The sequence below is a fragment of the Aythya marila genome (genome assembly GCF_965140915.1).
Source record: "Aythya marila genome assembly, chromosome: Z".
Classification (NCBI taxonomy): domain Eukaryota; kingdom Metazoa; phylum Chordata; class Aves; order Anseriformes; family Anatidae; genus Aythya; species Aythya marila.
In genome coordinates, this window is record NC_139080.1 from 88,221,512 (window position 1) to 88,292,322 (window position 70,811).

A 70,811-nucleotide genomic window follows, 5' to 3' on the forward strand; every position below is an offset into this window, starting at 1 on the left:
CAGCAGCAACAATGCATTTTCACTCTGAAGAACTTTGCAAATAGTAAGGAAACTGCATGTCTCATCCCTAGGGATCAAATATCAGCTCAGATACATCAAGGCAAGCATCCACTGAAGGAAAGGCTCCGATGGAAACTTGAGTGCAAGAACTTTCCCTCTGCAATCTGAACTCCAGCTCAGGTTGGAAAGATCCCAATAGTCTGGAGTGTGTGCAGTAACAGCAAGAATAGGTTTTACTCCAGCATATTACGCCAGTTCAGAGACCTCCCATAAGATTTGCTGGTGTCATACTCTATATAATGTAGATAGATAATGTAGATTCAACTGCATCCTAATCCCTGCCTGTTAAGTACACCTCACAAAATCATCAATTTCATCACCAATTTCAGTAAGAACTGGTCTGACCTCAGGCAATGTCCCTCGTAATTATATTCCTATTCTACTGCGAGCATCTTCCTCAAGCAAGAATCTGGATGTCCCTGATGAAACATGGGGATTCACCTGAGTAGAGCCAAGGACCTTTTAACTCATCAGCCCCAATCATGACCAGAAAGGCTCATTGTGGCCCCATGGCAATGGCAGAACTTCATAAAACAGGCTCTCTTGAGTCCCTATACACATTTCATCAGACTGCACCTGTTCTGGGGCAGGCACTGGGTACAACCAATGAGAATGGCATGCTCCTAACTGCTCTCACTAGTACTCCTCTTCAGGACCTGAACCATGGCAGAAAAGCAACTGTAAGCAGCCTGAACATAAGCCTGAGGACATTAGATCCATCCACAGACATGGCTCATTCTGCTCATTCTGCAGCAAACGAGGTGCAACAACTAGCAAGCAAGGAGGTCATTTTTTGAAAGGAATGAAAAAACCTGTCAGTGATGGGACAAAAGAACCGTTCTTGCAGCACAGATCACAACATCACACATAAGGGGAGCATGCAAGCATTTGGACATAGCATGAGAAGTCAGACATAAGCAACATGGCACAGCTCTTGGACAATTGTATAAGCCCCACAAAGAACTTCAGTTCTCCTGACCTCAGCATGTTTCTCCTGAAGTGCTGGAGCCTCTTGAGAACATTTTCATTTGTACTGCATCAACCTGGCTGGTAGTTCAAAGCAGCAGAAGGGTGGTCTGGCACCCCTCTGACCTTTCCCCATCCCCTCAAGACCTTATCTTCACCAGTGGCTGAGCAGATAAAGCTCCATTTTTTCTGTTATCTTCATCCCATGCTTCCTCTTGATCCTCAGGCTCTGCATTGTTATTGCGATTTCCCAGCTCCTCTTCCTCTTTTAGGAATCCATCAATGTTCAGCCCCTGCAGGAGTGCCACCACTACCTCTGGCTTGGGCAGTTTAGTTATCTTAAAGTGTTTCTTATAATGGGGTGTGTCCTTGTGGATAAGCCTCTGTTTCTCCACTGGGAATGGTCACTTTTCATCTTCATCCTCATCTTCACTTCTTATTAATGTGTCCTCAGTAAAGTGTACAGTGGGCTGCAATGGCAAAGCCCCAGAAAGACTGTGAGCCTCAGATAACAGCCATAGCTGCAGGCAGCACATAAATCTGCTGTCCCTCTACTACCAACACATGCAAAGCCAGCATTTCCGCTTTAATGTTAAAGAAGATGCAGGAATACATACCCCAATTTCCCTATACTTGTTTTCGCCCCATCTCCCATATCAACTCCTTCACCTAGACACATCTGTCAGCTTCATGGGCACTCAAACCTGTAACCCTGACTTTTGCACAGTCCCTGCCTCATTCCCATGTTATTTTTCCTAGTCTTTGATGGACCCTGTTCCACCACGCTCCCTGAATCTCTCCTTGCAGTTAGCTTCCAGGGCCTTTACTTGCCTCCAGCAATGCCCAAATCATACTCTGTAAATCCATTTATAATTTTCTCAGAAACTTTCAAATCCTTCCACTTTTTAACATAACCCTGATGCAGTTCCTAGATTCCTACCTCATTGTATTCTACTTCTACATCTTCCTCCTCTTGGACAGCTGCTTCTTTATGCTCTTCTTCAGCTTTTGGCTTTACAACCTTCTCCAGCTCCTGCATCTCAGACAGCTGCCCATCTGGCCAGCTCCTTTGTCCCTCTTCTCCCTGCTCCTCTCCCCTAAGGTCAGCAAGAGGTGGTGCTGTTAGAAAGGTGGGAGTCCTCACTGTGATTTGATGTGGCACTCAGTCTTTCTCCTGGGAAGATGATAGATTACAAAAATCAAGACGGAAACCAAAGTAGGAAATGTATCGGTATAATCTGATTGGTGCAGGGTGGGGTATGGTCCACTGCCAACAGAACCAGCTTTTTCAAGTTGCCCACTACCATCCTAGCTCTACCCGTTTCACCATCTATGTGGGCATTTATTGTCAATATCACACCTGGGCAGCAAGGCAACATCCCCCAGTACTCTATTCCCATCAATCTTTATTCAGTATATCAGAGCCTTCTTTTTCTCTCCCTCTTCTGTGACTGAAGTGGCATTGAGGCACACATTCCCCATTATGGCCTTTTCCGTATCCTTGCTGTATCTTGTGCTGTCTCAGTGGTCCTAGCAGACACCACAAGGTAGCTTATAACTCATGAAATGCAAGCAATCCATGCTCAGTCCAGTCTCACATTTCCCAAAAGTTAAGTTCTTTCTGCCCAGCTTACAAACACTGCCTCTCCATTTCCCCCATCTGCAACATGTTCTGTACAGTTATCCATTTCTTAGTGAACAGCGCTCGCTTCTGACTTAGGTGAATTCAGGTCTGTGCCAGGTTTTGCAGCATGTACCTCATTGCACGGAACTTCAACAACTTTCTTCATAACCTTCAGCTCACTGGGATGAGGGGTTTCTCTGCGCTGTAGGCCCTACCAAAGAAAAAGCACTCATGCAGAGCATGACATTTAACAATCAGAGGAATACGTGTCATACCTCAAGATTGAATCAGTTCAAATGACATGTTTTATCAGACCACTAGAGCCCAAGCTGGACATGAACAAAACGTCACAGAATCTGATGTGGACTTCTCTGCTATTACAGTGTGCAGCTGGGTACAGGACTTCATTCTGGTCTAACCAAAGCTCGCACAAGTTTGGTAGCACTCCCAGAGTTATCTGGCTGTAACAGAGCAGGGCAGTAGCAGTGTCACAGCAGTAGCAGTGTCAGTCCTTTCCAGGGGAGAAACTGCTCTAGGATATTCCAAATCACACTAAAACTCTGCAAAACTCGATGTTACTGCTTTCACACCTCCTACAACCATTCACCAAATGGTTTATGAAACTAACATTTTGGTGTGCCACAATACTGCTGCAAATATGTTTGGAAGTGTCTGGGTTAGCATACTGGCTGCGGAAGCTCCCAACAGGAAACATGGAAGACAACAGGAAGGACTGTCCAGTAGCAAGGTTTTGGAAATGCTGGACCCACAGTAGAAATGTTTCTTTCTCCCCCTCCTCCCGGACATGAATAAAAGCTTTTGGTTAACACTGACAATCCCAACATGATATAGCAGCGCTATCAGCAACGGTAGACGTGTTCATAGTATTGCTCCTTTTGTTACCTGTAAACACAACACACACTGATGAGTGTTTGGTTTAGGAGTTAAAGCACCACTCGAGTGCTGTTCAAGCATCAGCCAACTGTTCTCACAAGCAGGCTGCAGCTTTGTGCATAGGAAGCTGCAAAATCTCTTCTGTCTCCCATTTTAGTTGGCTTTCTGCCAAAAAGCATTTCAGAACATTAAGAACAGGGTTCAGTAACAACTTGATCCACAACTGCAAAGGTAAATATCACTGCATTTCCCCCAGTGTCAAGACGAGCTGTAATTCAAGATTACGCACTGGCTCTCAGCGTACTTAGGTTTAGGCTTGGGTTTAGAGCCCTCCATGGAGGCACCCTGATCCAGAGGGCACCCACCACATGCTAGGCTGACATCACTGTCAGGAACAACATGGAATGGTCCTGTACTTTCTAAAGGAGAAAATAAATTACGAAGGGAAATGCAGAAAGTCAGCCCAGCAGAAGTGAAAAACGACAGCTGGTGGCAGTGAAACACAGCAGAGAAATAAAGTACCAGACAAGAATTTCATTGGAAAGGAAAGATCTTTAGGCAGCTAGATAGCAACAAAGAATGCCTCAGAGCAAAGGGGCTTGGAAAAAGCAGAGCAAGGTGTGTATAAGTGTAGTAGAAAGTGAAACAGGGCCAACATGCAAAGAAAACATTACACTGGGAACAATGACTAGGCCATCCTGGGCAGATCAGAATCTTCCCAAACAACCTGAGGGTCTACTTCTTTGCATTTCAGACAAAACAAAACAAGAAACACTTCCAAAAAGGTACAGATGCTACCCCTACCAACCACCTATATTCCCTCCCCACCATCCCTCACCTACCAGTAATTCCAGGTCATAAGCACCAAGGTCCAACTGTTCTAACTTGACAAGGAATGAGAGTGAACTGCAAGATACAGGGAATAGAAAGGGGACAGGAGAGGAAAACTAATAATACTGTGTACAAACAAGTGATGTACAATGCACCCGCTGACTGATGCCCAGGCTATCCCTAAACAGCCAGACCCCCCACCCCGTCCAGCCCCCCATATAATTGTTCAGCATGATGCCATATGGTGTGGATTAGCCCTTTGGCCAATTTGGGTCAGCTGTCCTGGGTTTGTCCCCTCCCAGCTTCTTCTTCACCCCAGCCTGCCTGCTGGCAGGACGGAGCAAGAACCTGAGAAGTCCTTGGCTTAGTGTAAGAACTGCTCTGCAACAATTAAAACATCAGGGTGATACCAACGTTAGTCTCATACTAAATCCCAAACACAGCTCTGTAACCTGCCCTGATACTGACATCAGGCTGACGGGCCTGTAATTCCCTGCAAAGTCCTTCCAGCCCTTCCTGTTGCCTGGAGGCACGTCTGCCAGCCTGCAGTCCACTGGGGCCTCCCTCATCCCAGTGGGCAGCAGAAGAGACCTGCTGCGCTCCTCCCTTGCCACGGGAGCCCCACGGCTCCCACTGTCCCCCCAGGCCACAGTGAGCTCCACAGCCCTTCCAAGGAGGCAGGAGCAGCTGGTGCAGCAAGGCTGCCTCTGCCCTCTGCAAGCAACCTCAGGGCCCCATATACAACAGCCTGGCAGCATGGCTCTTACCCTCCAAACCGTCACACAGGTAGTCATTGTGGGCTTACATATGATGTTACAAGCACCCTGAAGTCCATAGCACTAATATCTACCTCTCTGTGAATATAACAGGCCATCAAATTATGGTCCCTTCATTTCGTATTTCATGTTAACAGTTAATATGTCACTCAGTAGTCATGTAACTTATTTCTCTTGAGACCTAAGACAATATTAAATTACATCTCATGCTTCTTCTATATTTGTCAAGGTGGGTGATTTATGGACTAATGAACACATTTCATGTGAACTTTTACAATATTCACCTCAGTTTCATTTCCATACTCAATATGATGTTCATGAAGGTGCATGACTACAGGATCGCTTTTCTCCAGTTAATTAGAATTCAGAGCATTTCTCTAGGTTAAAAGCAAAGAGTATGCAGCCACTTATGTTAAAATTGTTGCCCTGATTTTCACTGCTAGTGATTTCAAATTCTTTTCAGGCCAATTGGTCTGCTTTTCACATTACTTAGCTTTCATCATCCCTTTGCACTTCATTTATAACATATTCATTTTTTATATATCAGAATCCTACTCACTGCACTTTAGAAAACAGTCTTCCTGGCAGGGGAGAAGGAACAGAGGTCTATGAAATAGGATATAGCTAATGATGTAATTAGCAGTATACCAAGCTAGTACCAGACCCAAAGGATTATAAATTTTATAAATGTTTATAAATCTAGTTATCTGATTAATTTTATATTTTGGCTTTTGGTTTTGGTTGGATGGTTTATTGGTTGGTTTGGTTTGGTTTAGCTTGGTTTTGTTGTTGTTTTGTTTTGTTTTTGAGAAAGCCTGAGAAAGTCATAATTTTGATGAGGCTGAAACTCATGAGTGGTATATGGATAACTTTTCAGCCCAGGGAGGTTTGCATCTCTTTTTCCAGTGAGCTATTCATTCAAGAATAGCTCTAGAATAGTTGAGCTATTGATCAGCATCCAGGTGATTTTTTATATTGTTTTTGCAGATGTGGAGGGATGAGGCATGTGCTACAGGGTAATGGATGCAGTGGAGTTCTCTGTAAAGGTGATCTAGTGTATAGTGTTGGAGGGAAGGCACTACAGTTGGTGACTACATGAAAATAGTTTTTGCTTGTTTGGAAGCTCTCTACAGGTACCTCAAAGGAGGCTGTAGCAAGGTGGGGGTTGGTCTGTTCTCCCACGTGCCTGGTGACAGGATGAGGGGGAATGGGCTAAAGTTGCGCCAGGGGAGTTTTAGGTTGGATCTTAGGAAGAACTTCTTTACTGAAAGGGTTGCTAGACATTGGAACAGGCTGCCCAGGGAAGTGGTGGAGTCACCATCCCTGGAAGTCTTGAAAAGACGTTTAGATGTAGAGCTTAGGGATATGGTTTAGTGGGAACTGTTAGTGTTAGGTCAGAGGTTGGACTCGATGATGTTGAGGTCTCTTCCAACCTAGAAATTCTGTGATTCTGTGTGATTCTGTGAAGATGCAAAGCAGGGCATGAAGTGGAATGTCAGCACCAGAGCCTACCTGAGCAAGTTAAGTGATGACCATCATGTTGAAACAGAGGTTATTTATTTGAGGGACTGGTGTGGCAGTTTTAAGTATTTCCCGTTTGGGTATTACAGGTGATGCCCAGTCCTCAGTGTGGGAGAATTATCCTTGGGGCAGGTGAATGGTTTGGGTAAAGGAGTGGGAGAGAGGAATCGCGGGAGGTAGATGCAGAGAATAGTCAGACTTGCTAGTGTCTCTGATAAGCACTGGCCTTGGGCAAGGTGGGAGTTGAGCAGCCTGCTTCCACTTCTCTCTTGTACAGATGTTGTGGATGGAGGTCTGTAGGCTTGGTATGAGAGGCTACTGAGGGACGGTGTCTTGCCATATGAGGATGGTCCTTATCTGGCAGCAGAAGAGAATCTTGAAGGCCATGGTGCCTGGAGTGAAACCTTTCATTTGATTATTTGTAAAATGAATCTTAATGAAATACATGCTAAACATACATATCTTTACTATTTGACTCTCCACACAAATCATGCTAGACATCACTCCAGGGAAGGGAACAGATAATGTAAGGATATAAAGGAAATGGTTTTAGTGTTAGGAAAAAGCGCTGGTGTTAGCTTTAGTTGATAAAGTGAGAGGAATGTCATAAAAGAGCTGGGGGGGGAAAGAAGAGATTGGAAAGCTGGAAGAGGTAGGTGAAAGGCTGGGCTCCTTCGTCTCCACCAAGACAGGGATGCCTTGTTGGTAAGCTCTGCACCTTCATCTTTTGGAGAGGAATACCTGAGATAGCATTTTGCTAGCACTGTTATCAGATATGAGCGCTATTGCAGAAAGGGTGTTTATCAAAAACAATTCCAAATCTCATATAGAAAATAGAATCATAGAATCATCCAGGTTGGAAAACACCTCTAAGATCATCTAGTCCAGTCCCATCTGTCACCTTATTAGAAGTTTTCAACTTTGTGAAACTGTCTCAGTGAAAGTTGTTGGCAGGGCTCTTAAACAGGCAAGTGTTTGACTTTGATAGGCACCTTTTAATGTGACACAGATCCTACTCCCACTCCACCTAGGTCTCCCACAAAAAGTTATTTACAACAGAAGCCATTTTATATCTCATGGTATATCTCTACTTCCTTTGGCAGTGTGAGAAAAATCTCAATTAATTTTCTTCAGACAGGATCTTCTGCAAAGCTATTTTATTTGTGATTGGAATGGTGGAAGTCCTGTCAATTAAGAGTGCATTTTAGTAAACAAATCATAACCTTTTATTCCCTATTACCCGACGCCTGATCACCTCCCCTGTTTCCTCATTGACTGAGTACTACAGGTTCACAAGCTACCCAACACTCCTCTATAGCATATATGTACAATTTTCCTTTCTTTCTTTTTTTTTTTTTTTTTTTTTCCAACCCTTTAATTTCTCCTTTCTTATGTTTTGAGAATTTGTGATCTTTGTTTTACTATTCTCACACTGCTCATCCTATTTTTCTCAAGCTTCTACCTTGTTCTGGAACAGTGAGGGGCCTTCTACTGTCCACTTACCTACTTTGCATTTCTCCTTGTTATGACTCCACAACTACCTTTGAATACAGAAAACTAGTTCTCTACTGCAAAAACACAACTTAGTTTCTCACAGCAGCCTTTTCACACACTCACTCACAACGGAAGTCTGTACTCTCTCTATCTCCAAATCCTAACCCTAACTCTGAACTTTCTGTGAAACAAAACAATTTGTGGACTTTGACTGATTCCAAAGTGCTGCCCATACAGCAGGGCCCCACGTGCCCCAAGGCTCCAAGAGCCCTGCTGGCATATCATAGTGGGACTGGCTCTGGTCTGCACTCAGCTCACAACCACAAGATGTGTGCTGCTGTGTCCCCAACCCCAAAGGCACATCCTTTGAAAGTCCCTTCACAGTCACACTAACAATGGGAGTCTGTGTTTTCTCTCTCTCCAAACCCTAAGCCTAACTCTAGACAGTGCCCAGGTCCAACACACACCACACACAGCACTTCCATGAAATGCTGCTTGCAGTGGAAGCAATTTATTTAGTAGCCCTTGATTTCCTTTGGCAGCCTTTTAATGAAATTGCTCACAATGGGAGTCTGGACTTTCTCTGTCTCTCTCTAAACCCTAACCCTAGCCCTAGACATTGCCTAGATCCAAGAAACATTTCACCTAGTGCTCCCAAGAAAAATTGCTCACAACAGAATCTTTTGGTAGCCCTCCACTTGCTTTGGCAGCACTCTCACAACTTCAGTCACAAGGGGAGTCTGTGCTTCCTTTCTTTCCAAACGTAAGGACAGGGATAAGACAGCTCCCAGGTCAAACATTCATCCTAGCAAGAGCTCCCATGAAAAAGTGTTCCCATCTGAAGCATTTGGTAGCCCTCAACTTCCTTTGGCAGCCCTTTCACAACCTTAGTCCTAGAGAGAGTTTGACCTTTCTCTCTCAAAACCTTAATCCTAACCCTAGGCAGTGCCCTAGTCAACACCCTCTTCCAATACCCACCCCACCTAGGCTCCCATAAAATAGTGCTCACAACAGAAACCTCTTGATAGTCCTTGACCTTCTTTGGCAGAATTTTCACAAACCCACTCAAAAAGGGAATCTAGCTTAGAGCTTGGGGATATGATTTAGCGGAGGACTGTTAGTGTTAGCTCAGAGGTTGGACTCGATGATCTTGAGGTCTCTTCCAACCTAGAAATTCTGCGATTCTGTAAATATTAATTCGGAGAAGTTTTAGCATCTTCCCCATCTCAGTAGCACATATGAAGCAAGGAGTGTTGCCTACATATTCATTCTTAATCCATCGCTCTCTAATTTCTAATCCCATGTTTCACAACGAGGAGCAGCCCAACGATCAAGCGCAGCAAGGACCTGGGCCAGCACCCCGGAGCCCATGTGGGCACGCCTCGGGACGGAGCAGCCCACCTGACCCTGCGGGGACTCTGGAACGCCCCCCCACCGTGGCCCTCCCCTCCTCTGCTCGCTCTGCACTATGGCAGCTTCCACCGTCCCAAACTGCCCATGCTGTCTCTCTCCAGGTGCCCACACAGGTTCCGAGGGAGCCTTCAGACCGCCTCCCTGGTAAGGCAGCTTGTGCTGACGGGCCTGCTTCAGTGCCCCGCGTCTCTTGCTGGGGGAGCAAGCTCTCCTTTTCTGAGAAGAACTTGCTTCTTAGTTCCAACCTGAACCTTCCCTGGCAAGGCCTGACAACCACCACCATAAGAAAACAGATGTTTTACTAAGATACACTGAGAAAAGCAGGGATGGAAAGTCAGTTGTCGGGGTGGGAGTCTTCTTCCTGAGAGGAGTCCATTCTCCTGTCCACGTTGGCTTTCATGCGAGCTGCCAGGCGGGAGAACCTCCGTCCTGCTGATGTGCCCTCCAGGCTGTAGAGGTGCCCCAGTAAGGAGAGGCAGCGGGTCTGCTGAAGCATCCAGGCTAGCTTCTTCCTCCTGACACACAAGAGAAACTGCTGAGCCCAGAGGCGCGGCTGTAGAGCACCAAACCAGACTGGGCAGGGGAAAGTGGGGTGGCAGCTGAGACACGTACACCTCCTCAGAGGAAGGGAGCTGGTGCTGGAAGGGCTGCTGGCACGGAAGTGGGCAAATGAAGAAGTGCTGCCAGGGGCAGCCAACCGCTACAGAGGGTGTGCTGGCACTACAGCACGGGGGGGGGGGAAGTGATGCCAGGCACCAGCAGGAGAAGGACTATCGCAACTCTGAGCCTTCTCCTCATCACGCCCTTCCCCCCCCCCAACCTTAACCCAACCTCATCCCATCCCTTGAGGTCACTGCCTTCCTTCCCCTGTTAAGCCCGTCCTCCCTGTTCACATCTCTTCTCTGTTCCCAGCCACCCCAGCCTCATCCGAAACGTGCCAGCAGGTGCATCCCTCGGCACAAGCTGCTTTCTATGCAAAGGCCCAGGGACTGCACAGGGGGGCAGCGTGAGGCTGCACTGGCCCCTGTTTGACCCACATGTCGTGCCTTAATGCCTCGGTCCTGCTAATGAGCTATGGCACAGCTTAGGCGTGGCCTGAAGTCCAGGCAGGCCTGGGCCTGAATGCCTGGCACCAGAATACTCTTCCTTTCCCACGCTCTCCCTTCTGCTGCTTACCGAGCCTCTAGCAGAAGAGAGGGTGTTCTTCTGTTTGTGGCACAAAGAGCACCCTGAAACCTTTCCCACAGAGACTTGACAAAGGCTCCGGCGCATGTCTGAGGGAATCGCTTTTTCAGAAGGCTCAGCGCCTGCCTGGTCGTTTTCTTGGCCAGCCCCACGCGTCCTAGATTACAGCAGACCTGCACAGGAAGAGGAAGCCATGCAGACATGGACCGCTTTCCCAAGCCTCTCCTCCTGCAGAGGCTGCAGAAATGTATAAGGGGCTGGCCATAGCAGGGACACCCCCTGCAAGAAGGGCGTCACCCTGCCGCTTTACCTCCGCTTTGAGGCTGAAGAAGGTCACCTCCTCAAAGCAGTCTAACACAGTTGCTGTCTTCCCCATGGAGTTCCTCAGGACCTCCGCTTCGTTGAGCTTCATAAGGGCCTTTGAGCAAGCACACAGGCAGCAGGTGAGCATCGGTGCAGAGCCCCCAGCTAGCTCCACCCTTCCCTCTTGCCTCCTGTGGCACCTGCCTTAGGAGGGCCCGCATCTCCCCATGTGATCCCTGCCCTAGCACAGTGCCCTGTGGGCTCAGAGCTCAGGCACCAAGGGAGCCTTCAGACTGCCTCCCAGGTACTGCAGCTTGTGCTGACGGGCCTGCTTCAGTGCCCCGCGTCTCTTGCTGTGGGAGAGGCAAAGCGCAGGAAACAGTCCGGCTCTGCCCCCACTGTTTCTTTTGGGAGGCCCCTCAGCGGGCGTGTCCTGTTGCAGTGGACTCCAGGTGCAATGCGTGCTGGCAAGCAGGGTCACTCACCATGTAGCTGTTGGAGACGTGCAGGTAGGCAGCCGCACACTCCAGCAGGTAGTAGAAGGCTCGGGAAGCATTGCCTGTTGCCACATAGTGGCGAGCCAAAGGCATAAGCGCTGATTCAATGACGGCTTCGCATTTGCAGGAACACTCGCCACCGTCCTTCTCTTTGGTCCTGCTGGGCTGCACACTTGTCCATTTGCCCTCTGGTGGAAACCGCTCTGACGCTCTGGTCAGAGGCAGGTTGCCAGGAAAAGAAGAGAGCAAAGAGCAGATGAGCATCACCTGAGATGACCCTGCTCTCCCTACGGGTAGCAACAAACCCCTATTTCCTGCTGTCTCATCCCAGCTCCCACCCCACAGCCAGCCTCCTCCTCCCAAAGCTGGAGTCCCAGCCAGCAGCCAAATGGCAGAGCTCCATCTGTCTCCTCTGGAGCTCGCTCGTTTCCACAATCATCAGAACCTTGTCTCCTCACCTGAACTCCTCCTCCGAGAAAGCCTGCTGCGGCTGCAGGGCATTTGCACTACCTGGGAAGAAGAGAGCGTGTCAAGGGACTCCCCACATAGCCCGGGCTAAGAGCTGCAGGCTTGCAAGGGTCCTGTCGAGCAGACCCAGGGCACAAGAGCTGCGGTGATCGTCCTTGTCCCCTGGCTTATCCCTGGTGTTGGGGACCCGGTGGGCCCCAGCCTGCATGGGCCTGGACTTCCAGAGGGAGGGGGCTCCGCTGCACGGCACACAGCCTACCTTCAGGGGTGTGAGTCCTGTCCTTCTTCAGGTGTTCTCCAGCGAGCACCAAGGCCTCCCAGCTGTGCCAGTCATCCTCGTCAGCAGAGCCCCGGCAGTTTTCCCCATCCTGGGGACTGGGGACGGCGAAGCGGTGGAAGGCCACAAAGTCCCCTCCGTGGCAGCTCCGGCATTTGTGCGCGTGCTTCTCCAGGAAGGCAGCACACTTGCGCTGCGTGCTGGCCCTCTGTCTCTTGGGCCACAGCTCGTAGGCTGCCTCCTGCAGCAGCGGGGCACAGAAGGCCAGAACGCCAGCCTGCTGCTCCGTGGTCTCCTTGCTTGTAGACGGCCTCTCCACCCCTGCAAGGCAATGGATGGTGGCCTCAGCCAGAGTGGTAGAGACATTCCCAACAGCCGCTGGGAATTTCCCTTTGCACAAAGCTGGTGGGGGAAGGCCTCCTTCAGCTACAGCGCTCCTGGGTCTACGTTACTGCCACCACTTACCGCTCCCTGCCTGCTGAGAGGTGGCCGGCCCCTCTCGAGCATCTTGGATGTCTCTGGGCACCCCTGTGTCCTTCAGCCACTTAAGGATGTTGTCGCTCACCAGCATGTCCAACAAATAATTCATCTGCTGCCTGGTGCAACTGGGAAGGATGTGAGCCAGCAGCTGGGTGGTAAACACTGGCCCTATGATGGCTGCAAACTTCAAAACCATCTGCTTCTGCAGCGTGATCCGGTCCAGCTCAGCCAGTGCAATATCTGTCAAGAAGAAGCAAATCGTCTCTCTCTTTTGTGTCCCGGAGCCTGAGCTTGGAGAGGCTGGACGGTTCCACCACAGGAAACAGGGTAGACTTTGGCCTCTCTTCCTCAGGATGGCACCTGGTGGGCAATTGGAGCCCAGGGGAATGTCTTCAAGATGGCTCCACTCCTCTTGCAACCACAGGCCACAAGGCCCAGGGATAAGAGCTCCTCCACCACGGATGGGGAGGGCACGATCCTGCGGGTACATGCGACCCGTGATGCGACCTACCGGAGCTGAACTAGGCTGATGCCCAGCAGCGCACACAGAGAGCAGAGAGCGCTTTCACCACCTCAGAGCTGGACTTGGAGCTCCCCACAACTGCTGTGGGCCTCACAGCCGGCCCACAGCCCGGAGGGGGACATCTGTGTCCTTAAGCACAGAGCTCTGTCTGCTCAGACCAGAGTCGCCTTCCTGGCAGGGCCCCCCAGGCTGAGAGGGTGCTTCTGCAGCATGCTGATGCCCAGCCCCTCTCTCACATGCACCCCAGGAAAGGACCCCAGCACAGCCACGAACTCAGCCCCTCACCTTTCAAGGCAGCCGGCAGCACGGTGGTCTCCAGGCTGACATCTGCTCTGACGGTGCAGACCCTGCCACTGTTATTCCCAGCACTGGAGCTTGAGGTGGCTGAGACAATGGGTGAAGCCTCGACTGCAGAAGCTGGGAAGAGAGAGAGAGAGAGCATGAACGAGGTGGGGCAAGTCCAACCTGTCACGGTTGGGTGCGCTTCATGGCCCGCACCGAATGCGGTCAGTGAGCAGGGCAAACCGGTTTCCACTGCAATGGTTTTGTCTGCATTGCCCTTGCAACTCTTTTTCTGCCTTTGGACCAGCTGCCCAGCTGTACTGAACGAATATCCCGCAACAGAACGCAGCGGTTGCTACCTTTGACAGCGCTCCCTCCCACAGCCAGGGAAATTGCCAGTGATAATCCAAAAGGCAAAGCCCATGCAGGCTGTCCCCAGGGCAACAGCACTCTGCTTGGCATTGCTCTTGCAATTACTGCTCTTGCGTTACTGCCAAGCTCCTCAGTTCCCAGCGCCTTTGCGGGCATTTCTGGTTTTGGATTACACTTTCCCAGGTCTGACCCTCTCCTGCAGAAGGGCTTTCTTCTCGAGGGAGCTGGTGGCTTGCCAAGGTGACAGCAAGGTGTGCAGGAGCCCACACCTCAGCCAGATCAAGTTCTGTCCTGCTGCCAGATCGGACTCTGCCCAGACTCACTGGAAAGCCACAGGACACGGTCGTGTGTGTGTGTGTGTGGGGGGGGGGGGGGTGACGTGCAACAGCATCTAGCCAGTCCGCAACAAGAGTGCTTACCGATCAAGCCCTCCCAGTTGTCCTCTACTATTTTGTCCTGCCTCCCAGTGCTGAACAAGAGCATGTTGTTGCGACGCAGGCAGCGCAGCAGTTCCTCACAGTAATATGGGATGCCAGAGCTTCTTTGGATCAGGAACCTGGGCAGGAGCAGACCCAGCAGTGACCAACACCAGGGAAGTATGGTGCAACACAGTTCTGATGGGCGGGTGGCGAGTCACTCAGGCCTCACAGGGTAACCAGCCTCTTTGTCACAGCTACGGCTCACTTCAGAAGGGGGCGGTCCTCCCACTGGCTTGGGCGTTTGGGACCCCTGACCCTACACTGTTTGCTGGAGTCCATGGGGAAATGGTCGTGGGCAATGTCCAAAGCACAACACAGCAAGCCTGATCTTCCCTGTCCTCAGGAGCCCAGATCTGCTCTGGCAGCTGGCTGGACCCCTGCTCCTGGGAATCCCTACTGCAGCCTGGCTACATTGGTCAAAGCCTTTTTCACACCTCAGCCACGCTGAGACTTGGGTACCCATCTCCCTCTGCTCTCCTCTCTCCTCTTCTCTCCCTTTTCCTCCCTGCCTTGCCCTCCCTCCTCTGCAACAGCAAAGGGCTGTCACTGCCCACGTGCTGCGTCCTGGGAGCTGCCTATTTTTAGCTCACACCTGCTGTGGTGAGTCTTAAGGAGAAACCCAGGTCCTTGCTGGAGTCAAGGATGCTGCCAGAAGGCCCCGTGCTTCCTTTCCTGCGGGGCGACTTCCTTCCGTGGCAGCATAGGTCCAACCCCTCCGGAAGAGCTCCGTGGCCTGCAACATACCTTGCTAGATCCCTGGGGATGCTGACCACTCCAAGGTCCTGGCAGACTTTCTGCACCACAGCTGCAGGTTTCAGCTCTTCCAGATGAAGACAGCTGATTCTCTGGGACGTTGTGCTGTCTGCTGCAGCTTTGAAAAAGCTCTCCGTTCTCTCATGGCCAGGAGCTAAGCTCATCACCATAAAGAGCGTGACGCTTTGGAGCACGGGCCACATGACAGTCCAGGAGGCAGGGTCGATGAAGTGGGCGTTGTCGATGACAAATATGCCAAATTCTCCTCCAAGGGTCTGAAAAAAGCAGATGGATCTGTGTGGAGTCTGGCGGATTCTCAAGCATCCTCTAGGGGAGGAGATGCAGCCTCTCTCTCCGGAGACTGAGAATACTCAGAAGTCTCTCCCCAGCCGCTTCCCTCTTCAGAAGCTTACTGGCTTTTCATTTCTGCGAGACTTTAAGGCCTCCTGGAACATCACTTGCCCTTCTGAAGAAGGGAGCTTGGGCAAAGGAATGCAGAAGGCGTCAATCCTCCTCCAGGGCACATACCCTCCAACTTAACAGGAGGCGAGCTACGACGAGGCATATGGGGAGGGTGTGAGAGGGGCTTCTGGGAGGAGGGGCTCCTGGGCCCTGAAGGGCGGTGACCCTGGCACATCGTCCTGCTGCCCACTCAGGCTGTTCTGATGTGGAGCCTGCAGCGGGCAGGGTTGTTTTCTTTCTCTGACCCAGGTAGAAGGAGGAACGCTCACCTTCTGTAGCACTTTCCTACAAGTCTTCTGCAACTCCCTTTTCCTTTGAAGGTCATGCATCTTGCAAACCTCGTCTGAGATGGCAAACTGGACAGGAAAGCAGAGTCAGAAAGAAACATCATCCTGGGACCAGGCATGCCTATCCACCAAGCTAGACGGCAGAGCAAAGCGCCTCTGCTTTTGCATGAGGTCAGCGCAAGCCTCTCTTCACTGGCCTTTCCAGGGCGCTGACCAAGACACCTGGCACATGCACAGGACATGAAGTCACCACAGACAAGGAGCCTCCCTGGACCCACGAATCAGAACGGGGTGCTATGAGCACTGCAACTCCCAGCCCAGCAGAACACCCAAACAACCACCAGACTACCTCAGGAGGCCTCCCTCTCGCTCTCACCTCGACGAGGAAAATGTTGTTGAGGAGGCAGTAACTGCTCTCTTCTATCGCCCCTTGGAGCTTGGCCTGCAGGGTGCGCTGCCGGTCCTTGCACGTTTCACCCGCCTGCAGTCCCAGGGCCCTGGCCACCAGCATACAGACGGCAGAGAAGGGCTGCCTCATGTTGGCCTTGGTCAGTTCCATGGTGACAACCCTGCGGTGCAAAAGCAAAAGGCAGTTGAGCTGCAGAAAAGGCCCCCAGTAGCCCACGCCTGCCAAGACAGGAGAGTTAGAGACTCACGCTGCCTGGTTCTTACTGCAAAGGAACGCAGGGTGCACAGTCCCGGGGGTGTGGGCGGAGGGCCAGGCACAGGGCAGAGGCATCGCAGTCTTCCACGAACGTCAGGGGACGGGCATGGGAAGGGGCTCAAAAAACCCACTTACCTGTGCCCAGTGGCCTGGCCCAGAAAGGCCAGCTCAGTAAGTAAGTGGCTCTTTCCAGAGCCCAGAATGCCTGCGTACGCCAGGATGCGCGGCTGTCCCAAAGTCTCATAGGCCTTCAAGCTGCGTTCAAAGAGGTCAATCTCCACCTCCCGACCTGTGAAGACCAACCAGGAAACAAGCTGTTGCAGCATGCTGAAAAGCAGGGCAGCATTCCCTTTTGCTGGCACGGCGGCTTCCCTCCACCACGTCAGCAAGCCTGCCTACACCCAGGCCTCCTTCCAAGCCCCTCATCTCAGAGCCGCCTGCCTGCTGGCCACACGGCGCAGCTCCTAGGAGCTCTTTCCCCTCCGCTTCTCCTCCCACAGGCAATGAGATTCAGCCAGCTGGACGCAGCTCCCCACACTGATCCAGCCCAAGACTGGAGGGCACACTTTGAGGCACTGCAGGCAGCTGCGCCCAAAAGGCATGCCAAACATCTCACTGCACCCTGAGCCCCAGAGCTCTTGCCAGCACCCTGTAGCTAAGGTGGCGTCTTCGGGCCTGTTGTGGTTTTGGCTGCGATACAGCTCCTTGTCTTCACAGGAGCTTGGAGTGTGCTGTGATGTGCTGGACTTGCCACCAAAGGAACGCCGAGAACACACTGAACTCTTGCCGAGCAGTGCTGGCACAGTGTCAAGGCCTCTGCAGTTTCTCATGCTGCCCCACCAGCCAGCAGGCTAGAGGAGGGAGGAAGGGAGCGAGCGGCTGTGTGGGGCTCAGCTGCCTACCGGGGTTAACCTCCAGCAAGGTGCACTGCTTTGGGCAAAGGGAAGCAGCTGGGGTTCTGAAGAGCGAGGACTTCTCTACCTACCCAGCAAGGGGCCATAGTCCGACCTCTTCTTGGTAAGACCCATGTCAAAGATGCTAGAAGCGGGAGAAGACAAAACATGAGTTTCACTTAGTTGTTCAGAAGCCAGGGAATATAGAGCCTGCTGTGTTAGGGGAGGAGACCCGCCGCAGGTAACTGCTTTTCTTTCCAGCAGCATGCTGTCCGGAGCATGCTCCCCGGCCAACGTTCGAGTGGACATGCCAGGACAGCTTCAAGCACGAAGAAGGCCAGCAGCCATGGCGGGACAGCAGAAGGTGTTGGGAGTCCCTCGCCAGAGGCCAAAACCAAAGAAAGCCCAGATGCGGCAAAGAAGCCAGGGTGTGCTGTTGGCTAGTAGACTGCTCTGCCACCCTGGACAAGCAAAAGAAGCCTCTTGGAAAGGAGGACCTGTGTCACTTAGTGGCTCAGGACACCAAGCACCTGGCACCTTTGGCTCAAGTCTTTTGATAGTTTTCAAGAGACAGCAACGTTAACATCCAAAAGGTCCTCCAACCCTGGCCCGGAGGGACAGCTGAGAACTGAGCAGGCAGACAGGAGGAAGAGTGGCCCAGTGGCCCACCTTTCCCCAAGGCGACATGACTGACCCAAAGCTTCCTGCGCAGAAGGAGCTGGGAAAAAATTCCTCCTTGCATCAGAATGACCTCTGCCTTAGCCTTGCACATAGTGGAGCAAACACAGAGCAGGGAGGGAGCCCAGCGGAAAGCCGCTTGGACAAAGCCTGCATGGCTAGCGTGCGTCTCCAAAGCCAGGACAACCTTCTGCACCCCACTGGCGTCACTCGCAGCTCTCTTAGCAGCAGGAGACACAAGGGCAGAAAGGCACAAAGCAGACCCATGCCAGGCCTTTGGATCTTCTTGGCCACAGGGAAGGGATGTCTGTGGGAGGCCAGGCTGGTCTCTTGCTGCACAGCTCCTCTTTACCGGTCAAGGTTGCACCCTTGGCTTCCCCTTGTGGCCCCATCCAGATGGCTCGGAAGACACTCACCACTTGTCGGTGATCCCCACATATTGATAGATAGCGCCGGGATCTGTAACACCTTTCAACTTTGTCTTCGGCAACTCCTTGAAGAGGTAACTGGGCAGGCGAGAGGCCTTGTAGGTGTCTTCATCACAGGACACCAGCCTGGGGTAGTGCACCATCAAGCGGGCACCCAAATTCACCTTATGGCCAATCACTGCCATGGAGAGAGAACACATTGACATGGTTAGGAAAGCAGCCTTGCCCCACCCTTTAAGGCCAAGGGCTACTTCCCCTTGTTGTCCATAGGTGCATGCCTAGTGCACTGCACCAATGAGCACACACAGCAAAGATCTTTTAATTAATTCATTATATAAATATATATATATTATATAATTAAATATTTTATTATATAACTCTGCAGAGTCAGGTGCTTGGCGATCTTCCGCAAAGCCAGCACACCTCTGACTTGAATCACCGTTACTTGTACACAGCAAACTTGTGAAAGCTATCTCTTTGGGTACTTCTGATTGGCTATTACAGCTCACCTAACTTATGTCTCCTGAGTTTGCACATTACAGAGAAAGAGTGGGGGCTGGGGAAGTGGGGACACATCAAATCCCACATTAGCATACGTTAGCATTTTGATGGGTACGATTTTTAATACGTTTATGACCCTTAATGAGCAAAAGGTTACTACAGATTAGTCTGGAGCTGTTGTTCTCCTCCTTGTTTTCACCTTTTGTCCCTTATCTCCCTGGCTGCTGCTAGCTCAAGGCTACCTGTCTCTCTGTTCCCTTATTCTCTCACCTAAAAGACTATACAAGCTATAGAAATACTACACAAGCTACAGGACTCTCTATATTCTTCAAGGTTTCCTTGTTTTTCCCAGCTTTGGGACTACACCCTCAGGCACAGGTCAACCCCGCAGCAGGGCAAGCTGACCCAGCGGGAACCGCAAGTCTCTGAGCCCATTCTCCCACCTCAGGTCGAGACCTGTGACATCTGGGCCGCTCTCGGCAGGCTGTAGCATATGTGCTTGCCCCAGCCTTCCCATCTCTTCATGACTGATGTGTGTGTGACAGGTGTGCTTAAGCACACCCACGCCAGCCTCCCACTCTTCAGACTAAGGTGCGGTACCTGTATGTTCAGCCCTCTCCGGATGGCCACAGAGGCCGTAGAACATCGTCCCACTGGTGACCCCAATAGACATTGCCCTGGCACACAGGGAGAGAAGTGCAAATTCAGTGGTGCCCCAGGCGCAGTCCTGCTCGCCCCGCTCTGCCACTTCCCACGTCTCCCCTTGGCACCAACCAGGGACACCTGCTGTCCCACAGCCGGTGTGTGCCTCGGGGACTTGGAGAGCTTGGGGCACCACACACAAGGGACGTGGGGAGGGTGCACGCAAGACGGCTTGGACCCTTCCCCTGAGGCCCGATGGCTGTGACCTGCAGCAGGCCACAGCCCCTCTCACTAGTGGAGGAAAGCAGGTGCTACCCACAGAGCACCTACAATGCCAGCGACTTTGAGATTAGGCCAGAGCCCTGTTCCTGGCAGGCTGTGCTTGGAGGGACTGCGCCTGGCTGCCGTGAGCTAAGCCCAGGGGCCACCTGCTGCCTCTCAGGGTGCTGCCTCAATCCTGCCAGGGACAAAGGAGGCCAAGCCAGGAGGCCACGTCTCTTGCTGGTCAGCCCCCTTGCGCTGTCCCAGGCAGCACGCATGCCCTGCAACACCGCCACACACTCACTCAAGTTTCCTCAATGATCTGGAGCACGTGCTGAAGATCTGAAGAGCGCTGTCCAAGGCACGGGTGCTCTCGTCATGCAGCTTTGCTCCAGACATTCCGAACACACAGAGGAATGTACAGCCCTGCAGAGGACAGATGCAACACATCTGGTTACAGTGCCTATGGCCAGCAGCTAATGCCGTTCCATTGCAGTCGCCAGGGAGACCAGTAGAGCTGCAGGTCAACACAAAGCCACAGAGGACTGATCCCACCAGCAAGGCAGAGCTGCTCCTCAGTCCCTCTCCACTAAACAGACACAGGCCACCCTCTGGGGGTGGGATTGCTCCCCCACGCTCACCTTATCAAACAGAAGGCTTTTGTTGATTTCACCCTTGTGAGGACTGATGATTGTTGAAATCATCCTGTTGGCATCACGGAGGCCCCTCTGAAGATCCAGTAACCTGGCCTCTGCAGAAAACTGCAGCTGGATAAAGAGGCTGGTGACTGGCCGTAGCTCAGACCACAGGTGCAGCGGCATATCCACGTCCAGCTGGAAGTGAAGAGCACGACAACTTTGCCAGCCTGTTCTCCCGGCGGTTCCTCTGGGCCCGTGCCACGTACCGAGGGAGAGCAGGCATGTTGGCAATACCAGGTACTACTGGAGGAAGGGTAAGTCCCCTGCTCGGTGCCAATCGCAGGCCAGCCTGCGGCAGGCAGGTCATAGCAGAGTCATAGCACAAACGACAGAGGGGAATGTTCCAGCAACACTGCATCTTGTGGCAAGTACGGATGCGAGGGGCGACCCTCTGGCACATCCCAGGGACTTGAGCAGACTCGCCCCCTTGTCCTCGCCTCGTGCCCACAGCACGTCCAGAGCAAGAGTCATGGAAAAGACAGAGGCAAGTCCACCTCCTGCCACCCGTGCCTCTTTGAGGAGCAGCACAAAATGGGCAGTTGCCTGGCACGTGCAGCACCAGTAAGCCTGGCATCAGGTCCCCTGGGTTCCCGCCCCAGGGTGCTTTTTCTTCCATTTGTCTGTTTTCACGAGAGCTCCACCCATGCAATGCACACCTTCTTCTGCCCTCCCAAAATGCAGCCTCCAGCAGCAGCGGCCTTACCTTCCTGAGAGGAGCTGCTGGTATGTACTTCTGCATCTCTGCTGCCACTTTAGGACCATTGGACACGAGAAAAGCTGGCCTTAGGTGCCCTAAGGGAAGCAAACGCAAGCCTTCACTGGCAAGACGGGACTACAAGGGGGTTGAAAGACGGGGCTGGCACTGGGCAAAGCAGAGCAAAGATTCTTTGGCGTTTCCTCCTGCTCCCCTCTGCAGCTGCTTGGCCAGAGCCATCCCCTGGAAGGAGGGGATGGCAGCGACAGCCTCAGCTGAAGCACAGGAGGGACAAAGGCACGAATGCTGACTGAAAGGTGGAAGAGGGCAGGGGGAGTTCCTCCCTGGAACTCTGAAGCAGGCAGGCCCCATTTTTCCAGCCAGTCTCAGAACACGGTGAAGCAGGGACTCACCTATCCTTTCCAAACGCTGCATCTTCGCGTGTTGCTCAAACTGGCCTGCAGCATCTTGGCGTTCTGATCCAGACATGTGCTCCATCCTCTGAACCTGCAGACACGCAGAGCAAAAGTACTGCCGCTGGCCTCCCCAAGGAGCCCCGGGAGACACAGCCCGCCCCTCCACTCTCACTTTCCAGAGAAGGGCAGAACCTCTTGGTGCAGCAAGCCCACCTCTCTGGATTTTCAGCTGGGACAGAAGTGCCTCTTCAGAAGGACCAGAGCCACGCAGGCATCACCCAAGCATGCCCCAGCTCTCCAGGACAGCTGCGCGACCCACGGGGGACATTGCTGGTGGGGCCCACACCCTTCCTGTGCTTCCCTTGGCCAGTCACACCAAGCAAGCACTACCCAGAGCTACCCCTGAGGTGGAAGGGCAACTGCTTCAGCTCTCTACCAACCCTTACAGCTACAACTCTCTCCACGTCCAGAGCCTCAGCCTTCTGGCATCTGCCTCCTTCCCTCTCAGGTGCAGGTCTTCAGAGAGGCTCTAGAGGCCAACCTGTCCACCTACCTTCAGAACCCGTTTGCCACCAAGAAGCCTGGTCTGGATCTTTTCCTGCTCACACAGCTTCCAGCAGGTGGGCGAGACAATCACTTCACTTTTAACCGCAAGGTTTTGGGCGTTCATAACTTCCTCCAGGGCCTGGCTGCAGATGAAGTACTGCTGATGGTACCTGTCTCCAGCAGCCAGTACGGTCATTTGCCCTGCGGAGATCCCTGGGGAGAGAGCAAGAAGCAGCATTGACACCGGGGAGCAGAAGCAGTCAGCAGCACTGGAGAGTGCCAGGGCTGTGCACGTGGCACAGCTGACCCTGCAGCGCCCATACCTATCTTCAGGTGGAGCTTCTGACCCACGTGTGTGTCACGACTGCCATGCTTCTTCTGGATTTGTTGGCAACACTGCAGCACCAGGCTGATGGTCTGAGGCAGCTGAGCTTCTGATGCTCTCCACAGCACCAGCACAGCATCCCCTGGGGAAAGTGAGGGGAAGGGGAAGGCTCTCCTGAGGGACAGCAGCAAGTGGCCAGCCGGCGTGCAGAGGAGGACGGGCTTGTGGGAGGGCATCCTCCTGAAGGACAGCACCCTGGCCACAGGGACCCCTCCCCTCTGCCAGACCAGCCACAGCACCAGCCAGGGCAGCAGGGCAAGAGGGTGGGTGGCGGGGGGACCCTCTGCCCAGCACTCCTCCGCAGCTGCAGCAGCCCAGGGACACCACCGGAGGGATTGCTGCGTGGCCAGAGAGCTGCTCCATCAGGCCAGAGCACAGAGCAAGCGGCTCCCGCGGGAAACACTGCACAGCAGCAGGACATGGAAGCAGCCTCCTCCTAAGGACATACCTCCAAACTTCAGGATGTCTCCTCCGAAATCCAGCACAACTGTGGAGAAAGAAGGGAAGGCAGAGTTATGGGGCGCCTTCTTCCGGAATCCGTGGGGCAAGCCACCTGTAGCCACAGCCCTGGCCCCTGTACAGCGAGTTGGGAGGCCACACAAGCACAGTACGGTGCAAGCTGGAAGGCACCTCTGGAGAGTATCTGCTCCAGTCCCGCACCCCGTCTCCACTCAAGCCGAGCCACTCAGAGCCACCTGCCCGGGGCCACGTCCAGACGCCTGGTGAAGATCTCTGAGCGGGGACACTTGCAAATGCTGCCAAAGTGGTGGCCACCACATGCTCACGGTCAGAGACGTCCCCCAGGATAAGGGGCTCAGGAGGGCCACACACAGATGTCAGTGCGAGCCTCCCTAGGTCACTGGCACGCTGGCACTCACTGGATGCCCCCAGCCTGCCTGCGGTCCTAATGGCACCAAAGCGGTGTTCCATCGTGGAACTGCAACGGTCTCTCTGCAAGCACAGAGACAGATGCTGAGAAAGCAGGTGTCCCCTTGCTCATACGATCAGAGAATGATCTAGGCTGGAAAAGGCCTTCGAGATCATCAAGTCTGACCATCCACCTAGCCTACTGAGTCCCCATCACTAAACCATCTACCTTAGTGCCACGTCCACACATCTCTTAAATAGCTGCAGGGACTGGGACTCCATCGCTTAACTGGGCAGGCTGCTCCAGTGCTCAACCACAACCTCCTTGAAGAAATTCTTCCCAGTACCCAACCCAAGCACAGCCTGCCCCAAATCGAGAGCCTTTCCTCATGGCCTCTCTCTTGTCACCTGAGAAAAGAGACCGACTGCCTCTGCGCTGCAGCCTCCTTGCAGGGAGGTGGGAAGCGCAATGAGGTCTCCCCTCAGCCTCCTCTTCTCCAGACTAAACAACCACAATGCCCTCAGCTGCTCCTCGTAACTCTTGTTTTCTAAACCCTTCAGCAGCTTTGATGATCTTCTCTGTACACACGCAAGCAACTCAGACATCCTTCTCGTGGTCAGGGGCCCCGAACTGAATGCAATATTCGAGGTGTGGGCTCACCACTGCCGTGTCCAAGAGCTATCACTTCCCTAGCCCTGCTGGCCACACTAGTTCTCATGCAGGCCAGAATGCCATCGGCCTTTCTAGAGACCTGGGCACGCTGCTTGCACATGTTCAGCTGGCCGCCAAGCAGCAACCCCACATCCTTTTCTACTGGGCACATTTCCAGCCACTCTTCCCCCAGGCCTATGTGGCTGCATTAGGTTGCTGTGTGCCAAGCGCAGGACCCACCACTTAGCCTGGTTCAGTGGCATGTGACTGGACTTGGCCCAGCCTACCTCAGCAAAGCCTTCCCACCCTCAAGCCAGTCAACCGTCCCGCCTAACTTGGAATTGTCTGCAAACTTACTGATGGAGGGTGCATTCAATCCCCTCCTCCCTCCTGGTCACTGATGAAAATGTTAAACAGAAAAGGCCCTGGTAGAGTGCCCTGGAGAAGGCCACTGGTGTCCAGACACCAACTGGATTGAACCTGGATTGAACTCCGCTTGCTAGGACTCCTTAAGCCCAGCCGTCCAGCCACTTCTTTACCCAGCAAACAGTATGTCTGCCCAAGCCCTGAGCAGCCAGTCTCTCTGGGAGAATACTGTGGGCAGCAGTGTCAAACGCTTTATAAAAAGCCAGGCAGACAATGACCAGAGCCTCTCCCTCCTCTACCAAGTGGGTCACCTTGTCGTAGGAGATCAGGGTAGTCAGGAGGCACCTAGCCTTCAAAATCCCGCGCCAGCTGCTTCTGATCCCTCCATTGGAGGCATGTGCCATGTCACAGCACTCAGGATCACCTGCTCCGTAACCTGCCCTGATACTGACATCAGGCTGACGGGCCTGTAATTCCCTGCAAAGTCCTTCCAGCCCTTCCTGTTGCCTGGAGGCACGTCTGCCAGCCTGCAGTCCACTGGGGCCTCCCTCATCACAGTGGGCAGCAGAAGAGACCTGCTGCGCTCCTCCCTTGCCACGGAAGCCCCACGGCTCCCACTGTCCCCCCAGGCCACAGTGAGCTCCACAGCCCTTCCAAGGAGGCAGGAGCAGCTGGTGCAGCAAGGCTGCCTCTGCCCTCTGCAAGCAACCTCAGGGCCCCATATACAACAGCCTGGCAGCATGGCTCTTACCCTCCAAAACGTCGCTCATGTAGTCATTGAGTGTTTGTGCCAGCTCGTCAGCACCTCTGTCTGTGCCGCTCTGCTGGACACACTTCTCTGACAAAGAAGTGAAACCTGCAGGAAGAACAGGCAGAAATCAGGACATGTCTACGTGGGCCACAGGGCCTGGCAGCCAGTCCCATGCTGCCAAGCCTAAGCGCCTGTCAGTCGCTGCATCGCAAGAGAAGCCAATCCGTGCTCTCTTTAGCCATCACAGCAGGAGTCCTCAAGAGCGACAAGATAGCTGTGCCATCTACGGGCCAGGGCCCCTGAGGGCCTGGTGTGTCCCAATGGCTCGTTTCTGGGGAGGCTCTACCGTGCCCAACCCACCTGAAAAATCCGCTAAGAACAGCACTCCCACGATAAGCCTGGGGATCTGGCTGTCCCAGGTGAAGTCCTCAGAAAGAAGATCGGGGAGGAGCACGCTCCTGTTCTCCATCTCAGAGTACGGGTACTTCCCCTCCCAGGCAGATGCTATGGTCAGTGCCCTGTGGTACCGGGGTACCTCAGCAGAAGACAACCATGCCCAGCTGGGAGGGAGGAGATGAAGACCCCTCAGCACCAGACAGTGCAGTGAGCCTGGGGCCTTCTTGAAGGACAGTTTGGTCTCTGCCACCATGGGTCATCACAATCACCTGGTTGGTAGGTGATGACCTGGTTCATAGGTCATCGCTTAGTGGCTGCCCTCCAGCAACACGGTGGGCTAACAGTGCCATCCTCCATAGATCAATGCCTGCTGAGCAGCAGCCGCTGTGACCCCGTACAAATGTATAGAGCTACTTCTTCCAATGAGGTTATTAAAAAAAAAAGAAAAAAAGTACAAATAGGATTAAGACTGGAAGAGGGTAAAGAACATTCATATATTCATGACAACATTCACCACCAGAACCTTCCAGAATGGTTGCTCAGTTCTTCTGTTCTGGGGGGGTGGTTAGGGGCTGGTGGCAGGGAATGCAGGCTGCTGGTCAGTTAAGTCAGCGGACCACTGACACAACCAGAATGAAGAATGCTAACACATAAATAAAATTCAGAAATTATTCTATTCTGGCTAGAAAAGTTGTTTCATGTTGCTCCATCCATCCAAGAGGAAAGGTTGAAAACAACAGTGGCAACGTGAAGTTTAAGAGAAGAAGAGGTAAGGAGTGAAGGATGGAGGATGAGGATGGTAACATAAGCAGCAAACGGTGGTTAGTAATTAACTTCTTAGAAGATCACTAGAAAAGAGATATTTAAGTAGGAGATTTGTTTTGTTTTGAAAACACTGGCTTGTGCTTTTAAGGGTCACCGATTACCTGAACTGTTTGCAAGGTCACTGCTTGAAAACTGGAAAACTTGTTCAATAAAATTAACAATTCTGTATTTTGAAAATTGTTATAAATGGCTCAGGATTCAAATTAGGATTACATAAAAAAATAGGGTTTATTGAAAGAATATAAAGGAATAGAGGTAAGCAAACAGCGCTGGGTGCACCGGGAGTCTCCGCTCCACCAGGACGCACACCAGTTACATCAAGCAGCTGATTTTTATGCTCCTAGACTAATACATATTCATTACTACTTCTAAAAAAAATAGATTATTAAAATTAGCTTCCGGGGTGCAGTCCCTCCTACTGGAGCATGCGCAGTCTCCTCTGGGGTCTCTTCTGAGGGTCTCTGGGGGTCTTTCATGCTGAAGGCTCGTAGTCTTCCTCTCCCCCTTTGTACTTACTGGGCACCATGCCAAGTTTATAGAACATCCTCTTCAAGTCTTTTCTCCCAGCCGTCCTTCAGCTTCTTTCTCCTTCCTCTTTATCTCTTGGCCCCCCCAACCAGATACCAAAGATCCACATAGTATCCCATAACAGTCACTAGTTGTTATCAGTTGTTCTGAAACTCCCAGACACACGAGTAATTAAAACATTCTTCCCCAGCCATTCACAGACACATCTATAGCAGTGTTAGAAATAGAAGTCCGGAATAACGAAAGCAAACAGGTTCATAAATTTATGAAGTGATAAATTGACTAGAATGATGGTGAGACTGGGACACACTGCATCTGTGGTTCAAGAATTAAATTGCCAGTGCAGGGCCCAGAGGCAGACAGGATTCAAACAGAATTGTTCTTTATGGACACGAATTGTTAAAACATTCCTCACAAAAATGGTATGGTTTAAATATTAAACTTCATAAATGTTCTCATTTGTGTATTACATTTATGAATCCAGTAGTTCTTAACTGAAAACAACCAAATGTTTTAATTAAGGTTTAATAGCAAATAAATGCATTTCAACTTTCCAAACTCGTTTTTCAGCAATTTTAGCCTACTGTAATTCCAATTACTTGATTCAAATCATGCTTCAGTCTGGTGTAACAACAAAATCAAGTTTAACTTTCATTATTCCATTATTGCCTACCATTTTCCCAGAGTAAACGTAATTTAGATGGATATAAAAGACACCGCATGTAACCAGCACAAAAACAGTCACTTCATTTTAAATGTGCATTAAAAAAAAAAAAAACCAACAACAAACCACACAGAAACGCAAACACATGAATGGTTAACTTTTTGTTCCCTTTTTCTCAGACAAAACCTTTGTCTTACTTCAGAGAGCAATGTCTTGATATCTGAAGGAGCTCCCTCCTTGAAGTCATCCATTCCTAGAGTCAAAACGATCAGTAATTCATCTACTCACAAGCATCTTTTCTGCTCTGCTTCCACAAATTATGTCTCATCTCAGAGCAGAGCCATGCTACTCTACCATGTTATTATACCTTCAGCTGGGATTTACATGGCTGGGATTGGTGTGCTTTTAGACCAGCAAAGATCATTCAATACATTCGTTTGACCTCCTGCGTGCTACAAACCACAGAGTTTCACCTCAACATTCCCACATCAACCCTGCAGCTCCCAGTTCAGCTATTTTATGGTTTACGATTATATATATTGTAACTATATATAGTTACAATTCCAAGGACAGCTTGCAACGTAATTATTCAATTCAAATTACAAATAGGTTCTCGGGCCCCCATACTACCTCATTCAGGTTCCAGGTAGCTGGTCCATAATGCTGTATGATTCTTTCAGGAGGCCATTCATTCTCTCCCCATTCTTGGGCACTACGCCCAGCTAAGGAAGCATCAATAGATCGTTTTACTCTATTCAGATAAAAACAAACAAACAAAAAACTCTTTTCAGCTGGAATTAGCTCAAACCTTTCTTTACATAGAAAGAAAAATCTAGGAGCGTAACAGAATGACACCAGGCAGAATGACAACTCCCAGAGGGAAGCCCTACAGTGACAGCGAGTCAGAACAGATGATCTGTGGCTACCCCAGGGACAGACTCAAATGCCATGACCTGCGACTGAAAGTGACCGCCAGAACTGGGATGATGGACGCATAGAATGCTTGCCTTTAAGACAAGAGACCGGAAGGATGGGCAGTGCAAACCCCTTAAGAATAACGCTTCAGAAATGAATTCCCCAGCCTGAGCTCCTGGTGAAGCCCAGATAACTTCCACAACAGTGACGATGGAAACAGACACAATCTGAAACCAAATATGCACAAGACCCAAAACGCATCTGCTCTTTAAGCTGTGACTGCAAGACAAGAAGTGCTTGGATCAGCCCTATGATCACAGAATCACAGAATTGATGACGAAACAAGCATTTAGGACCTTTAGTGTGGCTACCAAGTTGCCCATCTAATCCGTCCAGTGGAAGAAGGCGATGAGGATATCAAAACCTGAGGAGCGCGTAACACATAATGATCATATCAGGAAACATTCGATACAAAATAAAAGTTACACGCACGGAAGAAGTGATCCCTTTAAGCTCCTACTGCAAGACAAGAGGTGCTCAGCTCCCAGTTGAACATCAGCGTTATTCCGATGAGGTCAAGTGTTCAATACCCTCAGGATGGCTTCCCCAGGGCCTGCCGAGCACCAAGAGCAACAGCACAGCACAGACAACAAGCTGGGACTGCCCTGCCTGGCACGTGTTCACGCTGTACGTGACAGAACTCCCCACACATCATCTCTGCCTGACCTGATCAATCCTGAAAGGCCCCATCCGCTGCAATGACTTACAAGCACAGACCCTTGCCCTATGGGTCCATTCACAACCCCAACTCAAACATAGCACTTGCCCCCCCAGCTTAGCTTGGGAATGCTGGGAGGCAGGTTCCATCCTCATCAAGGAACACAAAGGCTAGCCAGGACACTGCTTCAAGCCTAAGGCTCCTCTTCACCTGCAGAAATAAAGTGCCATCAGGCACCAGCACGCCAGCCAAACTTCTTCCAGGGAAGCACCCTCCTCAGAAACAAAACAGTAGTCAACTGACCTGCTCTGCTACTGAAATCAGATAGACACCCCCTAGACAACTCCCTGCCTCCCCCTGCCAACACCCGAGATTTGCCCCTGAACTTAATTCTCAGGGCTCAAAATCCACCCTCAATGTGGACCACAGAGACCAGCTAGGATGTTCCCAGTACCTTCTTCATCCCTGGAAAAGAGGAGTCACCCAGAGGTGGACCAATAGACTACCAAACCAAAAACAATGCCCGTTTTCCAACTTTTCTCCACTCACCTTCCCAACCCACACCCAGCGCTTCCATTCACTGTGCCAAGCCAAGCCCACGGGGCTTAGATCAAGGAGAAAGGACAGACAAACGTGACAATCCATAAAACGGTCTATACCCACTCCTCTTCTTTCATCCCCTACCGCAAGAGCCAAGAAGCCCCAGACCCGTGTTCCCCAGCCCAGCATCACCGCTTCGCCCACCTAACACCCCAAAGAGATGCATCTCCAGCATTTCAGGAACTAGAACTGCTGACGTCTGGCACGCCTCAGAAACGTGGCAGGAGACGTACTCTGCTGTCGCAAGGTAGTTTGCCCAACAGGCAAAGCAGACTAACACAGTCCACTGACCAACTCAGGGCCCACACTGCTGTCCACTCACCCTCGTGCTTCGTTCAAGTTTCCGTGCCCATGCCCTGGGCTACAAGAAACAAAGAGAGAAGGTCATGCCCACGATGGACACGCAAACAGTACAGCTTCTTGCAGAGGACTCAAACACAGAGACCAGAGCCAGAAAAAAAAAAACACACCCTCAAGTCCACAAATGCCAAAAAGCCATGAATGCACAGCAGTCCCAGCAGGGGTAATTACAGACTTATCCTTTACAGATGAAAAAGGTGACCCTGCTCAGTCTCTTCGTACTACTGCGCTTATGCAGTCGAGCCCCTTGCAATGCGTGCTGAAGCTCTTTGTGAATCCTCTGGACAGTGACACAAATGGCTTGATATATCTAAAGATTGAAATGTAACGCCCCATGATTTCCCAAAAACAAGTTAGCCAGCAACCCCTCCTAAGCATCCCTCTTCTAAGTGAATTCCAAGCTCTTAAAATCTAGAAGGATGCAAGGTCTAAAGACTCAACAGCCAGCAAAACCACAGGCAAAAGCTGCAGAAATATAACAAACTGTCCCTAACCCTGAACAAGATTACACCTTACATGCCTACTGCTGCTGGTTTCAGATACATGCTTACACAGGGAGCTTCGACAATACCTTTCTCCTAAACCCTGCTCCCTCACTTTGCCACCAAGGTTGTAACTTTGATAGTATTTGACATACAGGCAAAGACTCACAGTAAGCCCCGTAATCCTGCAAAAATCCTGAGGGACCCAGAACCACTAAGCAAACACACAAACTAACATTATTGTCCTATCCATGAACATGCCATAACAGTGACTCACCTGAGAAAGAACTGCATGCAATAAAGGCACCTAGTACTATATCAGTTGCTTTACTCTACCAGATCCTACTAGTTGCTACCTTAAAAAGATGTGCGTACCGCTCTCTACTTGGAAACGCATCAGTCCGTCCGTAGACTCTGACCCACCTAAAGAGCCCTGCAACTGACTGAAGGAAAAACAAAGCACTTACCCCAAAGAGCAGCCCAGGCAGAAGGAGCTCTCTGATGGCATACCTGGGGCTCATATACCGTTTGGCCGCGCCCAGCACCCAAGCCCAATCACCTGGGAAAGGGAAGGGGCAAAGCACAAGAAAGTAGAAAGAGAGCAGAAGGAGAAGCAGCAGCTGGCGTGTTTTTGTTCGTTTGTTTGTTTTTAATCTGATTTAGCTCAACAGCAAGCAGAGTGCAGACGAGAGAATCGGGCTGTTTCTAGAAGCTACGTTCCGCATGCTTAGGCTGCAGCTTTTAATCTTGAAAGGACAATATGACCAAGCAAGTAACTGGATTTTTTTCAACTGAAATTAGCTCAAACCTTTCTTTACATAGAAAGAAAAATCCAGGAGCATTAAAAAAAAAAAAAAAAAAAAAAAAAAAAAAAAAAAAAAAGCACAGCACAACATGCCAAAGAAAACCAATTCAATGTAATAATATCACTTTATCACTTGCAGGAAAAATCACATACTTGAGTAGGCTATCTGAGAACCAAAAGGCCATGCTGACGGGTCAAAACACGCTACAGGACGCTGGGTCCTGGCCCTCCGCTGCACTGACTTGAAACCCATCCCTAACACAGCATGAAAACTTGAAACCCAACCCAAACACAGACACAGCATTTCAGCCTCAACACAGTTTTGGGAACTGCTGGAAAGCAGGCTTCATCCTCAATGAGGTGTGCTCAGGCTACACAGCATGGGGCTTCAGGCACCTCTTCCCCTACGGAAGAAGACCGCCATCAGGAACCGCCACGCAAGACAACCTTTTTCCTCTACAACACCTTTCTCAGGAACAACGCAGCATTCCAGAGACCTGCTTTGCTCCTGTTCTAAGGGCTATCACAGCCCACCTTGCCTGTGGCACCTGATAAACAGAGGAGAAAGCAACCACAGCAGCAAAACCCACAGCAGCCTTTGGACAGTTACTCTCATCCCCTCCTTAACCTCAGCCTCTTACCTGCCCCACGTGGCAGATGCTTCCACCTGTTCTCTTAAGCCACTTAAAGCACCTCTAAAAGGCAAACTGGAATTTTACTCTATTGGATGTAGGAAAATAACTGCAGTGACAACCGCACCCCAAAAACAACTGCTACCTCTGTTCATCACTCACCAGAGTCACTCCAGAGGCAGCTCAGGTCATGACGTCCTGGACTGCACACTGAGTTTCAGCCTGAACAAAGGAAAACACAGCCAGAAGATAAACTTTCAGCTGCCAGCGTTAGCACCCATCCCTCATCAACACAAGCGACTCCATCTTTAATTGTATCCTTTCAAAACAGCGGTCCACTTGCCTCTGTACCTGGAAATTAAGTCCAAGCTCAGAAGGAGTAGACAGCATCACCCATGCCACCTGGGAACACAAAAGGACAAAATGACCACTGTGCTTGCAAACAACCACCTGCCACACTGCTCCTCTATCCCAAACAGCCTCACCTCAGACCCTGAGGGAAACACCTGAGTGTCTTCCGTTCGCTTTGGATAAGAGATGACCAGGCTGAAAACACTCTCACCTTCCCTCACTGCTCCGTGACATGGGGATTTCCCTTCCCTGTCCAAGACTGCACGAAGCACCTGCAGAGACAAGAGAGAAGCACACCCTGAGGCACCTCACAGCCAGAGTGTACCTGCTGCAATACTCTCTCTTCCCAGCTCCGTTACTCCAGCTGCTCACCAGCTTTAACTGAGATTCTTGGCTCACAGCGCCAAAGCAAACTCTGCCCAGGCCACACAACACACACTACACAAGCTACGTTATTTAAGACACACGAGCTGGAACGTTCCTGCCCAAGAATCAGTCGCATCACACAGGAAGGATGCCGCATGCTCCTAGAAACCAAACCTACCAGTCCTGAACAGCTTCCCTGCCAGACAGCTCCCCACCTCCTCCTGCCAACCACGCTCAGCACACGCACTATTTGCCTCTCAAAAACAACAACAACAAACAAACAAACAAACAAAAACCCACAAAAAGTAAGAACATACACACACAAAAGCGACTGAGCTCCACAGATGCCAAAAAGCCACGCACACACAGCAGCCCGGCAGGGGTAATCACAGACCCTTTACAGATGAAAAAAGGTAACTCTGATACGACCCTGCTCAGTCTCTTAGTAATACTGTGCCTACGTGGTCAAGCCTCTTGGAGCATGTAATCAAGCTGTTTTTAGTTCTCTGGAGAGTTACACAAGTGATTAAAATATAACTCAAAACCAGAAGTGTATCCCACCATCCCTAAAACCAGTGATCCAGCAACCTCTGCTAAATATCCCTCTATTAAGTGAATTCCAAGCACTTAAAATCTAGAAATCCATAGACTCCAAGCTGCCTAAAGAAGCACCCGTAGAAACAAGAGAAAAAGCACACCCTGAGGCACCTCACAGCCACAGCATACCTGCTGCAACACCTCTCTCTTCCCAGCTCCTTTACCTCAGCTGCTCATTAGCTCTATCTGAAATGTGTGCCCAGGCAGCGCTGCACAAAATTGTGCCATCAGACTTAAAAAAAAAAAAAAGGCCCACAGAACAACAGCTGCTGCTCCTTCTGTGCTCTCTTTCTACTTTCTTGTGCTTTGCCCCTTCCCTTTCCCAGGTGATTGGGCTTGGGTGCTGGGCGCGGCCAAACGGTATATGAGCCCCAGGTATGCCATCAGAGAGCTCCTTCTGCCTGGGCTGCTCTTTGGGGTAAGTGCTTTGTTTTTCCTTCAGTCAGTTGCAGGGCTCTTTAGGTGGGTCAGACTCTACGGACGGACTGATGCGTTTCCAAGTAGAGAGCGGTACGCACGTCTTTTTGAGGTGACAGCTAGTAGGATCTGTTAGAATAAACTAATGTAGTACTAGGTGCCTTTATTGCATGCAGTTCTTTCTCAGGTGAGTCACTGTTACGGCATGTTTACGGGTAGGATGTCAATGTTAGTTTGTGTGTTTGCTCTGCTGTGTCTGTGGGGACACGCTGTGCTTGGCTGGGAACCTGGGGCGGAAGTGATGTCAGGGCCTGTCTTCAATCAGGGCGGAAGCACTGTGTGATTGGCTTGGAGGAAGCCAGGGCAGAAGCAGCATGCAGGGCTTGCCGGCGCCATGGGCAGAAGCTGTCGGGGCAGGCCGGGACGCCGAGGAGGGGTGGCGCAACGAGGTTGGTGGTCGGTGGCGCGCCACGGTGGGCTGGATAGGGAGGGGGCGAGGCGGCGGGTGGTTGGTGGCTTCTGTGGAAATGGCCCTTGTGCGGGGTGGGGGCGGTGCATTCAGAGGAACCTTGACAGGCTGCAGATAGGGGCAGGCAGGAACCTTTTGAAGTTCAGGAGAGGGAAATGCCAAGCCCTACCCCTAGGGAGGAACAACTCTATTGAGCAGCACTAGATATCTGGGTACTAAATAAGCATTTCTTCATGGAAGGGGTGGTTAGGCATTAGAACAGGCTGCCCGGGGAAGTGGTAGAGTCCCCATCCTTAGAAGTATTCAAGAGACGTGTGGACATAGCACTTAGGGATATGATTTAGTGGTAGCATTAGGTTGATGCTTGGACTTGATGGTCTTAAGGGCTTCTTCCAACATAAGAATTCTTGTGGAGGATGGGGATTCAACTAACAAGTGCATTTTTGGGAACTGGCTCTCTCCTTCACTGTAGGTGACAGCAGCTTTGTGGGCCCTGCGAGGAGGCACCTCTGTAGTGATTGCAAATGGAGTCCACCCGAAAATCTCGGGTCATGTCATCACAGATATTGTAGAAGGGAAGAAAGTTGGAACTTTGTTTTCACAGGTAAGACCTGCAGGTGAGTACGGAAGTAATATGTACGCTGGGAGCAGTAGAGATTCCCTGGAAGTTTAGGGTTGAAATTTGGCTAGGCCTGCCTGTTCAACAAATGGGAAACTATGCTCTGCTTGACAAGCGGCTTTGGAAAGGTAAGTTTCAATGTTGGAATGGAACATCTTGAATCCTCTGCTTGGGTTCCTTCCAGCTGATGACTTGCTGCATCAGCCTTGCATTCAGAGAACTAAGTAGAATTTGTCTTGTTTTCAGTCTTAGAGGTTATCGTCTCTTATTGATGATTTCAGGCTGAAAGCATGCATATAGAATGTAGTGCTGAACTAAGATAGTGTGCGGTTTCATTTTTTATCCTAGGTTCTTCTTATGACTCAGTCTTTTGTTACTGTATGTAGCAATGTTTTCCTGCCTGTGTGTTGCTGTGACAATGTAACAAGGGCCGCAGAAAGTCAGACCAAAGATCTGTGATCTTAGCAGAATAGAACAAGTATAGAGTGATACTCGTGACTTGCACTGTAAGACAAGCAAACGCCTTGGAGTATAAAAATGCTAAATGGATTTCTTGTAAAAATTGGCCATATCCTTTGGACCGAGGTAAACACTTAGCATCCATGGGTCACAGGAGTCACGAGCCTTAACCAGGTATTGTGTGTAAACTCTGGAGCTAGCACTATGTGAAGAACTGCTTGCTTTACTTTGTGTGTGCTTGTGGGCAGGAGGAGTGAAAGTTGCTTCCTGCTAGCTTTTGATGCCCCCACCTTCTGTATGGAAAGAGAACGTGGGTGATCGATCTCTGTTCAACTTCTATGATGAGACATTGTCTTTTCCCTCATTGCTTTTTCACATGAAAAAGGTGTTTTCTTAGTCCTTTTCTACAGAAACTGTTCCAAAGATCTGTCGATCCCTGTTTCTCTTGGCTGAAACGGTTTTTATTCTACTGTGACCTTTTCAAGGTGAGCGAAAATAAAAGTTTGTGTAGCGTCCGAGATGCAAGTGAACCTTCAGTTTATGAGATAGCAAGGCTAACTTTGAGTTTTGATTAGATTGTGGATGGTTTTTGTTGCCTTTCCTAGGCCTTCTCCAAAAGCTTAAACAGGGAAGTTGCTGTTCAACGCTGATGAGCATTGAAGTGATGTTTTCGTAGGATTATGTGCACTACCAAGGCCTGATTTCCCCTTTTGTCTCTGCGTTGCTTCATGTTTATCTGCTGTGAATTGTACTTGCTATTTTGTTGCATAGTGGCTGCAAAGGAATCACAGGCTGGTTGAGGTTGAAAGGACCTCCAGAGGTCACGTGGTCCAACACCCCTTTTGTGTTCAAAGAACACAAAAATACACGCCACATTATAAAGTATGACCTTGCTTTAAAAAGCTGTTTTAACAGTCCTTCATTAAGTCTTATTAATCAAGTGTCCCCTAGTTCTTTTCTTACGCTTCCCACTATACCTCCTGTTATTTTCCTTACCGTGGGAATTCCTGCTCTGGCAATTTCTGTAGGACACTTCTTGAATAGAAGTCCGGGCATATTAGTCACATGCCAAGTCATCTGTTCTACAGACAATTTCAAGAGTTAAAAGTGAAAACGTAGCTTATCCAGGAGCTCCTTGAGAACTCCTTAGTGAAATGCTGCCTGAGCCTTTTGACTTGTTACTTCAGTTTCTGTTTCAAAACTTGTTCTGTATCATTTCAGTTTGCGATGGATTCTTTGACATCCGTGCCAAGAAAAAAACCTCTCCTCTGTAGGAGCCCTTCAACGTACACAGAGCAGAGAGAGAGCAGCTATTGTGCAAGCTGTTGCTGAGGCTGGTTTTGGCTTCCTGTATTGTTTGCACATTCCCAGGTTGTTTTGCAATCTTTTCTCTTTTCAGTAGTTATGTAATTAAACTTTTTCAAAGGATGCCTTCCTTTTTTTGCAGTAGCCTCCCACTCCCTGAGATGTAGCTGTCCTTGTATTCTTTTGCTCTTTGTCAAGTCTTCTTGTTACAGGTTGTATACTTGTTTGTCCCCTACGACATGGATGATCTTACTGAATCTCTGTGATGCCTTGAAAAGGGCTATGCTCGGGGACCGTGGCAGCATTTTGGTATCTGATACAAATTTTCCTGTTGTGGCATACAGTAAACTTCTTTGATATGTCTCTTAAGACCGTACCTGTTTTTCTGCTTTGAGTAAGGAGTTGAAAGTTGAAAGGTTAGTGTTCATTTCCTTCCACCTTTGTCTGCATGTCTTGTGGTTGCGTGTGTGTGTTTGTTTTGGCAGGCCCTACAGTAGAGCAGCAGGGTGGAATGTCTCGAGCCGGTAGCAGGACGCTGGCAGCTCTGCAGCCTGAGCAGGTGAGAGAACAGTATGTTCTCGCTCTTTAAGGCTGTGAACATGTGGCAAGTTTTAAAATACAGGTTTATAACACAAACGGGTCCTGGAAAAAATCAGCTGGCTCCAAGTATTCAGGGCATCAAGCCAGTGAGAAGATGTGTCAGTAGGAATGAGCTGAAGTGAGCCAGATGTCAAACACCATGGAGTTCGTGTAAGAATGCAGTTCAGACACTTTTCTCTTTCAGAGAGCAGAGATTTATTTATTTTTTTTATCATCTCGGTGACTTATTAACTGATCAGAGAGAAGAAATTCTCTTGGCAAACAAAAAGGACTTAGAAGAAGCTGAAAATAAAGGTAATATTACGGGTCCTTTCATGGAACACCTGTTGTCATGAGCTTTTCTGGGCCTCAAAGGAAAGGAGCAGAACAAGAGTAGTCTGTCACCTGCAATTGGATATTATGGCCGTCACAGATTAGGGAACCCAGGACTTTGAGAGCTTGTCAGTGTAAGCAGCTGCAGCTTCCGTAAGAGCTGTCTCTATCAGAGAAGATGGAGAAAGAGGCCTTTGAAAGCAGCAACCCACAGCATTGTTTAAAAAACTAAAAATAGAACAGTGTTTTCTTTTGCCAAAGGAGGCTCACTTTAGAAATTAAATCTAGCAAGGATCTTCCCTGTTATCATCATGCATGAAATAGCATGAATATTCTCCTGGGCTGGTTAACGTAATGTTTGGCCCCTGTGGGGAAGGTTGTTACTTAAAAATGATGCTTTCCAGAAAGAACCACCTTACCTTCTGACTGAGGAAAGTACAGTTCAGGCAGCACAGACTAAATCCATTCTTTTGTGTAAGAGTGGTGCGTGAGGAAGCTGGTCTTGGGTTAGAAAATGTGTGGAACTGGCGCATCACAAATTGTGAAGTTCAGTAAAAGGCATACAGCAACCATTTTGTACTGAGGAGAATGCCTGGAGGGACATTTCTGAGTAAACTTCCTACCTGAACGTGTTCAGACTAGAAAACTCCGGCAGCTCTTGCCCAATCTGAAATGCTATGCGTTCCTTTGCTCTTTGGGATTTCTATCTGTGAAATAGAAAGAGGCAATTACTGCGCAAACCTTCCAGGAATATTGCAAGGGTAGAAATTGGTAAGAAATTCAGGTACACGGTTGTGTAACGGTACTAGAAATAGGACAAACTTTGTCTTTGCGGATGTTACTTCATATACAAATCATTCATATCGTATTAGGTGTATATGTGATGGTAGGTGAAAGCGTTGTCAAATTGGAGCAGTTTGATTGTAGCTACTAAACTTAATGCTTTACATTGTTCATCTTAGGTAGGTTTCTTGCTGCGGCGTGGGAAACAGCGGCTTTTTTTCCTGGTTTGACCATTAGGTCACTTTTTCTTGAAACTAGCCAGATAAATCTATCTTGAGCGCAATTTTTTCTTTCTTCTAGGAAGATTGGCACTTCCTTTGTTGAAACGTCTCAGTCTGTCTACATCAAAGCTGAACAGCTTGGCTGTTGGGCTCTGTCAGATTGCAGCATCTTCACAGGACAGCGTCGGCAGCATAGTTCAGAGAGCACGCATAGCAAAAGATCTAGAGTTGGAGCAGGTGACAGTGCCTGTTGGGGTCTTTCTTGCGATTTTTTTGAGTCCCGTCCAGACTGACTGTCTTCCACAGGTATGTGAGGAGGGCAGAGAGATCTTTGATAACAAAAGTGTATTTCTACTGGTGAGTTATTGGAAGGCTGCAAGAAGTCTTGCCTCAAAAGACTTCTGCTTGTATTCTTCTGAAATGAATTCTGCTGTCATCCCATTTTTTTTTTTCTACAGAAAACTACAGTCTTCCTGGGACTTGCTTCTGCAATGCTGAGAGTTATTCAGCGTTGGTTTTTGATACCCAACGTAGAGAAGGAGTTAGCTTACATTCAGGTGGTGCAATTTCTGCCTGTGTCTTATCACATAGCTTCCCTGCTTAACTTGCAACTTACAAGGCTCCTACCAATGAGCACTTTTCTGTCCATGCTGACTACAGCTGAATTGCAGGCTACGATTAAACATCAAATGTTTAATATAGGTCGTTAATAACAAACTGCAACTGTTAAGAATATATGCTGAAAAAGATCAGCACGAAGTAGAAGTTCTAGGCTCTGAGTGGTCTGTCCCATACTGATACTGCATGTTTGCACTGAGGCAGAATGATATCTTTCCACAAGCGTGTAAAAGCTAAGTCTAGGCTCTTACTGCCGGTATCTTTAGCAAGACTGATTGAGCGTTTCTCTAACATATGAGCAAGTATTTGAGGAGCAAGGGATGGGTATGGGCACTTAAAAAGAGACTGCCGAAGGGCAGCTTCACAACTGAATTTTGTGAGTGTTTGTCCTCGTTCCATACTGAAGGGGAGTCTGCTCTAGGCAAAGTTCATGTGAAAGGAAAAGGCAGTAGTCTCTCTTTCTGCCATTATTGCTTCCTTGCTGCTCGCTCTGTTCTTCATAGAAAACCAGTATGTTTCCTTGCCAAATTCTAGTCTGCCTTCCTAGACTCCAGCCTTTGCCTCCTGGGTGTCTTGCCTTGCCTAGCCAAACTCTCCCATTCTCCTCTTCTTTATCTCATTTGTTTTATCAGGCTGATTCTTACTGGCTTCCCACCCTCAACCCCCCCCTCCCCCCCCCACCTTTCTTTTTTTTTTTTTTCTTTTTTTACAGACTTAGGATGACTTGTCTTGTTACTTTTCTTCCTGCCAGCCCCCATCCTCAAGTTCTCCGATGTAACTTCAGAGGATCATCCTTGATACCTCTGCATCTGAATAATATGGTTTCTCTCCCATGCTGTAGCTGATAGTAGGATGGACTCTGAGTGCAGAGGAGAGGTTGCTTCCTCCATAGTTTACTATTGCATCTCATACTGGTTTGGGTAAGCAATTACCGAGGAAATTTGACTTCTCCATGGAGTAGTGTGTGCCTGATAGCTAGCTGGAGATAGCATACACGGAATTGAGTCAGTGCTCAGAGTTCAGTCTTGAGTTGCAGTAAAGGTGAAACAATTGCAGACTAACAGTTTACCTTCTAGTGAGCTGCGAAGCGAGTGCGGAGTTCCGATCCGCGGTTCCGTATTCTCCGTGAGGGGAGCGGCCGGAGACGAACGAAGTGTGTGACAGACCAAAAAGAAGTGCTGTTTTCACCAAGTTTTGATTGGTGGTGCCCAATATGTGGGCCTGGCAGTGTATCTTGTGATCCTATTTTTGCTCTTACATGCTTTGAGTGTGACAAGAAAAAAAGGCGGGAGCGTTATCTAAGTAACTAACAGTTTAGAAGTGTTGGTGTATTTGCTGTGGCGTTTGGTCAGTTTGCCAAGTACTGGAGAGGTGGAGGGGGCTGACTGATTATCAAAGCGGTAGAACGGAGAGAGTCCTTTCTGTGGTGGTTTGGGCTTGAGCCCTGGCAATTTGGTAAGAAGGGGGAGAGTGAATTTATTTAGGTGTCAATGCCTTTTTAAATGGTATTTATTGACGGATACACAGGAGTGATTCCTTGTTTTGTATGGGCTTATTAACAAAGTGCATGAGAAAACTTGGCATTTGGCTCGAAATTCGGTCCTGTTGAAATGTAAATTTTGTGGAAAAGGTGGTAATGTTTGTCTAGAAGATGAAAGGCTGAGTGCTTCAGCTCTTTTCCTGAAGTTCCATGGATTTATGATTGGAACATGGAACGGGGCTCCTTAATAACCTGAAATAGTAAAGTTTGTATGCGGGAAGAGGCATTTAATCCCGGAGAACTGGGACATTTGGGAAGAAGATTAGGAAAAGATAGTAAAAACCCACAGTAAAAAGGTTTGCGTGGAAATTGAAACAAAGGACAGTAACTAATAAGGAATAGTAATAAATAAATAAAAGGGAATGGAAAATCAAAGGAATGAGTAATATCCAAAACAAAGATGTTTTAAAGAAAGCCTCCTTGGGTGCACGCTGGCACATTCAAAGGATATTGTTAGAACTGGGAGCGCAGAAAGGAAGAGGACTTTCACTAAGTATTGCAATCAGTGGTGGCCACTATATAAGCTAAATGGCCACTTTATGGATCAGTCGACTATAACACTATCTGGCAATTCATGTTTTTGAGGAGAGAAGGAAAATAGGATGAAGTGTAGTATACTGATACGTTGTTTCAGCATCTTGGAGAGAAAAGGAGTGGAATTAATTGGCTCTTGACTGAGCCTTTGGTGTTGGTGTGAGAAAAGTACAGGCTGGAGAAAGATAAAGGAAGCGTTAGAAGAGTTGTCCCCGGTGTTAAAGGTGTGGCATGTAGTATTTAACAGAGCCCTTTGAAGTTGAATGAGCAGGGAAGGAGGATGTAGGAATGTTAATAGTTCTGCCTCAGCAGGAAGCTGTGTGTTTTTTTTTTTTTTTTTTTTTTAATAGCAAAACAAATTACGCAACGTTGCTTAACTTGTCAGAAGATAAATAAGAAAGTGTTTTGACAAGCAGCCACGGGAGGGAGAAAAACAGCTTACAGGCCTTTTGAGAAAGTACAAGTTGATTTCACTGAATTGCCCAAGGTAGGGAGGATAAAATATCTATGGGAAATAGCAGATCATTTAACACAATGGGTAGAAGCTTATCCCGTAGCTCGAGCTATGGCACAAATGGTGGTAAAAGCTCTATTAGAACACCTGATACCTAAATATGGGATAATCCAGTACATTGATTTTGATCAGGGCACACACTTTGCTTCTAAAATAATAAAATTATTATGTCAATCATTAGGTATTCAGTGGGAATACCATACTCCGTGGCACCCACAAAGCTCAGGGAAAGTAGAAAGATTGAATCAAACACTAAAACAACACTTGGCTAAATTAATGATCGAGACACAAATGCCCTGGATGAAATGCTTACCATTGGCACTTTTAAACATAAGAACTAAACCACACAGTGAGAGCGGATTATCGCCATATGAAATGTTATATGGTATGCCTTATTCTCAAGGGATGCCTCTAGGAAAAATGTAGTTGAGGAGCGTAGCATCCAGAAATACGTAATTACCATTGGAAGGAGGTTACAAGAGCTAAGAGAAATTGGAATGATGGCTCAAACACCACCTTTAGGATTTGCTGTTCATAAGATACAACCAGGAGACAAGGTCTTAATAAAAACCTGGAGGGAAGAATCATTGAGCCCCCGATGGGAGGGACTGTAAGTAGTAAGTTTTACTTACTACTGAAACAGCTGTGAGAACAGCGGAAAGGGGTTGGATCCACAGATCCAGAATAAAAGGACCAGTAACTACCGAAACCTGGAGGGTTGAGTCCACTCCTGGGGAACTGAAACTAAAGCTAAAGAAGAACTCATATTCTGGCAATGAGGCTCTGCATGAATTAAGGACGCCAAATAAAGGGGACAAGCCTAAAGGGAGGAAAGGGAGAAGGCAAGACCGGGGCAGGACCCTCCACTGCAGTGTGTATGGTCTACCGAGGGAGGCGATGGGTATTGACTGCCGAGTGAGAGGGCCTCGACCGGACTTCTCCCACACTAAGGTGAGGTTGTCCCGAGAAAATAACGTAAGAACTTTTCTTTTTAAACCCATATAAAATTGTGATTCGTTTTCCAGGAGCTGGATCACCCCGGCAGGCTGAATGGTATCACAAGCCCAAATTGACCCTGAAAGTGGGCCCAACCCCTTGATTGAAGGCGTCTTGCCTATTATGATCCAGCTACATGGGCAGAAGACGGATCCTGGGGCTATAGGACCCCAATATATATGCTTAATAGAATAACTAGGTTACAAGCTGTAATGGAAATAGTTGTAAATAAAACCGGAGGTGCACTTGGCTTAATTGCAAAGCAAAATACCAAGATGAGGACTACTTATCTACTTATGTATCAAAATCGCTTAGCTTTGGATTATTTACTAGCACAAGAAGAAGTCTGTGGAAAATCTAACCTTAGTAATTGCTGTTTAGAGATTAATGATGAAGGTGTTTCTTCCTAGTAGCTGGTAGAATGCTACGTTTTGGTTTAGGATGAGAAGAGCGCTGATAACATGCTGATGTTTTAATTGTTGCAGAGCCGTGCTTACACCAAGCCAAGGACGTTTCAGCTTCTCACTGTCCTGCCAGCGAGCAGGCTGGGGGTGCAGCAAGAGCTGGGAGGAGGGCTGGACTGCTCAGGGTTAGGCTGGGCATCAGACAGCTGGGCATCAGCGGTGGTGAGCAATTGCATTGTGCATCACTTGTTTCATACACATGAGTAGTAGTAGAACTATCATCATTATTGTCATTGTCATTATTATTATTTATGATTATTTATTATTGTTATTTTCTTGTCTTTATCTCACCTCACAGGCTTCACTTTCCCATTTCTCTCTCCCATCCCAGAGAGGGAGGGGGTGAGGTGAGTGAATGGCCGTGTGGTGTTTAGCTGCCAGCTGGGTTAAACCACAACAGAAAGAAAAGCTGTAAATGAACTTGTAAAAGAAATGAAGAAGATTGCACACGTCCCAGTTCAAACTTGGAATGGAATCGATCTAAGAAGATTATGGGAGGGGGCTTTATGGGCAGTGATTGTTTTGCTAAAATGAGGATGGTTGTATTGGGGATATGTGGAGAATTGTTAATAATTCCATGTTTAATACCTTCTATTACCAGGCTGATACACTCCAGTTATACAAGGAATGCAAATATCTGCAGTACCTGTTGTGGGAATAGGAATGTTGTTTTTGCAGAGTTACGTTGTTTAGAGGGCAGGAATGTGGTACTGAGATATGCTTACAGTGATAAGAAAGCTTAGCAGGCGACCTTGTAAAATGCAGACAACCAGACTTCTTAGGACAATTAGGTGAAAATCACGGTGTCAAGTCAGACAAGTGAAGAAACATTACCTCTCCAAGCAGTAAAAATGTCAAAAGAAATCTGAAATTTAACAGGCCGGCAAGTGAAGGCCATGCATTGTTTGTGAAGCATCGGATAGATGGCGAACCTGGATTACCCAGTCAGTGGGGAAACAGGGGAGGGTCCTGTCATCAAAAAGTATATAAACTGTGTTTTGGAACTAGTAGGTGCGCTCTCCTGCTTGTGGGGCGCCCGCCATTGCAATCGCGAACAAATTACTTCTTCGCTGAGATCCTCGCCTGAGCCTAATTACTGGCTACGGAGTTTCTCACACTGTTGACCCAGAACCAGGGAGAAGAGAAAACCCATTGCCTGACGATAATAAAAAGAAAAGAATATCCAAAATTGATACCAATTTGGCAAGTATTGACTCGATTGGAAAGGAAAACACGGATCAATACCATGAAAAAAGAGATGGGGGACTGTGAAATATGTTCATCTGATTCGTGTCAATATGGAACAATGCTAGGGCCTCATAATGAAATGTGACCTTCTGTCTTACATCCCCTTGTATAAATAACCACAAGTCCAAGAGAAACAGAGTGGTTAGTGTATATAGTTCTTGTATCTTGCAAAAGAATGGTCTAGCAGTTCGTGTTGATAGAGGGTTTGAAGGGTAAACCTTGAGACTCGGGTCTGGGAGATAAGAGAATAGGGGGGAGTTTTTTGAGATAACTGCTGACTATTGCATGAGACACGACTTTCTGGCATCTGGCCCAGAGACTACTAAATAAGGGGAGGGGGGGGGAAGCTGAAGAACGACCGAAGGACAAAACTTGTGAGGAAGACTACGAGCCTTCAGTATGAGCGACCCTCAGAGGGACCACTGGAGACTGATACGCATGCATCCGTGGGATGGTTCGGGTTCCGGGAAACTAATTATAATACCCCTGCCTTTTCCAAAAGTGGTGATGAATATGTATTAGCCTAGGAGCATAAAAACCAGCCGCCTGATTTAACTGGTGTGCGTCTTCGTGGAGCAGAGACTCCCAGCGCACCCAGTGCTGTTTGCTTACCTCTGTTCCTTTAATAAATTGTAAACTTTGATTGTAACCCTATTCGGGACTCAGTCATTTATAACAATATACAATAGCATGTTTGTCTCTAATACTTACAAGGCGAAGTTCTGAGATCATATTTCACAGACTGCTTCTTACAGATTTCAAGAAATCCAATTGTTCTGAAGTATAGCCATGCTCTATTACTATCTAAAGGGAACAAACTGTTTTCAAACCCATTACAGATTGGATTTTTTAAATTTATTTAAATAAGCTTGTCTCTGCAGCTTTCCTTTGTGATGCTGATCTTTGGAGAGTCAGATTCTTAACCAGATACAATCAAATTGCATTTTAATGTCTAGTTTTGTATGTTAAAGACACACAGTATCTGGGTACAGCAAGGTTCCACTAATTGACAAGGATCTTTCTGAAGTATTCCTTATTTTTTCAGTATTCTTTTCAAATTGTGGACAGCAGGATGAGGTAGAATATCAAACGTGGTGACTGTTTTTTACCCAGAGGACACTAGTAGGGAAAAGGAGTTGGTCTGAGTTGACCTTGACATGCTTAAGGGGTTGGTACATGAGAACCTCGTGAAGTTCAAGAAGGCTAAGTGCAAGGTTCACCACCGTCATCAAGGCACTCCCAAGAATGAATGCAGGCTGGTTGATGAGTGGATTGGGAGCAGCCCTGCAGAGAAGGACTTGGGAGTGTTGATGGATGAAAAGCTCTACATGAGCCAGCGATGTGCAGTTGCAAACCAGAAAGCCAGCCGTATTGTGAGCCACATCAAAAGTATGACCAGAAGGTCCAGGGAGGTGATTCTCGTTCTCTACTCCACTCCTGTGAGGCCCCACCTGCAGTGCTGCATTCAGCTCTGGGGACTCCAACATAAGAAATAAATGTGTTAGAGCAGGTCCAGAGCAGGGCCAAGAAGTTGATGAGGGCTGGAGGACCTCTCCTATGAAGACAGGCTGAGAGAACTGGGGTTGCTTAGCCTAGAGAAGAGAGGGCTCTGAGGAGACCTTATAGTGGCCCTCTAGTACCTGAAGCAGGCTTCGGGTAAGCTGGGGAGGGACTTTTTGTCAGGGAGTGTAATGACAGGACAAGGAGTAATGGCTTTAAACTAAAAGGGTAGATGTAGATTAGAATAAAGGAAGAAATTCTTTACTATGGGTGGTGAGGCACTGGAACAGGCTGCTTGGGGAAGTTGTGAATGCCCCATCCCTGGAAGTATTTAAGGCCAAGTTGGATGGGGCTTTGAGCAATCTGGTCTAGTGGGAGGTGTCATAGAATCATAGAATGATTTGTGCTGGAAGGGAACTTGAAGGTCATCTACTCCCCCCTGCCATAGGCAAGGACACCTTCTGGTTATAAACGTAAAATCAGCGTGATTAAACAAAAGGCTTCTGTATAAGAGAGCACAAGTAAAATGTTCGTCGTAGGAAGAGCTCATTAGCTACTTCCAGCCAGAATGATTAGGGATAAGAGTTCTTGCATCTGAAATAGTTTTATACAGCTAGCGAATTTGTGCCAGAGCCTATGTTCAGGGTTTCCTTTGACTTACTGCAGTCTCCCTTTGCCAGTAGTACCCTGAAGCTCAAGTTTGTTTCTGAAACGTTAAGATACTTCATTTCTGGAGTTACACGTTCTGACTCGGAAAAAATTCTTGGTGCTGTATGTTAATATTGAGTAAGTCAGCAGAATGCAAAATCCTGTTCTTACTCTATTTTGCAGATGTTATTCTCCCAGAGGAGTCAGATCACTTTGTTGTTGTTGTTGTTGTTGTTGTTGTTTTAATTCCCTTCTGACAGGTGTCTTCTTTGGCCATAGCTAGCGGAAATGGCTTGCTAATAAAAGGAGGGAAAGAGGCAGCATACAGCAATCAAATCCTTCATCATCTGACTCAAGAAGCACTCTCCATTCATGGAGTCAAAGATGCAGTGCAAGTAGTAAGTGTCTAGAATTAAAGCAACAACTTTTGTGCTGTAGCATGTAGAAGAAGCACAGGCAGAGCTTGAGAATTCAGGCCATTGACTGTTTGTGTCACAACTTTCACGTGTGAATACAAGCAAGGAAGTGGAAGATGTCTGCCATTTGGAGAAGCTGGTAGATCTAATCATTCCACATGGTTCATCCCAGCTAGTCAGGACTATCCAGAAAGCTGCTAAGGGAATTCCAGTGATGGGACACGGTGAATGGATCTGTCATGTGTATGTGGACACAGATGCCAGCGTGGAGAAGGCCACATGAATAAGTAAGCTGTGAGAGGGTGACTTGGATACCATGAGTGTAACTGAACTACACATTTGGAATATGTGGTATGGTTATAATATTATTATTATTATTATATTAATATATTATTATTATATTATAATAATATATATATTAATATATTATTATAACCATACGTAATAATAATTCACGTGCTCTTCAAATTCTTTGTCATAAATGTTACGTAACCAATTGTTTACTCTTAAACCTCAGTCAGAGACTCAAAGTGTGAATATACTGCTGCCTGTGATGCTCGGGAGACACTCCTAATTCACTGAGACCTGCTGAGAACCCCGTTGTTTGATCAGATCATAGACACGTTGAGAGTAGAACAGGTTAGTCATTTATACTTGTGTTGGCTTTTGTTTTGTTTTATTTACTTGTTGTTCATTTTAGGAGCCCTTGGTCTTGCTGACATAGCCCTATGTAGTTTTATGATAACATAACACTTACGTTACCCACATGTCTCTTTGTACACCTTTGTACTCTTTTTGGAGAGCTTTCTTGGCTTCTCCATGCAACCCCAAGCTTTTCCATAGAAACGATCTGCAAGCAGCTTCTTTGGGGTGGCTGCATGCCATTGCTGAAATACGACTACTTCCTTTTACATAGAAAAAAATCATTCTCTGCCTTGGAAGAGCATTTCCCCAACCCTTTCTCTACTACTCTTAATTCTGACTTCCTGGCTGGCAACCTCCCGGACCCAAATACTATTCTGATTAAATCTATTAACTTACCTTCTTATGTCAGTCGTTTCCCATTTTATGTTTCTCCTCCTCTAATCTGCTTCATCCACATATTTTGAACATTTTGTCTCACTTGCCTTTATTCCCACCCATTTTCCCGCCCATTATTTCCCCCTCCCACTGTTCCACAGGAACAAAGGCCACTGTCCTACATAGTTGCTTTGACATGCGTAATGTTTTGTAGCAGAGATGCATCACGAGAGAAATATTTGTGAAGTACTTAAATTACACTTAAAACATGGATTTTTCACATAGCATTTCCATTTGGCAAATAGTGTATACAAGCAGTGATTGATGCAGGAAAACATGGAAAATAGGTCATGTTCCGATAATGTTAAAGTCATATTAAGAGAAGCTTGCCAGATAGCTAGTCAGGAGCAAGTCCTCACTCGCTTGTGTTTTCTTTTTGTCTTTGTTTTTTTTTTTAATGTCTGGTTTGGTTGTGTTTTGTTTTGTGTTTTTTTTTTTTTTCATAGAATACCCTGAGTTGCAAAGGACCCATGAGGACTACCAAGTTCAACCCCTAGCTCCACACAGGACCACCCAGAAATCAGACCATGCATCTTGGAGCGTTGCCCAAACACTTCTTGAATTCCAGCAGGCTCAGTGCTGTGACCACTGTCCTGGGAGCCTGTTCCAGTGCCCTGCCACCTCTTGGTGCAGAACCTTTCCCTAACATCCAGCCTGACCCTCCCCTGTCACAGCTCTATGCCATTCCCTTGGGTCCTGTCGCTGTCACCTGAGAGAAGAGATCAGCACCTGCTCCTCCACTCCTCCCTCTCATTGTTAAGGTGTCTTAGCTGCTACGATTAAATTCAGAGATTGACGATGCATTAGATCTTCTTCATCAGGATCGTAAAATAACTGAAAGTCCTTGCCTTGTTTTGGGCCCAGTAACTCTTTTGTGTCTGAAACATACACTTTGGAGAGGGCTGGTGTCAGTTTACAAAAGAAAAGGATAAAAACAGGTAAGGTCTTTTGTAGGGGAGACTTGCAAACCTGGAAATATCTGCCTTCCTTGAAACTCCCCTCCCCTCATTTTATATTGCTGACTTTGACATTATATGGCATAGGCTATCCCTTTGGTTAAGTTTGAATCGGTTGTGGTTATGTGCTCTCCTAACTTTTAGCAGACCCTCGACCTTCTCACTGTGGGGGGAGAAGAGAAAGCCTTGGAACTGTGTGAGCACTGTTTAGCAACAGCCAAAACAGTGGTTTGTTTAAGGCAAAAATCCAAAATGTAGCAGTATAGGGACTGCTATGAAAAAAATTAACTCTATCCTAGCTATACCCAGAACAACAAGCTGCACTTTTTGCCTGTTACGCATTGGTACAATCTACAGCACAAAATACTTCTGGTATTGCAGGTGAAGATTCATGCTGGCCCAAAGTTTGCCTCTTACTTGATGTTCAACCCCTCAGAAGTGAAATCTCTCCACGACGAATATGGGGATCTGGAGAGCTGCATTGAGGTTGTGGACAGTGTACAAGAGGGTGTCGAACATATCCACAAGTATGGAAGTTCTCACCTGGATGTTACCGTCACGGAGAATGGTTTGTGACCAATCTGTTCCCTTAAGCTTCTGCTTTGGTTTCACTGTGGGATCTTGTTATTAGCATAACTACTTACATTGCAGTAGTTTCTCTTATCTTGGTTCTGTAGTGAGCATAATCAGCTGGAACCCTATGAGCTAAATCTATCTGTAGTTGTGTTTAATTCAAGGAAAACATGTTGTGTGCCCTTATTCCAGGAGGTGAAGGCATGTGTTTGAGCAACTGGCCAACGACAAGTCAACGCATGCTCTTGTCAGGCAGATTGCTTTGTGTTCCTGTATTGTACAGACTTACCACATCAGACAGTTTTGCAGAAACATCTCCTGAATCCTGGAGACGTCTTTAGGCCTCCGAAGGAGGAAGAGGTGAGCTTCTATAGAGGGAATATGGGCTGTAAGAAAGATCAGACTATATACGTTTTGTCTTCCCAGGTTGCTTTTAAGCCTTGCAAACAAGGACCACAAGTGTTTTTCTCCATCTCTCCCAGTCCTTTATTTCCCAGTTCCGCATCTGTAGCGTAAAAGCTGCATGTATCTCAGTTCCCAGTTTCTTGCTCCTTTGATGCCGCGAACTTCTGTTCCTATGCGCCACTCTGTGCTTCTTCCACTCCTCTGCATGAGGTTTGAACACTCTGCCACTTCAAAACGTAGCTAGAACTGCTCCCAGCCAAAGGATGACTCTCCATACAAGGCTAAAACTTCTGAGAGTCAGCTACAGTAAGGTCATTTTGATTTGTGGCTCATCAGTGTGAGATTCAAGCAGGCATCTGTTTCTGTACCTTCTGCAGAAATTAAACGAGTAGCACCGAAAGGCATGCATTTGATACTGTAAGCCACTACCTGGTGCACTAGTGATTTACTTGGGTGTGTACTGGAGATAGAGTTCATCTTTAGCATTCGTCCCATTGCTCTGGGCAACTGACTTGCAGCTTACAGCCTTACAGAGAAAGGCATCCTCCAGAGTACTAAGGCTCGTACAACTCTGCTTGAGGTTGCTCCAGTCTCGCATGTTCTGTGTTGAACTGGGTTAGTTAGCTGACTTCATGTGGTGTTTCGGCATTCTCTTTCCCAAATACTATTTTCAGTATAAACTTAATATAGGACTTTCTATTAATTTCCATTAATTCCATTATGATAGGACTTTCCATGTTCTTTATAGAACAGTTCCATGTATCCGTTGAGCTAATGTAGAGCTGAACATGTAGTTTAACTGTCTGACTGCAAAATGTAGCTCGGGGCTGCTGTCACGTCTTCCCAGTCATACAACTATCCCTGTTTGCGAGGTCTAGGCTGTAGTAAGAATTAGACGTCTTTTCACTTCTTGTCTTTGCAAGCTTCTTGTAATATTTATAGTTGTGTCTATGTGATAAACATATTACGAAGAAGGTGTGTATGAACATGCTTTAATCCAGGCTGTTAAATACTGTCTGATAATGTTGCAGGTGAAAGTTCTGTTCTTGTATCTCTTCATGGTATGAGGCTGTGCCTATTGGACTGCATGATCACTCTGTACTGTATCCTATTTTCTTCTCTGCCTCTTTTTCAGAGAAAACAGTGGAGTTCTTCCTCCAGCATGTGGACAGTGCTTGGAATGCCAGTAACCGATTCTCTGATGGATAGAGATTTGTACTCTGTATGTGCCTGTGGTGTGCAGGCAGCTAAGCACCACAAAGCCGTTTGCTCCCTCAGCAGTGTGGGAGGAAGGAAAGACTGGAACAAAACTGAGTATCAGTTACCTAAGTAAACAGGTGCACATACTAGGAAGTGCAGAAGACAAGGGAAACATTAATTCCTGAGGTAGAAACTACTAGAAATCGCTGTAGCAGGCTTGAACATGCAGTGCTCTGTGTGTTAAAAAATTGTGTTTAGGGTTTTATAAGATCACGCAATAGTCTGTTTAAGAAGAGGAAAAAGAAAAACAAAAAAGGATATAAGAATGGAATCCTGACTAACTTAGTTCTTATTGTTCAAAGGGTAAACCCTCAAACAAATGTACGATGTATGTAAGACACACGTAGCTTTCTGGCTTCTTTCTCTCTAAAAGTGAAGCTGAAACTGACAGAAGTATAAACATTCCAATTTAGAATAAAGCTCCTCTGATCAGAACAGGTAAAAATAACTTCTGACACTTGGGGAGGAGTGAAGGAAGGGAGGTGAATGACTGCTTCTACATAAAGATGCAGGGCTATATAGTACAAAGTTGAATATCTTCTGAGGATCAACTACCTTTACCTTGTGTGTTTTCTACAGGTGATGAAGTTGGAATTAGTATTTCTCGTATCCATGCACGCGAACCAGTGGGAATTGAAGGACTCTGAACTACAAAGTGGTTACTGACAGGGGACAATCATGTTGTTTCTGACTTCTCAGAGCACGGGAGCATGAAGTAGCCCCATGAGAGCCTACCTCTCCCTCAGAGAAATACCGAGTACATTGAGAAAACTCATCAATAAAATGTTTATTGAAGACGTTCAGGCTTCAGGGTACTCTTTGGGGAAAGAGATTTGCTTTTCAGCTCTGAGATCATTGTTCTTGGTCATTGTGCAGTACAATGAATATGAAGTGATCCCATCCGTGACACGCATTATTTGTTGCTGTCTCTTACTGTTTCCTTAGATAGTATCTGCAAACTGACCTTGCTTTTGCCAGAGAGGTTTCTTTAAAACATACAGATACCGTAAGGAAAAGTTGAAATATCTGCTGCGTTCTGTTCATGCCCTTGGTCCCCTCCAGCAAAGATGCCTGGTGGTAGAGTGTAAATTTTTTTCCCTGTCTTTAATCTGAACACCTGTCTTGGTGAACAAACTCGGTAGCTTTCCTTTAGTCACGTGACCACAGCAGCTCTTGAAAGCTCTAAAGCTTTAAGACACTTACTGTCTTTGTCTGATCACTCTGTGATTCCTATGCGTTTGGAACGTATATTTCATTAATGTTTTGACCAAGCAACCTTTTTTATCTAATTTCTTTGTATTTTTGACAACTGTAGATAAATAGCGCAACTGTATACGGTGTGAATTTTGTTACCTCTGTCCACCAGACATTTATTTCTCATGGGTTTTCTGTGAAATGTAATCCCTCCAAACCCGTCATCCAGATGCAATACTACCTTGAAGTTTAAAAGAAGCTCTGAATAAATGCTGCCTTTTGCGTACTGGAACAAAGGAACTCACGTGTGCATGCTGCAGCCAGGGCTCAGGGAAGCCCTCCATAGGTCAGGGTGGTTGGAGTGTCAAGGTGCATGGGGAGGGAGTGGAATGGTGCCACACTGCAAATGCTGGCAGGGCAGGGAGTGGGATGGGTGCAGCCTGCACAGGGACATTCTCTCCTGTGCATCCGTTTCTTGCTGCTAACTTGCCTCTGCATGCTTTGTTGACTGCTGGCGTGTGCGTGGTACTCAGGAGCCAACATAGTGGCACACAGGACCTATCCGGGCATCTGGGTGTCTGCTGGGTAGCCATGTTACCGCACTCACCCATTTAGGACCATGGCACTCTACTCTGCAACCCTGAGAAAGCCATTATGCCCCACGCTCCTCTTGTGCTTCTATGCTCTCCTGAGACTTTGTGACAACTGCTTGCACTGCAACCACAACTGGTACTGCCCATCAATGATAAAAGCACTGATACTGCAGCACCCAGTACTGCACGCCTGCAGTAGCGTTCCCTGCAATTCCTCTGTCCAGCTACCGCTGTTACTCCTTCCTCTGTCCCACTCGTCTCTTGATCTTTTTTGATTCCTCTGCCCTTCTCAGTGTCTGTCTTCCTCTATCCTTTCCCCTGGTCTCATAACATCTAATCTAACTCCCCTCTTTCTCTTTTAGTTTGGAAACTTCCTTGCCCTGTCATTATCTGTCTGAGCAAAAAGTTGCTCTCCAACTTTTTTTATAAGCCACCTTTAGGCACTGAAAGGCGGCAATTAGCTCTCCCTGGAGCTTTTTCTTCTCCGTGATGAACAACTCCAGCTCTCTTGGCCTGTGTTCAGAGGGGAGAATCCCCATCATTTGTTCTAACTTTCGTTGGGTTAACCATTTCCATTAATGAGGGAACGGTTAAGGCAATTACTCCACAACTACCCAAAGCAGCGATAGTGAGAAGCCCACTTCCAGCATCCATTTCCCATGCAGGGACAGATGGACACCGCTTGATGTCTTGCCCCCCAGGAGAAGGGGAGTCGCCGCCTGTCCGTGTTGTTTTTTTTTTTTTTTTTTTTTTTTTCTTTTTTCTGCGAGTGATATTATTACATTGTTTATTTACATGTTTTTGTTTTTGGTGTGTAATCTGTTATGCTCCTAGATTTTTCTTCCTGTGTAAAAGAAAGGTTGAGCTACTTCCAGCTGAAAAAGCTGGAAGTTGGGTTACTTGCTTGATCATATTGTTCTTTCAATATTCAAAGCTGAAGCAAAAGCATGGGGATTGCTGCTTGTAGAGAAACACCAGTTCTCTCACTAGAGTACAACGCTTTCTCAAAAACATGACAGGCCATTAGCTCAGGGTAGCGATCATGCAGCTTATCGGTCACAGTGCGCACAAGAGCATCAGGTCCCCCTCTCGTCACAGAGCCTGTCCGTGGTGTCTCCACTCCACTCTGTGCCCCATCCCGTTCCTTAGAGTCAGCACACGGATATCTCCTACTGCGACAGCATGTAATGTTGGAGGCGTTGGAAGTCCTGATCCATCCATTCGGAGCAGGAGACTGTGTTTTGATGCAAATGTGGAAAGAATTGAAGCTGCAACGTGAGTGGGAAGGACTGTTCCAAGTGCTCCCGACTCCTGAGATGGCAAGAAGAACGGCTGAGAAAAGTGCCTGTTCTCGTCCTGGTCTCCATTCTGCCAACCTGCTCCTTTTCATTCCTTCTTTCTGCTTCTTTATTGATGACATAACTTCGTCACATCGTGTTGCCTTCCTTTTTGTTTTTTTTTTTTTATCTTGAGGGCAGGCTCCCCTCCTATACCCTTCTCTCCACAGCAGTTCTTTTCAAAATAACTTTTCATTGGTCAAACAACTTTGCAAATAACAGTAACAGTAAACACCCAGAAACTTCCATGCCTCAATGGCTGGAGAACAAGAAACCCGAGACTGCATGCAGTCTCCTGAATCACCCTTCTCTGTTCCCTCTAAACTCTTTTACATTCCTGATGGCCTCATCGAGAAGAGTCTAGTGTTAGGGTGGTGTTAGTGTCTAGTGTGGGGCTTTCCAACCCCCATGGCCACCCTCCCAAATCTTCCCCTTCTTTATTAATATCAACCATTTTCTTGACATGAATTACCACTCCATATATAATACTTCCAATTAGGTGGTAAATTCTTCCTTGCCCTCCCATCACCACATAGCCACCAATACCCTATACCTAATTTTCACCCACTTTCCAAAGATCCATCCACTCCAGACTCCTTATCAGGGTCGTATGCTACTTGGATAGTAATATTACAAAATGACCTTAAATTGGCTAGATTATATCCCCCTGCATTTACAGTTTTTGAACAGTCGGGTTCCCGACCAAAACTAAGCCCCAGATCACGCAAGATCTTTTGTTCGCTGCCATCATTGACCCCCATACACCGACTTTTAACAGTAACGTTTCCCGTGCTTGTAAAGCAAATTTCGGTCCCTCAGGGAGGGTATAATTTACCCTTTCCACTCCCCAACATTGAGTGGACCACGTCTGATTAGTCTATATAATGCATTGTTCCAATTTCTGGAGAGTATCCCATATAGCGGGATTTCCATATTGCCCCTCGGAAGTGCAGTACATATCCAACAGTCAGATAAATTTAAAGATCGGGCGACTCTTTCAGGTATGTTTACATTCGAGTTTTCCTTCCATGCTTGAGCTGATACAATAGTTACAAGCAATGTCCAAAGTCCATACGTGTTGCCTTTTCAATTTCAACTTATTGGGTCCCATCGTTTCAAGTGTCCATGGACCTTGCGTTGACTTCTTGATTCCCATGTGGTGAATCCAAGCAGGTTGTTCATTAATTTTTACTGCGGTGTATGATGTAAGCAGCACCTGAAAGGGTCCTTCCCATTGGGGTTCCAAAGTTTTTTTCTGCAAGAGACTTTACATATATAGATGTATAATCTCCAGGTTGTACATTGTGTATAGGTCTATCCAAAATGCTACTCCGGGTTCCAGCTACATATTTTCCAATTTTGTCTAATTGTTTCCCTAATGCCACCATATAGGATGTCATAATTTTGTCTCCTGCTTGTGCGGACATCCCCTTCTGTATTCCATAGGGTTGTCCATACAGGATTTCAAAAGGGCTCAGTCCCTCCTTTGCTCTTGGCCTTGTTCGTATGCATAAGAGAGCCAAAGGAAGAGACTGAGGCCAGGCCAGATTCGCTTCCTGTCCCAACTTTACAATCTGTTGTTTGATCAAGTGGTTCGTCTTTTCTACCTGGCCACTTGACTGAGGGCGATATGGGGTATGAAGTTGTCAATCTATACCTAGATGGCGGCTGATTTGTTGCACTATTCTTGAAATGAAAGGCGGTCCCCTGTCAGAGGATATAGTAGCTGGTACCCCAAAACGTGGTATTATTTCCTGTATTAGTATTCTTACCACCTCCCTAGCCTTGGCTGTTCTGGTAGGAAACGCCTCTGGCCAACCTGAAAAGGTGTCAGTTAATACCAACATGTATCGGTACCCCCCTTTTCTTGGCAGTTCCAAAAACTCAATCTGCCATTGTTGTCCAGGCCCATTACCTTTTCCAATTTGGCCTATCCCTAATTTTGGAGTAGTTTTGGGATTAGTCTGGAGCCAAAGGTCACACTGCTGAGTCAGTTGTCTCGCAGTGGTTCCTTGCTACAATTTCTCTGATCCAATGTTTATATAAGGCTTCAGTCCCCCAGTGCCTCTTTCTATGTTCCTCTCTTATCAAGGGCCATATCATGTAAGAGGGAATAATCATTTTCCCTTGGGGTAAGAGCCCACCCTTCCTCATTATAGGAACCTGCTAGATCAGTAATTAATTTCTGATCTTCCTTGGTATATTTGGGCTTACCTTCTAGGGAGATTTGCCCACTGGGGATCAGGGCCCCTTCTGTTTTTACCTCCCTTTTGGCTGCATGTTTTGCCTCTCTGTCTGCCAGCTCATTTCCTTTTTCCAATTCTGAGTTTGCTTTTTGGTGTGCTCTGATGTGCACGATTGCCACTTTCTCAGGGAGTTGAAGTGCTTCCAACAACTTCAAGATTACTTTTGCATGCTTGATATTTTTGCCATGCAAATTCAGTAATCCCCTCTCCTTCCAGATCACTCAATACGCATGTACAACCCCAAAGGCATATTTTGAGTCTGTACAGATGTTTTTGATTTTGTCTTGGGCCAATTCCAAGGCTCGGGTCAGATCAATTATTTCCACCTTTTGTGCAGAGGTGTTCGCAGGTAAAGGCCCGGATTCTACTGCCTCTTTACAAGTGGTAGCTGCATAACCATTGTGTCGTTTGCCACTTACGACTTAGCTGCTCCCATAAGTGAACCAGTTTTCTGTGTCTTCCATAGGATTGTCTTTCAGATCTGGACGGCACGAATATACTGCTTTGATGGTTTCCAGACAGTTGTGATGCACTGGGTCCCTTGTGTTCCCACTGAGAAAAGAAGCTGGATTGACAATGTTGGTGACTACAATTTCCACATCATCCTGTTCCACCACTGTAGCCTGATATTTCAAAACTCTTTGTGGGGAGAGCTAATGTCCACCTTTTGCTTCCAGTACTGCAGATACCGTATGGGATGCTAACACGGTTATTTTCTGGCCCAAGGTAAATTTTTGGGCCTCCTGGATGTTTAGTACTATGGCCGCAACCGCTCACAAACATCCAGACCATCCCTTTGCAGTTGTGTCCAATCGTTTGGAGAAATAAGCAACTGCCCTACGGTATGGGCCCAGATCTTGTGCTAATATTCCCAGGGCAATCCCCTGCTTCTCGTGGGAAAAAAGGTAAAATGGCGTACTCACATCTGGGAGTCCCAAAGTTGGAGCTGACATCAGGGCCTTCTTCAGTAGCTTGAAAGCTTGTATTGCTTCCTTGTTCCATTGAAGGCATTTCTGTTCAGTAGTCGTGAGTGCATACAGGGGTTTAACAAGCAGTCCGTAATTCTAAATCCATAGATGGCACCACCCGCTCATACCCAAAAAGGTCCATAGTTCCTTCACTGTTTGTGGTCTTGGAGTTTGGAATATTGCCTCTTTTCGAGCCTGTCTCAAGGTCCTTTCCCCAGCACTGATTTCATATCCCAAATAGGTTACCTGTTGTTGTACTACTCGGGCCTTTTTCTTAGATACCCTGTACCCTTGGAGTCCGAGAAAGTCTGGCAGATTCACCGCCCAAGTCAGGCAGGTGTCCCTTGTTCTAGTAGCAGTCAGAATATCATCAACATATTGCAGCAATTTCCCTTCTCCTGGTGGGGCCTCCCAGGATTCAAGATCTTTCGCTAACCGATTTCCAACTATTGTGGGGCTATTCTTGAAGCCTTGGAGTAACACCGTCCAGGTGAGTTGGGTCCTACGCCCACTCTTGGGGTTTTCCCATTCAAATGCAAATCTTTTCTGGCTGGCTTCATGGAGAGGGAGGCAAAAGAAGGCATCCTTTAAGTCAAAAACTGTAAACCAGGCTAGTTCTGGTGTTAATACAGTTATTTATTGCCCGTAGATCCTGGACCACCCTATATGACTCATCCGGCTTGTGGACAGGTAATATAGGGGTATTAAAATTGGATTCACATTCCCTCAACAATCCTACTTACACTTTTATTACTGGTCGAATTCCTTCCCTATCTTCCTGCTTTAGAGCGTACTGCTCGATCCTCACTGGCTGCTTTCCCTCCTTGAGTCGAATCTCAACACGTGGGGCATTTTTAGCTCTCCCAGGTTCATCAGTAGCCCATACGCCTGGGTATACCTGGTTTACGACTTCTTCATTAACTTGTCCTTCCATTGGCAGGTTGACTAGGGCTAAACTCATTACCTGTATATATTGTTGATCCTTTACCTCCAGAGTAATCTCCCCTTTTTCAAATTTTATTACTGCTCCTAATTGCTCTAATAAATCTCTACCTAAGAGTGCCCTTGGGGAGTTAGGCATATATAAAAATCTGTGTATGCCCCGTTGTTTCCCTAACTTGTACTTCAAAGGTTGACAAAAATAAGCCTTTTCAGGTTGATTGGTTGCACCTTTTACCCTAACATAATCATTCCCTAAAGCCATTAATGCTTGATTTAGAACTGAATATGTTGCCCCCATACCAATAAGAAATTTCACTTCCGTTTCTCCCCTATCTTCATTATAACCAGTGGAGGATCCGTTAGGGTAGATTCCCCAGGTCCCCGTTATTTCTGCCAAAATCAGGGGCTGATTACCCTAGGAAAAGGCTAGTCAGTTTGTTCTCTGAATCCGAGAGATCTGGGTCCGATTTTTTTTTTTTTTTTTTCCATTACATTTCAAAGTTGGTCCAAAAATTCCATGGGGGTTTCTTTTGGACCTAGTTGGAAGCATATTCTCAATTCCCAATTCAAACAGATTCGAGTATTAACTTAACTTCATAATTTTCGGGATGATTAGGGTCTCAGTGGGGTCGGTCAGGGGAATGCAATTGTCAACAGTTCCCTGAGCGGTCCCATTGGCAATCTGAGCTTGCACATGAACTCAGGTTGTTTTAAGAGTTAACTGCTTTTCTGTTTCCATAACAACTCTCTCTGGGACCCATCATGATCCCTTTGCCCCAGAGGGCTAACACCTGTGATTTTGAGATCTCAGCCTGGGGCTGAGACAGAGCTTTTAAAATTCCTACATCCTCTTTCCCTGCTCATTCAACTTTAAACACCTTTAACACCTTCAACAACCCTTTTATCACTTCCTTTATCTTTCTCCAGCCTGTACTTTTCTAATGCCAACACCAAAGGCTCAGTCAAGGGCCAATTAAATCCGCTCCTTTTCTCTCCAAGATGCTGAAACAACATATCTGTATACTACATTTCATCTTATTTTCCTTCTCTCCTCAAAGGACTTTATTGACTGTAATAAAGGACATATTGACCGTAATATGGTGTTATGATTAATAGTTCCATTTTGGGGCCACTCCTCTCCATCCTCTAGTTTATAAAGTGGCCACCACTGATTACAATATTTGATAACAGTTCTTTTACTCTCTGTCCCCCCTCTTCCCATTATATCCCTCCAATGTGTTAGTATACATTCTAGGGGGCTTTTCCGCGGGATTTCTTTGCTTTGACCTTTTCCCATTCTAATCTATAGCAGTTAATATTCCACCATTTTCCTAGGAGCTCGTTACTAGTCAATCCCAATCCCTCCAAAATCCACAATATATAGAGATACACAAGTAAAATCAGACCACTGTAAATTAACTGCCTGTAGACAATTACACTGAGGACATTTAAACCCGACGAGCAGATAATATGCCTGGGCAAATTTCGTTCCCTTAGGCATACACCTCAATGGCAGTTCTTATATTATATTTACATATTCACATATTAACATATGTTTAAAAGAACACTTTAACAAAAATGCCCGGGCCTTTACATATACAACATACAGTTATTATTCCAGTTAGAATTATTCCCCAGCAGCTGCAAACATTATGCCAGTTACCATTAAAGCTCGCCTACCCTCCTCCCGTCTCTTCTATGATCTTCAGGATGTTCCTTGTGGTTCCTAGAACCAGGGTATGGCAGCTTCTACTCAAGACCCCTTTTGGCCGCTCTACCGGCCACCTCCCAAGACGCCTTCAGGGTTCGTGTTGCACGCTAGACATCTCTATGCGGCTTATCGACCTCCCCGGCCAATTGGCTTACCTTAATTAAGGTGTACCGTTTGCCCGCAACCACAGGAACTTCCTGTATCCCTGCAGTGAGCGGCTGGGAGAGGAGCTCCTCTGAGAGAGAAAAAGGGGCTCGGGGCGCGCCTAGGAGGTCTGCTCCACAGTCGATCCTGCAGCCGAACAGAGTCCTCCTGCCTGGCTCGCCAAACTCATGCGTAGAAAAGACTCCACAACCATAGGGTTGCGATCCTGGGGTGTCATGGCATACCGCTACTTGTGTTTGGGGAGCTGGTCAGAGCACCCACCTCCATTTCTGTTTATGGTGGCTGAGTTTGTTCAAGTAATCCCTGACTTGATACCTGTCCCCTGCTGGTGGTTCTGTGGAGTCTTGCCTTTAGGCACAAAGACCCAGGACCAGCCCTTCAGAAACCCACACTGGCTACTTCTGATCCCTCCGTTGTCCCGCATGTCAGCTGCAGCGCCTTCCCTGGCCCAGGCTCAGTGCTCATCACAGCAATGGCTGACATCCCAGCAGAAGCCAGCCCGCTCTCTTTGGGCGCTACCTCAATGCATGACTTTGCTCACTTTGGCCCCTCCAGCTCTCTCCCCACTCCCGGTGCAAGGACGGAGTGAGAGAGCAGCTGTGTGGTGCTCAGCTGCCCACTGGGCAGCCAGCATGGGGCACAAAGGATTTGAGATAACAGCATCACTGGCGATCACCTGATTTTCACCTACGTAGAAGCAAGCAGCTCCAACGCAGCCGTGTACCTACTGCTCCATGGGATGCTACTATGCAGTCTAACCCCTCATGGTTCTGAACTACCCCTGCTGATAAGGATGTGACCTCCTGTAGCGCTGAGGTGATAGAATCTGCCGGAACATTAGTAATTTGCTCCACTGTAGCGGACGTTTAGTAAAGCATGTTGTGTTAAAGGATAAGGAAGTTTGGCAGGACCTAAACCCCCTTGCGTTCCAACTTGTCCTCAGATATCAGAGGGGCTGGGGGTGGCTGGGTTTGGATTCTGAGCGATGCCCTGTTTGGAACTATAAATCCAGTTGTATTCAATAGACTAAATTATCGTGATCATGGGTGCACATATCGTGTAATACACTTTCAGTCTAGTAAATGACTGGTGTAGTTTATTGGAGCAACACGAGCACAGGTTCTTTTGGATTGCCGCTGATGAAGACTCTGTCTGCAAAGCACGTGCAAATACCAAGAATATGACTAACACAACCAGCTACATATACGTTAACTTGTGGAACAACTCTATAGAGAATGTTAGGTTTCCCAGGGAAGCACTCGCTGTAACTGAGGGTTCAGACCTCACCCTGTAGGCATCCCTGTAGGGGGGAAGAGAGGTTCAGCACGGCAGCCTTCGGCTGATGCCAGGAGTCAGCGACGTCCTCCCTACTTGTCTGTGGTGGTGTCTTCCCCAACATTTTCCTCTCTTGAGCCCTTTTTTTACTATGTTCCTGCTTTTAGGTAGTGAGCGACTCAAGTCATATGCGCCTTTGTTGTGACTGGTATACATTTTCCTGGCTTTTGTTTTTGCTCAGGGAAATTCAGAGCGTGTGCTCAGTGAGAGGTAGTTGCACCTTGGAGGCGGGTAGCCTTGGGGATGGAGGTGTATTTTGGCACTGTAGTGAGATTATAATGAGCAAAGTTCATCCAGAGGACATGAGTAGGTTGTCAGTTAGACTCAGGGCTGGCCATGCAATCTCTCAGTTCCGTACCATCAGGCTCACTCTAAAATCGCGCTGTTCCTAGCAAAATGGCCCGATGCCCAGGAAGGCCAAGGCGGTGGGTTGCTCTAACACGCTGTGGCCAGGGAAGCAAAAGCTTTCCTTCCTCTTGGTTTCACAGCCTAGCAGAGCAGCTTGGTGCCGTGGAGGTTTCTAGCCATTCAGTTTTCACACAAAAAAATGACACGTTCAAGCGATGAAGAAAGAGGGCTGTTTCTTTGGGGAAAGTCCAGCAGAGAGGTTACTCGGCGGGGCCCAAGAGCTGGAGCTGGGCTCAGCACTGAGCACAGCTGCAGCAGCATAGTCAGCCAGCTCTCAGTGTGATAAATTAGTGGGGGTTAGTTCATTGTCTTTGAGGAATTTGGAGAATCTGCTGAAGGTGATAAGGTTGCACAATTTAACAGCCTTGATAAGGGGGACGATTAAGCAAGCATATAGCAGGAGAGGGTGTTGGGTAAACATCCTTGTTAAAGCAAAGATTCTGTAAGATACCACCCACCCACTGCAAGACATCCTGTTTTGCCCCCACCTGAACACAAGCACAACACGTGATCACCAGCAGAGGAACAACGACCCCCCTCTCAACAATAGACTGCGCAGCTTCAGCCAGTTCAACAAGTCCTGACAAGCCGGAACTCGACTGCTATAAAACAGCAACCCTGGAAAGGGAAGTTGCGTGCTGTTGCAGAGCTGGAGACTCCCCAGCTGGCCAGCACTGTTTTGCTTGTGTCTGCTTACTTAATTAATAAAATAATTTCAATAGACCAGAAAATTGTGTGGTCTAATTTATTACATCGGGACACGGGGCCTCCTCTCCCACACCCTCCGGAGCCGGTAACGTAGTGCTTGCAGGCTGAATGTGGAGGAAGTTCTCAGGTCCAGGATGGTTTCAGTCACCAGGGAGGAGACCGAAGGGCTGCTGTAGCCCTCCATGCTTCTCAGGGCTGACATGGAAAGGAACAGAGGGCAGCTCAGAGCCTGTATCACTGGGAAGCACGCCCAGGAACCCCTCCTGCCAAGCCCACCCCACCTCCTCAGCTGGGGCAGGGGTCGCAGCTCACTGCCCAGGGTCTTTTCTCCTCCCAGCCAGTTTGTGCTGATACCCCACTGCCCTCACTCACCCTCGATGATGTTCTTTAGCTTCTCCTCGTGCCCATCCACCAAGTGCTGCCCAGCAAGCCCTAGGTACACACAGCCCATCACAGATCCCGCTGGCCAGCTCGCCCCAGACACAGTCCCCCCCTCAACATCCCTGCCGGCTTGGCCATGTGTGCCCAAGTGTGACACCACCCAAGGAGGCTGCGAGGCACTCGCTAAGCTTCCCACCAGCAACCACTGCGTGGGCAGGGGGTGGCCGAGGGCAGCAGGAAGCCCCCACAGGCACTCCAGGCCCACTCTGAGCCGGCAGTGCTCTGCAGCCACGTGGCTGATTCAGCAGCAGCTGGGGCTGCGGCCAAGCTGCTGTGGGGCACAGAGGGCCCATGGGGTTGTGACTCACCAATGAACCTGATGGCCGCCTCTTGCAGGGGCTCCTGGGGGCTCCACAGGTATGGCAGGCTCTGGCACAGGTAGTCATCCACTCTGCTGCTGTGCCCCACCAGCTGGAAGAGAATAGTACATGTGGATGGGGCTGGTGCAGCCTTGCCCCTTGGCCAGGCCAGCCCTGTACGTGGGACTGGCTTCCCCTGCTGGGATAGCCTGATGCCCAAGCAGCAGCCAGCTGGTGCTGGGGCCAGGCTTTGGAGGGAGCAAGGGGCAGGCTGCTGAGGTGCCACCCCGCTGCCAAGGGTCAGCTGTCGGTATGCCTGGGACCTGGGAGAGCGACGAGGCTGTCAAAGAGCCTGTACTGCTACGTGCCGGGGCATGGGGGTAGGGGTGCGTGTATGGCTGCAGGCTGGGGGCTCTGGCCTGCAGCAGTGGCTAGAGGCAAGGGTAGCCACCCTGCACCCTGGGCCAGGGCTGGCAGGCCTTGTCTGGGCCAGGTTTTGGGAGCCCTCGGGCAGTTGTCCTTACCAGGCACTTGCCAATCCTCTGTGGCTGCGCTGTCTCCAGCAGGTTCCTGAGCTGCTTCCACTTCAGGAGCTTGGCAGCACCAAGGAGGGCTTCCCGAGAGGCCTGCAGAGCAGCAGAGAGTGGGAGATGAAACCACTGCGCATTGGACAGGCCCTGGTTGTCCTGCACCTTGGCGAGGCTTGGGGGCTTTTCTGGCCCTTGCTGGGGAGGTGCAGCAGCTGGGGAAGGCATCTGCCAGAGGGTTCAGTGCTCGGGCAGAGGTGTGGGGCAACCACCAGCTCCGGCACTTCATGCTGCTGGGGCTGCAGGACAGAAGTCCCCCAGAGCTGCTCATCTGCAGCCAAGGCCAGCAGGCAGGTGAAGCGCTACAGTCACTGAGGCACCAGGGCAGGAGGCAGCCAGGGACGCCACGCACGGGGACCCCAGCAGGCTGTTCCCTAGGGCCTGGGCTCCAGAGCCCGCCACCGCGGACACAGGGCCAGACCCCTGCCCTGGCTGCGGCTCCCTTCCCAGGCTGGCAGCCATGCTGGCTCCTGCAACCCCTGGCAGGGGCTGCACCCTTCTGTGTGGCCCAGGGCAGCCTGCAGGCCAGGGTTTCTGCAGTGAGCACGCTGGCGGCTCCAGGGTGCTCATGCCCAAGAGAGCAAAGGAGCATTCAGCCTAGGCATCTGGCGGGTCCCTGTGCATAACATGGGGTCGACAACTGTTGGGCACCTCACCACTGGCCTCAGACACCTGCAGGCACAGCTGGGATGCCCATGAAAACTCTAGTGCCTAGGTATCTGTGGCTACGCAGCACTGCTGAGCACAGCTGGGAGCAGGCAGGGCAGGTCTGGAAAATGTCCGTGCCCACCTTCTTGGCCCCTGACAGCTCTGGGGCTGCAGGAAGCCTCCCAGTGGGCTTTTCTGTGGAGGGCTGCATGCGGGGCTGGATGTGGGGCAGGGAGAGGCCCCTCCGCTCTGGCCCTCTGTGCAGGCGGAGGTGTAGTAGGGGCAAAATGGCTGTGGTGGGCCTGGTGCAGGCACAGAGGGGCTCTGCACCTTTCTTTTGGATTCGGGAGCTTTGGCCCTGAGGTGAGGCACATTCAGAGGGAGCCTTGCTAACAGCCCATGCCCCTAATGCTCAGGCCCTCCTGAGGGGTGTTGCCCCCTCAAGTGAATGCTCAGCTTAGTGTCCCCACCTCAGCCACATGCTGGTCCTGGTCATGCAGGTGGAAGAAGAGGGGGAGGATGGTGCTCTGCACTTGCTTCTTCATCTCCATCTTATGGGTGCCCTCTGCAACCTCCATGGCATCCTTGCAGAGAAGGATGGAGAGCTCTCTCATGCAGCTGCACTCCTGGTGAGACAGAACAAGGGAGGACCTCAGTCCAGGCTCTTCCGAGCTCACAGTGAGCAAGGGGTCGGTGTGGCAGACAGGGAGACACACGCTCCTGGCTCTCACTCTGCAGTGAGCTGTGGCAGGTAGGCCAAGTGTGTGGGCAGTGCAAAATGGCTCAAGACACAGGAAGGGCAAGGCAGTGGGTTGCAGATGGTCCACCCTGGGGCTGGCAAGGGGACACATGGCAAGGGGAGAAGCGGCCATGGGCAGCAAGGGGCCGAGGAGAAGTTGCCATTGTGGAGCACACATCTGCAGGGCTCTGCACAGGGAGGGGCTGCCCCAGCAGGAGAGCCCAAGAAGCAGCAAGCAAAACGTTTCCAGCCCGTGCCCAGGGATCGTGGTGGGCGAAGAATCCGCAGGCCAGTGAGACACGCGGAGAGGGACGCACCACCCCCAGGCCACATTCACGTGCCCCGTGGCCACGCTAGCCAAACCTCCTGCTTGCCCACCAGACTTACGTTTTCAAAGAGGGGCAGGAGCCTGTCAGGCAGCTGCAGAGCGATGGGGCCAGCCACTTGCCCATCTGCTAGGCGCAGAGTGTTGCGGAGGACAGTCACGGCCTTCATACTGATGTCGCTGTTGGCATCCTGCAGTTGCTGCACGACCTCTGGCAGCAGGTCTTGCAGAGTTATTGTCTACATGAAACACAGCAGTTCTGTTTCAGAAACACCGAAGACCATCCTGGCAGAAGCCCTTTGCTTACAGCAGGCACAGCCTAGAGCAGAGGTCTGTCTCCAGGAGCGTGCTGAGGCCCCTTCAGACAGAAGGCTGCTGCCTTGGGTTGCAGAAGTAGCCACTTGTGTCAGCCTGGCCCCGTGCGGGGCCTCATCTTCCCAACCTCAGCAGGATGACTGCTCTGGGTAGAGTGCTCCTGCAGCTGAGGCAGCCTTGCGCTGGCTGGCCTGGGGCCTGGCATTGACCTCTTTCTGGCACAGCAGGAGGTGCCTTTGAGCGGACACTGGTGCCGCTCGCCTCGTGCTGCACAGTCCAGGCAGGGGCTGCCCAGAAGCGCTCAGGGGCTGATGAAGAAGGCAGTGAGAGCAGTGGAGCCACTACCGCCTCTCCCGATTCTTGGCAAAGTCCAAGCAAGCCTCTGCGGGCAACAGCACCTGCAGCCCAGCCCCAGGCAGATGCCGCCACTTGGCCCAGATGCCCCCACTCACCATCTTGGGTCTCGTAGACAGCGTGACGAGGCTTGTAACCGCCATCCTACGCAGCACCGAGGACTGACTGCGCAGGTGTGAATGAAGAATGTCTGGGATGCAGGCATTGACAAGCTGCTCAAAGTCTACGCAGTCCAGCAACTGAAAGACACCCAGCAGCCCAGTGAGAGCCTGGCCCAGCCGGCAGGACTCCTGGCAGCACGCTGAATCTGCCAGAGAGCCCAGAGTTTCAAGGCACCTTGGAGAGGCACCGCTTGCTGCTAGGCCCTACCTCCATGAAGACAGCCATGGCGGTGATCTCCTTGTGCTTCTGTCTCTGGCGGAGACATATGACTGCCTCTTCAAACGCCGAGGCACCGAAGAGCGGTGCTTTGCTTCGCAGAGCCCTGGCCAGGGGAAGAACGCATTGGTAGTACCAAGCTGGGCAAACAAACCTCCTTGGGACTGTGCTTTCAGCGCTAGCTGTTATCCCATGGGCCAGACCAGGGCAAGGCTTGCATTTCTGCACTCTGCTTCAGCAGCTGGTGCCATCCACTTGAGGAGAGGCCGCCCGCCCTTCACCACATAACTTGCCTTTGCAAACATGGAGGGTGACGAGCACAGATGTGCTCGATTCACTGAGGGATGCCCTGCCTACACACAAGTTGTGGCCTTCCAACAGATGCCATTTCCTGACCACTTTGGATCCCCAGGCCACTGAGCCTTCCCGCGCTCTCTGGCCACCCTTCCGGCTGCTCTGCCACACAGCTCCAGTGCAGGCTGTGGCATTGCCTGCAGAGCCAGCCCCAGCACTCTCCTGCACCACTGGTCCCCGAGGAAGGGGTGCATTGGAAGGTGACAGGTCCTGCGAGTCCTCCTCTTGCACTGGGCAAGAGCAGCCCTTCACCAAGGAGCTCTCAGAGGCAGCAGCATGGAAATCATAGAATGAATCGTAGAATGGCTCGGGTTGGAAGGGACCTTAAAGATCAAAGAGGCCACTTCCCCTGCCGGTCTCTCCTGAGATCCCTCAGTCACCAGCACTGAGGGTCAACGCTGTCCCTCGGACCCCTGGGGACACCTCACCAGCCACGAGGAAGGGGATCACGTGGGGCCCTCCACCTCTGGGGGAAGAGTGCCAGGGGAGACAAGGACAACTGATGAGGCGCTCACCTAGTCAGCACAGCAACACCTGTGTGGAAGGTCTCATGTCTTAAAAGCGTGCACCAGCCACCCTGCGTCTGGATGTCTTCAACCAAAGTGGCACCCCCCACGTGTTGGAAAAGAGCTCTCATGGTCATCACCGCAGTCCTGCATGCAGAGCACAATGCGCGTCACATGTGGCGCCCCAGCGCTGGCTCCGGCCTGGGGCACAGACCTGGCAGAGGGGATGGAGCACCTGAGAAAGATGCCTGGAGGCCACATGCACTCCCCCATCTGACTGCTGCTCCTGCTGAAGTCCTGCAGTGTGCACTCATGGATGAAGGAGATCTGGAAGAGCACGGCAATGTAGAGCTTGTGGAAAAGTGAGTGCGCAATGTTTTTGCTGGAGGGCAGCTGGAAGATCTTGTTCATGGCACTGGTTACCTGCAGAAAACAGTCAGGTGCAGCTCTCAGTGCACAGGTGTCCCTGCAGCACTGCCAGAGCTTGCGGGTTGGGGGGTGAGGGAGGTGGGGGTGAGGCGTCGCTCTGAGCTGATGGAGGCACCGGGCCAGAGCCCGCTGCCTGGCTGCCTGGCCTGGGGCCCAGCCCCAGCGGCTCCCTGGGTTCGTCTCTGCTTTGTGGCATGGGCAAGCCAGCTTTTTGTGTCCAGAGCAAAGGGCCCAGCAGGCCCCGGGGGTCTTGCCAGCTGTCCTCAGCTCCCTGGGCCAAACCTTGCAGCCTGCTTGGGCCAGGCAGCCGCCCTGCCCGGGGCTGCCCAGCAAGGCAGGAGCAGGCGGGGAGGGAGGAGGACAGAGAGCGGCAGGGCAGGGGTGGGCTGCATGCCTGTGCGCAGTGGGGCCCCAGCAGTGCATATGGCCCTGCTGGGCTCTGGCTCCCAGCCCCCCTGACTGGGGAGCCCCAGGGAAGGCTGTCGTCTGGGGACAGAGGAAGAGGGGAGGAGGGGATGGGGAGGGGAGTGCAGCCCCACTGGGGGTGAGCGAGGCCCGGTCCAGGAACTCACAGCCCAGGAACGGACACAGTTGTGGTGTGGGCCAAAGCCATCGTGCCCAGGCCCTATGCATTGCATCAGCAGCTTTCTCAGCACGTCCTCTGCAACGCAGGGCTCGGAGACCATCGTCTGCCACATGGCCGTGGCAACCCTGCAGAGACAAAGCATGCTGTCGATGGGGCCACCCCAGCCACTGCCCCTTGGCCTGTGCCGGCCCTGAGGGTCCTGAGCTGTGCCAGAGGTGGGTGGGGGGGCCCTGTACCTATCGCACCACGGGAAGACCTCCAGCAGGCCCTGGACCGCATGCTCAGGGTGCAAGGAGGTGATCTGGAAAAGGGTCCTCTTCAGGATGTCCAGGAGTGATTCCTTGCTGACCGACGCCAGGCGGTCATGGATGATCTGCATGACCCGTGGCACCTGGAGGAGAGACGAGGGAGAATGGAGCGGAGCACAGCCATGGTCCCAGCTGCCACCAGCAAATGCTTCCCTCCTGTGGCTCTTTGCCAGCCCGAATGGCTGTCGGGGACTCCCAAGCCCTGGACCCGGGCCAGGGAGAACGGCCCCCGAGAGGGCAACAGCACAGGGCAATCTGTCTGCAAACTGCTAACCTCCTCCATCTGTGAGTCTGTGATCATATCCAACACGCGGGCAACCACCTTTGTGTCAGAGACCCTGGGGTGTGTCATGCCCTCCAAGATGGTGAGGATGAAGTCCGTCCTCTCGACAGGGAAGAGGAAGCTGCCAAATACCTGCGAGAGGGAAGACATGTCACACAGCCTGCCTTGGTGGCGGGCTGCAGCTGAGCAGCGAGGGCAGCTCTGGAGAGAGAGCCAGGGCAGTGCTGGCACTGTGCCCCCAGCACAGACAGGAGCAAGAACTGGCGTGGGCTTGCAAGGGCCGGCCTGGGCTGGGATGACTGTAGCCTCAGTGGCTGCGGAGAGGGAACTGCCCCGCAGGGTGAAGGCAGGTGGTGGAGGTCAGGGTCAGGGCACACTTGGTGGTGTGTAGGCAGCCAGGCCTTGTGGGTGGCCAGGACAGCTGGACCTGCAGTGCTGACGCTGGCCACTGACATTAGCCTTTGGCTGCTCCCTGCTGAGATATGGTAGGACCCTGCAGCCGGCTTGCTGGGAGGCCGTGACGGACCCTGCCTCCTGCCCGCAGTTCTTGGGGCACTGGTTCATCCAGGTCTCCTGTCAACCTCACAGCCAAGAATCCCAGGAAGGGAGGGGCTCATTACCGTTGGTTCGTTAGCAGCGTCCTTGGGCAGGAAGGTGCTTGGGCATTCCCGCTCCAGCAAGAGATACGGATAGGTAGGTGTCATCAGGTGGCCTGGGCAGCAAGGCAAACAGAGAGTGGGTGAGTGGTAGGAATGATGCAGAAGCTGCTGCTTGGAGAAGACAGCTGAGAACACCAAGCAGAGCTCTGATTGTGGCAGGGCGCTGTGTCTGTCAAAGAGGGGCACTCTGTGTTGGGTGGAGGGTAGGGGGTGGGGACAGGAGACATGCCAGGGAGGAAATGGGTCTTCTGTTGCAAGGGGGAGGAGGGCAAACCGCCTCGCAGTCTGCAGAAAGGCCAGAGAGTTTGGTCCGGCTTTCTGCTCTGAAGCAGGAGAGAAGCCCCACGATGCTGCTACTGCTACAGGCTCTCCAGTCCACTGGTTCTCAGGAGTGCTACTAAGCCACTGCCCCAGGGGACATCCTGCTG

General features: G+C 49.3%; 2 protein-coding genes and 1 pseudogene across 3 annotated transcripts; 1 reads left to right on the forward strand and 2 right to left on the reverse strand.

Moving 5' to 3' along the window:
• Positions 1 to 7,017: 7,017 nt before the first annotated feature.
• LOC309890270 (adenylate cyclase type 10-like) lies at positions 7,018 to 19,757 on the reverse strand (the record flags this gene model as incomplete). The annotated part of the gene is made up of 16 exons (XM_082783951.1): positions 7,018 to 10,094; positions 10,756 to 10,937; positions 11,075 to 11,182; positions 11,553 to 11,775; positions 12,023 to 12,074; positions 12,292 to 12,630; positions 12,775 to 13,029; positions 13,598 to 13,729; positions 14,386 to 14,522; positions 15,190 to 15,473; positions 15,930 to 16,016; positions 16,324 to 16,516; positions 16,747 to 16,900; positions 17,597 to 17,649; positions 18,599 to 18,788; positions 19,712 to 19,757. 16 exons carry the CDS (start codon positions 19,755 to 19,757, stop codon positions 9,914 to 9,916), a joined length of 2,616 nt encoding a protein of 871 aa, XP_082640077.1. The 3' UTR covers positions 7,018 to 9,913.
• Positions 19,758 to 21,544: 1,787 nt separating this feature from the next.
• LOC309890271 (adenylate cyclase type 10-like) lies at positions 21,545 to 25,858 on the reverse strand (the record flags this gene model as incomplete). Its single annotated transcript, XM_082783952.1, has 7 exons — positions 21,545 to 21,681; positions 21,820 to 21,913; positions 22,376 to 22,581; positions 22,692 to 22,835; positions 23,202 to 23,240; positions 25,390 to 25,494; positions 25,750 to 25,858. 7 exons carry the CDS (start codon positions 25,856 to 25,858, stop codon positions 21,545 to 21,547), a joined length of 834 nt encoding a protein of 277 aa, XP_082640078.1.
• Positions 25,859 to 34,419: 8,561 nt separating this feature from the next.
• LOC309890272 (delta-1-pyrroline-5-carboxylate synthase-like) lies at positions 34,420 to 52,347 on the forward strand (annotated as a pseudogene). Its single transcript has 11 exons — positions 34,420 to 34,518; positions 34,987 to 35,131; positions 37,383 to 37,456; positions 37,689 to 37,791; positions 38,893 to 39,119; positions 47,136 to 47,273; positions 47,383 to 47,578; positions 47,809 to 47,930; positions 49,709 to 49,895; positions 51,441 to 51,527; positions 52,145 to 52,347. The product of its transcript is annotated as a delta-1-pyrroline-5-carboxylate synthase-like (transcript).
• Positions 52,348 to 70,811: the final 18,464 nt, after the last annotated feature.